At 35.2% G+C, this 72,089-nt stretch overlaps 4 protein-coding genes across 9 annotated transcripts; 2 read left to right on the forward strand and 2 right to left on the reverse strand.

Moving 5' to 3' along the window:
* The first annotated feature begins 17,057 nt into the window (after nt 1-17,057).
* On the forward strand, nt 17,058-20,572 carry LOC107824415 (AT-hook motif nuclear-localized protein 20). 4 transcript variants are annotated; one of them, XM_075228367.1, is made up of 4 exons: nt 17,058-17,908; nt 18,139-18,524; nt 18,625-18,656; nt 20,216-20,572. In XM_075228367.1, exons 1-2 carry the CDS (start codon nt 17,395-17,397, stop codon nt 18,516-18,518), a joined length of 894 nt encoding a protein of 297 aa, XP_075084468.1. In that variant the 5' UTR covers nt 17,058-17,394; the 3' UTR covers nt 18,519-18,524; nt 18,625-18,656; nt 20,216-20,572. The 4 variants fall into 4 exon arrangements, with proteins under 4 accessions (XP_075084468.1, XP_075084469.1, XP_075084470.1 ...); XM_075228368.1 differs by lacking the exon at nt 18,625-18,656 and having other exon boundaries at nt 20,271-20,572; XM_075228369.1 differs by lacking the exon at nt 18,625-18,656 and having other exon boundaries at nt 20,274-20,572.
* Nucleotides 20,573-48,106: 27,534 nt separating this feature from the next.
* On the reverse strand, nt 48,107-56,459 carry LOC107760721 (uncharacterized). Of its 3 annotated transcripts, none has more exons than XR_012698156.1 (8): nt 56,142-56,459; nt 53,281-53,390; nt 52,475-52,686; nt 52,276-52,367; nt 52,027-52,129; nt 51,740-51,882; nt 50,953-51,645; nt 48,107-50,077 (listed from the first exon to the last, which is right to left on the reverse strand). XR_012698156.1 is itself a non-coding variant. In XM_075228370.1 (7 exons), the coding sequence occupies exons 1-7, from the start codon at nt 56,364-56,366 to the stop codon at nt 51,532-51,534; spliced, it is 999 nt and encodes a 332-aa protein (XP_075084471.1). In that variant the 5' UTR covers nt 56,367-56,459; the 3' UTR covers nt 48,107-51,531. The 3 variants fall into 3 exon arrangements, 1 of the variants encoding a protein (XP_075084471.1); XR_012698155.1 differs by having other exon boundaries at nt 48,459-50,103; XM_075228370.1 differs by having other exon boundaries at nt 48,107-51,645.
* LOC107760720 (UDP-glycosyltransferase 86A1) lies at nt 48,657-50,889 on the forward strand. Its single transcript, XM_016578818.2, has 2 exons — nt 48,657-49,473; nt 49,803-50,889. Exons 1-2 carry the CDS (start codon nt 48,942-48,944, stop codon nt 50,702-50,704), a joined length of 1,434 nt encoding a protein of 477 aa, XP_016434304.1. The 5' UTR covers nt 48,657-48,941; the 3' UTR covers nt 50,705-50,889.
* Nucleotides 56,460-59,726: 3,267 nt separating the features above from the next.
* Nucleotides 59,727-66,044, reverse strand: LOC107760719 (protein EIN4). Its single transcript, XM_016578817.2, has 2 exons — nt 63,358-66,044; nt 59,727-60,648 (listed from the first exon to the last, which is right to left on the reverse strand). The coding sequence occupies exons 1-2, from the start codon at nt 65,110-65,112 to the stop codon at nt 60,103-60,105; spliced, it is 2,301 nt and encodes a 766-aa protein (XP_016434303.1). The 5' UTR covers nt 65,113-66,044; the 3' UTR covers nt 59,727-60,102.
* Between the last annotated feature and the right edge of the window lie 6,045 nt (nt 66,045-72,089).

The following is a 72,089-nucleotide window of genomic DNA, read 5'->3' on the forward strand; positions in this document are numbered from 1 at the left end:
CACTTGGAGCTACATATCTAGGGCGGCCTCTAACTGGCTGGCCTCCAACTCTAACGACCTAACCTCCACCTCTAGCGACCTGACCTCCACCTCTAGCTGTCTGATCCCTGCCCCTAGTTGGGTAGGTGGGTGGTGGAGAAACCGGTGTCGGTATGATGGCACGAAAGTCCTGTTGAGATCTGTTGCTCGACAACCTAGGGCAATAAATCCTGATGTGACCAATGTTCCCACACTCATAACCCCCATCCTGTTGTTGTGGCTGCTGAAGCTGAAGCTGACCCGAACGGGTCGGATAATCGCTGTAGTGACTCTTGAGCGGTGGTGCACGGATAGGAATTGAATGTGCACTAAATGTTGGCCCCAGAGTAAGGCATAAGAAGACCATGACTCCTTGAAGCACCGTGAGATGCTTGAAGTGCTGAGTAAAATGGCCTGGGAGGATGACCCATACCATACGTACCCCTGCCTCCAGATGAGGTGCCTCTGAAATTACCGGAATAACGGGGCCTCTTATTTGACACTAGTCCTCTCTCCTGAGCACGAACTAACTCGATCCGCCTAACAATATTCACAGCTGTCTGGAAGGAAATATCACTCCCTGTCTCTTTGGCCATCTGAAGCATGATAGTATAAGTGATTCCATCAATTAATCTCCTCACTCTCTCCTTTTCAGTAGGAAGCAAGACGATGGCATGACGTGCTAAATCTACAAATCGGGTCTCATTCTGGGTAACAGTCATACTACCATGCTGGAGATGCTCAAACTGCATGCGGTATTCCTCTCTCGGCGTAATAGGAACAAACTTCTCCAGAAATAGTTGTGAGAAATGTTCCCGGGTAAGTACAGGCGAATCAGCTGGTCTAGTAAATACATAATTTCTCCACCACCTCTTGGCGGAACCAGTCATCTGAAATACAACAAAATCGACTCCATTGCTTTCAATTATTCCCATGTTCCATAATATCTCGTGGCAGCGGTCAAGATAATCCTATGGGTCCTCAGAAGGGGTACCACTGAAGTGAACTGGAAAGTGCTTAGTAAACTTGTCCAATCTCAATAAAGCCTCAAAAGACATGGCGGCCTTATCACCGGCCTGTGCCGCAACAACTGGCTAAACTATCCCAACTGGCGGAACTGCTGGAGCCTGATACTGGGGATCTATCTATTCCGAAGCGGGAGTAGTGAGAGTTTGTGCTCCTCCCCCCAGCCTGTGAGATGGCTGGTGCCACTAGAAATGTACCATTCTTGGCCACACCCTCCATTAGGCTCACCAAATGGACTAGAGCGTCCTGAAGGACCGAAATAGCTATGAATCCTTCCGGGACCTGAACTGGTCCAACAGGTATTGTCTGAGCTGGAACCTCCACTTCCAAATCCACTTGAGGTTCTACAATAGGTGATGCTGCTAGAGTTCGAGGCTGGGCTCTGCCTCTGCCTCGGCCTCTAGCGCAACCTCGGCCTCGGTCTCTACCCCTGGTCATAGTTACCACTGGGGGCTCTGGATCCTGTCCGGAGGTAGATGTAGTACGTGTTCACACCATATGCGAGAGAACAAGAATATAATGGTTCAATCATCGATGATAGAATAAAATCGCATGACAGAATAAGAAAGAAGTGATATTGTTCCTAAACTTCATAGCCTATGGAAGATAAGTACAGACGTCTCCGTACCGATTCTTCAAACTCTACTAAGCTTGCTCGTGACTTGTGAGACAAAAGTAGCCTAGTGCTCTGATACCAACTGTCACGACCCGAAATTCTCACCTTCGGGATCGTGATGGCACCTAATATTTTACTTGCTAGGCAAGCCAACGTTAGAATAATTTAACCATTTTTAACAATTCATCTTAATTAAATAGTAATGAACCCAACAACTGGAATAATATATGAGTTTAAATGAACAACCCAAAATAATAACGATGTCAAAATACCATCTCAGAACTGGAGTCACAAGTGCACGAGCTTCTAGAATAATACAAACAAGGGTCTGAATAAAAATAAAGTTGTCTCAGAGAAAGCACACAACTAAGATAAAGTAGAAGGGGACTTCAGAGCTACGAACGTCGTGCACCTATACCTCAAGTCTCCTCTGATAGCTGAATCCGAGCAAATCTACCGTGCGCCGCTGGGACCAACTCCAATATCTGCACAAGAAGTGCAGAGTGTAGTATGAGTACAATCGACCCCATGTACTCTGTAAGTGCCGAGCCTAACCTCGACGAAGTAGTGACGAGGCTAAGGCGGGGGTCACTTACATTAACTTGTACGCAATAATAATAATAATAATAATAATAATAATAATAATAATAATAATAATAATAATAATAATAATAATAATAATAATAATAATAATAATAATAATAATAATAATAATAATAATAATAATAATAATAATAATAATAATAATAATAATAATAATAATAATAATAATAATAATAATAATAATAATAATAATAATAATAATAATAATAATAATAATAATAATAATAATAATAATAATAATAATAATAATAATAATAATAATAATAATAATAATAATAATAATAATAATAATAATAATAATAATAATAATAATAATAATAATAATAATAATAATAATAATAATAATAATAATAATAATAATAATAATAATAATAATAATAATAATAATAATAATAATAATAATAATAATAATAATAATAATAATAATAATAATAATAATAATAATAATAATAATAATAATAATAATAATAATAATAATAATAATAATAATAATAATAATAATAATAATAATAATAATAATAATAATAATAATAATAATAATAATAATAATAATAATAATAATAATAATAATAATAATAATAATAATAATAATAATAATAATAATAATAATAATAATAATAATAATAATAATAATAATAATAATAATAATAATAATAATAATAATAATAATAATAATAATAATAATAATAATAATAATAATAATAATAATAATAATAATAATAATAATAATAATAATAATAATAATAATAATAATAATAATAATAATAATAATAATAATAATAATAATAATAATAATAATAATAATAATAATAATAATAATAATAATAATAATAATAATAATAATAATAATAATAATAATAATAATAATAATAATAATAATAATAATAATAATAATAATAATAATAATAATAATAATAATAATAATAATAATAATAATAATAATAATAATAATAATAATAATAATAATAATAATAATTAATTTCCGTTGCGGCGTGCAACCCGCTCCAACAATATAAACTTAGAATAAAATCCGTTGTGACGTGCAACCCGATCCAACAATATAATCTTCCAATTAAATTCCGTTGCGCGTTGCAACCCAGTCCAACAATATAAACTTAAAATATAATCCCTTGCGGCGTGCAACCCGATCCAACAATATAACTTAATAACACTTAAATGTAAAACCACTCCAATAAATACCACATTTAATAAGAAGTTATTAGGAAACAAGGCATACAATAATTATGATTTATTTAGGAAACAATTAATGACAAGTAGCAATTAATTATGGAAATCAGGAAAAAAATAGATAATTTAATATTTAATATGCTAAATGTCAAGTAGCAATTAAGACACATAAGTCAAATAAGCATGTAGCAATTATAGCATGAATTCAAGACATAATATTGAGTGAGAAACCTCATGTAACGACCCGACTTGTCATTTTTTTGAGTAATTACTCTCCTTTCAACTATTTGAAGTCTTGAATAACTTCCTACGAGGTATTATGACTTGTACGCAAAATTTGAGTTCATTCCGGATTGATTTGCTATGTTTCGGCATCGAACCTAGAATGTTCGATGTCGATTCTTCAAGAATATGTGGTATCACATTAAGAAAATGAGCTCCAAATTCAGTTTTGATTGAAGTATTAGATCCGTATTGAAATTATGGAGCCATAGCAAAAAGAATCATTGAATTCGGACATCGTATGAGAAAGTTATGCCTATTTTCGTGTCTGGAACGATTTTTCCGTCGCCGCGAGCGCCCAGGGTAGAGTGGGGCACTAGCCCTGGCGCTGGGAATTTTGGGATGCTGGAAACTGTGCCACAGGCAGCGCCCCACGCTACCTGTGACGCCTGAAACAGCTGAGGGTCTATAAAACGGGGTTCTTGCCATTTTTACTCATTTTTGAGTTTATGGAGCTCGGTTTAGGTGATTCTTGGGCGATTTTTACAGGAAAACATTGGGGTAAGTGTTCCTTATCCTATATTGATTATATTTCATGATTCCATATTTATTTACATCATGAATCTGTGAATTTATGCAAGAAAAATCAGATTTTTATAAAATATTCCAAAAATATAAAATCAAGATTTGAAGGTCAATCCGATGTCGAAATTTGATAATTTTTGTATGGTTGGACTCGTATCGAAACGGGTGTTCGGATTTTGTAACTTTTATCGGGTTCCGATACATGGGCCCACATGCGATTTTTTAGCTAAATTTCGGATTTTATGGAAAATTAGCATTTTCATATGGAATTGATTCCTATACCTCGTGTTGATTGTATCGAATTATTTTGACTAAGATTCAAGGTGTTCGAAGGCCGAATCACGAGGAAAAGGTTTATTGAAATAAAGAATTTGCTTGGATTGAGTTAAGTAACTCTTCTACTCTTGGAGTTGAGGGTATGAATCCTGAATATATGTATTTTGTGAATTGTTGGGAGGTGACGCACATGCTAGGTGACGGGCGTGTGGGTGTGCACTATAGAAATTGTGACATAATTTTTTATGTGGAATTTTATAGTTAAATAATCTTTGCATTTTCCGAGCGGTGTTGTGTTAAAGAAATTGAGCTCAAAAGCATATTAAAAATCATGTTGAGACTATGTGCCAGTACTATTGGGACCCACAGAGGTCATATTGCTGTGAATTATTTGTTTCAAATTGAAAATTCATACTCAGTCATATTCATTTCATTGCATATCATAACTCAGTTTTATGACTCTATTTTGATGCATATAAATGTTTTGGGTCGAATGCCTTGTTTTACTTAAATGCCCGAGTGGCTTGAGAGGTTTATGACTGAGTGAGGCCAAGTGCCTGATTTATGAGGATATTTATGGGAACGGGCTGCACGCCGCAGCATGTTGCATATTTATGGGATTGGGCTGCTTGCCGCAGCATGTTGCATATTTATGGGATCGGGCTGCACGCCGTAGCATGTTTGATATCGGCTGAGGGCCTGATTGTGAGGATGAGTGTGGATCGGGGTTGCCCGCCTGCAACATACTTTATTATTATAGCACATGAGTTGTCCATGCAGATTATAGCGCTTGGGATGAAGGAGCCCCTCCGGAGTCAGTACACACCCCCAATGAGCGCAGGTACCTACTGAGTGAGAGTGACGAATGCCGAGTGTTGAGTGACTGGGAGGCATGAGTGATTGTGAGGTATGCCCGAGTGGCAAGAGTGATTGTGAGGTATGCCCGAGTGGCAAGAGTGATTGTGAGGTATGCCCGAGTGGCACGAGTGACTGTGAGGTTTGCCCGAGGGGCTGTATATGAGTGATGTTCTTCCCGAGGGGCTGTTTATGATCTTATCACTGAATTGCATCGCATTGGCATGCACACATGACATACAAGCATAGAGATGTATTTTTTCTCATGCTGTACAACATCACATTATTCATGATTTCTCACACATTTTTGACAGATGGGCATAATGGTGCATTTGTTTTACACAGGTTATCCAGAAAGAAAATAAAATATATTATTTATTATTGAGAAGATTTTTGGAGAAATTTATTGTTTTGAAACTATTCATATTATTGGCAACTTCGACAAATAATTTGGGTTTTTACTGATATATTTGAAAGAAAGAACTACTATTTTTGAAATCATTAATTGGCTGAGTATTTTATCCCTGAGTTACTTATGGTATTATTTGCTTTATATTGTTATGGATTGTTGTGGACTATTTGTTTTGGACCCGACCTTGGTAAAAGCTCGTCACTACTTTCAACCTATGGCTAGGTTTGTTACTTACTCAGTACATGGGGTCGGTTGTACTGACACTATACTTCTGCACATTGCGTGCAGATGTTGGCTGTTGTTATTGCTGTGCTCGATGGTTGCAGGATTTGAAGATGCACATGTGTTCCTGTTGTAGCTGCCTCTAGTTCATGGTAGCCTTAGATTTATAAAAGCTCTGTTTATGTATTATTCAAACAGACTATGTATTTATTTTATTTCCGCTTTGTATACTCTATTCTTAGAAGCTCATGATTTGTACTACCAGTTTTTGGGGGATGTATAAGATTAAGATGTTTATTCACTTAAATTACTTTAAAAATTATTATTGGAATTGGATAATTGAAAGTTGGCTTACCTAGCGGGTTGGGTTAGGTGCCACCATGACTAGTTGAATTTTGGGTCGTGACAATGAGAGAAATAATTAATACAATAATTAATTCATGATTAAAATAATTTATGATTTTTAGATAAATATGCAAACAACCAATTTGACGATGTATAGGCACTTGTCACCTCCCCTATACGTCGTTACACATGAAATTCACGTAACAAATAATTCAAAGGTTCTATTCCCTCAAGTCAAGGTTAACCACGACACTTACCTCGCTTCGCAATTTCTAGTAATCACTCGACCACAGCTTTTTCTTTCGAATTAGTCTCCAAACCAATCAAACCTATCAAATTATTGGCCAACAATTCAATTGGAGCTTTAGAAATTATTCATAATTCGAAAGAGACTTAATTTAAGTCTTTTTTTTTGGAAAGTCAACCACAAGTCAATGTGGGGACCACTTTTCGGAACCCGATAAGAAATCACAGAATCCGAACACCCGTTCCGATATGAGTTCAACCATACTAAAATTATTGAATTCCGATATCGGATTGTCTTTCAGATCCTAAATTTTTGTTTTATGAAATTTCTATAATTTTCTCCAAATTTTCATCTCAAAATACTAATTAAATGATGAAAATAATGCTATATTCATGTATATTAACCAAATCCGAGTTAGAATCACTTACCCCGATGAATTTCTTGAAAAATCCCCGAAAAATCGCCACAAACGCCCAGAGTCCAAAAATGATAAATGGGATGAAGCCCTCGTTTGTATGGTACCAATCTAATCTCCCAATGTGGTGACCGCACATTTTTTGTGCGGTCCGCACATTTAAGGTCTCTGCGGGCGCAACCCAAATTGTGCGATCGCAGTCCAGCAGTGACTGCACTACCAAAATTCGGTAAATTGACCATAACTTTCTGCAAAATGTCCAAATGATGAATGGTTTAACTTTCTCAAAACTAGACTCAAAAGGATACAACTTTCATTTTTGGATCATCTCCAAATACCTTATAGATCAAAATATATAAGCCGAAGTCAGACCATCGAACCTGCAGATACTCCTTTTTGCGGCCATAAGAGGATTTCTGCGGTCCCCAAATTTCCTCTGCGGTCCGTAATTTTCCTTTAAGGTCCGCACATGAGGCTTTTCCTCAGCACTCCAAAATGTGCCACCCACACTCCAACTATTTCCAGAACATCATCACGGTACCAAAATGCCCAAACTCGTTCAAAACTCATCCCAAAACATACCCGAGGCCCCTGGGACCTCAACCAAATACACCAACAAGTCCTAAAATATCATACGAACTAAGTCGAAGTCTCAAATCATATTAAACAATGTTAAAAACACGAATCATACCCCAATTCAAGCCTAATGAAACTAAAAATTTCCAACTTCTACATTCAATGCCGAAACCTATCAAATCAAGTTCGATTGACCTCAAATTTTGCACACAAGTCATAAATGACGAAACAGACCTATTCAAATTTCCAGAATCGGATTCTGACACTGATATCAATAAAAGTCAATTTGTGGTCAAATTTTGAAATCTTTAAACTTTCAAACCTCTAATTTTAAATAAATAGCGCTAACTGAAGTTGGGGACCTCCAAATTAAATTTCGGGCATACGCCCAAATTCCAAATTATATTACGTACCTACTGGAACTATCAAAATACTGATCCGGGTCCGTTTGCTTAAAATATTGACCGAAATCAACTTAAGTGAGTTTTAAAGCACTATTTCATACTTTAATCCATTTTTCACATAAAAATATTTCGAAAAATTTACGGACTGCCCACGCAAGTTGAGGAATGCTAAATGGTGCTATTCCAGGTCTCAGAGCACATAATTGAATGTGAAATTTAAAGATGACCTATCAGGTCATCACAGCCAACTTCCCGATGATACAAAGATGTGCCACCAACACTACTAAAAATGCACATTTTTGACCGAAATATTCCGACTGAAAAAAGTAGTCGGAAATTTTCGACGAAATCGGTCGAAAACGGCATAAAAATATATTTTTTAATTTTTATTAATGTTTACGGCGGATATTCCGTCTACATCCGTCGCAAAATTTGGCGTAAAATACCGCAAAGGCATTTGCGATCGATTCGGTTGGAAAAATAAAAAATAAAAAAAGATTACGACCGATTCGGTCGGAAAAATAAAAAAATAAAAAAATTGCGACCGATTCGGTCGCAAAAAATTATTAAAATGAGGTCTCACTTCGTTGACCTCATTTGCGACCAAATCAGTCGAATCTTTTTTATTTTTTTAAATTTCTGACTGATTCATTCAGAAATAGTTTTTAAAACCCCCGACCCCTTCCTTTTTTCTTCCTTCTCTCTTTTCTTTCTATCTTCGCCGGAAACCCCCTCCCCCGAGCATCGCGGTGCTCCGACGACATACCTCTTTCTCCAGCGGCACCTCTCTCTCTCTCTCTCTTCCCTCTCGCGGTCCGTTTTCCCATCTCCTTTCATTTTTTCTTCTTTGTTTCCATTTTTTGCTAAGTCTTATAGAGAAAAATACATTGTTTGTTGAAATTGGTGTTTGTAATTTTTATTTTTTCACAGTATCTTTGTTATCAAAACTCGAAAAGTCACAAAGAAATAATAGTGGAACAAGTTTGGGATGATTTTCTAAGAACGAAGAGAGTAAATTAGTATACAATTTTTTATTTTTTGTGCAACTAATTGTTATTCTGTATAAGGTAAAATCGGTTCGTGTTAAATACTCGTATAGTATAGCGACACGTGAAAACAGAGACAGACGGAAAGCGAGACATGTAGAAACCAAGACCGGGGGCAACAACTTTTATTGGCACCCGGAAGCCCCCCGAAGGGAATATTGCTAATGAAGACAAATGAATGCCTGCCACCCGATAACATTCAATAAAGAATATTCTGCAGTATTAAATACATAGTCCGTTATAGAGAATTTTGGCATTCATAGCTTGCCGTTACACATTCTTCAATGGCCCTCATAGTTGTCATTAAGAGAGACTTGATCCTAGAACCTTGTTCCCTATGTGCAACTATAAATAGTGATTTCAACATCCATTGTAAGGTACGAATTTTCTGACAGACTTATGCTACACATTATTCTAAGCTCAATAGCACTTTATTTCTTGTGTATTGATATTCTTATTATTTTCCTTGGAAGCTCTGCTCCCAAAACCAAGTTATTTGCCGTCTTATCTCGATTTCAATGCTAAATCTTGTATTTTATTTAATTTATCTATTATTTTGGGATCAAATCGATTCGCTTGTCTATAAACCGCGTACACATTCAACTATACCATTTTACGGATAAACAATATGAATTTCAACATTAATTTGACTATGCGAATATATATACTCCTCCAATATATGCTCTAAAGAAAAATAAACTATCATGATTATGTATTGCCTTATTTTGAAAGAAAAAAGGGATATCAATTATCCATTTAATCATCACAAGAATTGTATTTATTGGAGAATCAAATATCAATGAAATTGATCTTTCATCTCTTGAACATGTCCCTAAATTATTTTTTATTGATATACCCTTACATCAAAATCCTAGTAATACAAATGTGATAAAAGACAGTGTGTTTTATGTATTCCTTGTAATTGAGTTGCTCATCACAATAGGCTATGGTGGAGTGGTAAATACTGAATATTTATTATTTATGAAGCTATTTACCTGTTAAAGTCGGATATTTTTACGTAAATTTGAATTAATCAAACTTCAAAACAAGTATCGATTAATGAATAGGAAACTTCTCATCTCGTCTACCTTGAGCGGCTTCCACTTCCAAAGTTAACACCTAGAACTAGTTGTTCAAAGAATTTGGAATGAACCCCACTTGCAAGAATTGATCAATTGCTCGTAACTAGCAAATTTTTTTGATAATTTGTTTCTAATTCGTTATTAAATCGGATTAGTGATGAATTTTTTTGTTTAGCAACATAATTTGTCTGTCACTAATTCCTATTTTCTTAGTGTGAACCACAAACTAGAGGAGTATAAGCGCATGTATCTCCATACATACGTGTTCTCATTTCTATTCAAAATTGCTATGAATAAAATGAATAACTAAGGATGTGTTTGGTATGACGGGAAATATTTTTCGGAAAATATTTTCTCATCTTTTCACTATTTGGTTGCACAAAATAGTCTGAAAAATATTTTCCTATATATCATATTTTCTTGAAATTGGAGGAAAATGACTTCCCTAGAAAAAGTTAGGAAAATATTTTTCAAATACTCCACCTACCCTCACATATAATCCCAAACCCCTATAACTTCAATTTTTTATTTTTTGTTTTCGTTTTTCTGCGCCACCCACCCATCCCCCCCTGTAATTTTTTTTCTTTTTTGTATTTTCAATTTTCTGTTATCTAGTTTTTCATTTTTCTCCACCCCCCGCGCGTAATTTTTTATATATTATATTTTTAGTTATGTTTTTTTTTTATTTTTTAGAGTTTACAAGTTCGAAAGTTTATGAGTTCCAAAGTTATGAGTTCAGAGGTTTATGTATTTGAAAGTTTATGGGTTTAGAAATTATAGATTTTACGGGTTCGAAAGTTTGCGGGTTCAAAAGTTTAGCGGTTCAGAAGTTTATGAAATTTGTGGGTTCAGAAGGTTGTTGGTTCGAAAGTTTATGGCTTCATGTTTATTGTATCTAGATTATTTATGAATACTCTTGAGAAGTTATTTTCCTTAATTTGCGTACCAAACACCGAAAAATGAGTAAGATTACTAATTGTTTTCCAAGAAAATATTTTCTTGGAAAATATTTTCCACGAAAAAAAATTTCCGTTATACCAAACGCACCCTAAATCTTTTAAAGTGATATTACCTATTAGTGCTTGTGCATAAGACAAACCGACAAAGTTACACTATTTTCATGAAATTTAGTGGGCGCTGGGGTATTCCGAAAAAAAAAAATATTAGAGTTAAAATATTATTTGAAAATTAGAGTTGTTTTTGAAGTTTTGTGAGTGATTTAAAGTAAAAATTTTTCGAACCTCGTGAACGCATAATACTTTGTGCGCTGAACTTCCCTTTTAACTAGTTTATATTACAAGCAGAATTTCAGAAATGTCTCTGCATCAACATATCTGTAAGTGGAATAAAAAAAACTTTAGAGACTTTCAGCGGATTCGAGGTCTAAAAGATTATTCCACAGGGAAAATATTCGACTGTAGCAGAATTTAATTGATGCCTATTCAAGTTTGAGGAGCTCATAAATCCACGATTCTCTAGTTATTGAAATGGATCATGTTGTAGTTCTATATATGCACACTAGTTATTTATTTAACTCCTATCACCCAAAATAATGAAACTTTTTTTTTAAAAGAGAAAAATCATGCCTTTCTCTTTCACTTTCAAGAATGTCTTATCCATCAACAGAAAAACTTTTCCTGAGGATATATGTAAATACATTTTCCTCTAGGAGATTTATGCCTTTTGCAAAATTAGCAACAGATAATTAAACGGTAATAATTCCTTAATGTGGAATCCATGCATGATAGAGCTTCATAACATAGGACTTGCCTCAACTATATAAAGTGTTTCTTTCCTTTTAGGCAAGATCGAGTAACATATTATATATAATTAATATGTACCATAACAAGATTTAGTGCTCCCCTAACTACTTTGCCTATTCAAATATTTAGCGTTAACACTTTAATTAAAGTTGTTTTGGAATAACGATAATGTTGTCTACGTGTGATTTATAAGTCACAGTTTCGAATCACAGAATCAGTCAATAATACTTGTATTAGGGTAGACTGTCTATATCATACCCCATTAAGATATTATCCTTTTCGGAACCCTATGCCCGTCGAGGATGCATTACCTCTTTAATTGCCTCGACTAAAGTTTTTCATGAATACCAAATTAAAGTAAATATTTAACTATTATTTATTAGACGACCCTACTACTAGTGACTAAGTGATGTGGGACACGCATAATATAGTGCATCCTCCACTTTGGTAGGAATATAAGCTAGACAAGATTCATCTTTACAAATTTCAAGGCTCATAATTGATCCCAATAATAACAAAAATAACCCGCTAATTAACATATTACTCAATATTGCGAGAAATAATTAATATATTGTTTTCTCAATTCGCCTAGTATTTATTTCGCTACTTAGATATTCCACCCTTTTCAGACCATAAATTTTTTTACCCCGGTGATATTCTTACAAAAATCCTTCTACAAATTTAAGCGTTCCCACATGGATGGGATTGTTGAGTATTTTTATTTTGAGGTGAGGATTTTGTTATTTCCTGCTCGACTAGTACCAATAAAATTTAAATTATATATACTATTAGTGTAAAAGATTATTTATATAGTAGTCAATTACTATTTTTATAAGTTATTAATTAATGATTATCATAAATATTTATCTGTAAATCACCTGATATATCTGCAATTTATCCAGATATATACATGGACAATTGCCGATTTACTATTTGTTCCTTTTGTATTTCTTTTAAAGTTCCAATAACATCACTATCGCCCTTGATTGTTTTATTTTGCTTATAGAAGGGATGGATTTCAATTCTCGCAGATAAATTTATGAGAATTATAATGTTTCGTTATTCAAAAGTAAATATTAGATATTTGTATATGAAAAATACTAAAATTAGAAAACTTTCCCATGTTAAAATGGAAAAACTATTTATTTTTCTTCTGAAAGATTATCAATGAGTAAATTTTATGGGTGGTCATTCAATTTTTTGTTCATTTCCCAAAAATTATTTTTCTTTCTTTTGTACGTAAAAGTTATTCAAATGAGATAAATTCAAAAATAGCCAATTTTACAAGTGGTAATTAAAAAATAGTCATATTTTCAAAAGTAATCGAAATTTAGCAACTTTTCATGTAAAGATAAATCTGAACGAAAATACTGTTCAAAATCCGAAAAATATTCCAGTATGATATATTGGAGTTCCAGTGTATTATACTGGAACTCTAGCATATTATACTGGATTATACTAAGGCTGTCCAACGGGACGGGACGTCCCGTCCCGTTTCGGTCCCGTCCCGCGTCCCATCCCGTCCCGTCCCGTCCCGCTTAATTCTAAACGGGATGGACCCATGTTAAACAGGACACGGGATGGGACGGGATGGCCATTTCGTCCCGTTTGTCCGGTCCCATTTCGTCCCGTCTCGTCCTGTCCCGTCCCATCTCGTCCCATCCTGTCCCATCCCGCCTGTCCCGCGTCCTATTTTTTTGTGCATTATATACAAAAAAACTTATAATCCTGCTTTTGAAGGTTTTCCTAAGACCACTGTTAGAAATGATGTTTTTAAATTTCAAACCGAATATCTTTAGTATATTCGTTGTGTATTGTTTTACTTAGATTGTAAAGTACCTATCACATCTGATATAGGTCATAGTCCTAATGGTTGTGATTATTTAACTGTTACATGTCATTGGGTTGATCATCACTAGAACATGCAAAAACGTATTATTGGTTATAAATTTGTTGATTCAAGATACAATGGAGCATATATTGCAACTACTGTTCTATAAATTGTTGATTTTTATGGACTCATTGATAAAGTTTTAACTATCACCTTAGATAATACTTCTGCTAAGTGCTAACACAACTACAACAACTAGCTTAATGAAATGATTGCAAAATTAATCCAACTTATGCACCGACCATTAATGAAATAATTGCAAAATTTAAAAAGTATTTTTTCCCTATTCCCCAAGTTTATTTAATTTTTACTATACTTAATCCATCTTTAAAATTAAAAGGTGCAAATGGACTTGTTCGTAAAATTTATGAGAATTTAACATTTCAAAAAAAAATGAACAACTATCTCTCGAAGACTGTCAAGCTAACATATATTCTTATGTTAGATCAATGTTTGATAAATATAAATCTATGGAAACACCAAGTGGTAAAACTAGGGAAGAAGAAGAATACAATGAGATACTTAGCACCAGGAGCTATGACGGCATGGAACTCATGGAACATCAATCAACATTGCCAATTCAAGAATAATGTCCGAGAGAAATTATAGATAAGTTACAACTTACAACAAAGTTATATAGGAGCTTACAAATATTAGTATGATAATTTATAATTGGCTACTAAGAGGCCTAGTTCAAATAGAACCCTTCCTAGAAGGTGGCTGCGTAGAGCCGTAGATTAGGTGCTCTTCAAAAGAATTATATTTGTATGTGAGATTTGAAAGTTCTATTAATAAAATAAAAGGCTCTAAGCGTTGAATTATTTTTATGAATTGTCTTACACTCTTACTTAGTTACTTAGTGGCTTGAAATTATATTAAATAAATTATAACTCTATTATAAATTTATAATTACTAGAATATTTCATTACAAGTCTTTTGTTTTAATATTTTATAATTCTCTACTAAGTTTCCTAATTTTCGTTTAATTTTTAAGTTTATTAAATAACTCAAAAAACTAGTTGTTGCAAACTTTAAAAACTTAGTAATTGTCAAAAGAATAACGGTTCCCAAACTCAATGCTTAAATAATTTTTTTTTAAAACGACACTTAAGGCCCGCGAACCCGTCCCGTCCCATCCCGTCCCGTCTCGTCCCGTTTGTTAGCGGGACGGGATGGGCCTACCGTCCGTCCCGTCTCATCCCGTCCCATCCCGTCCCGTTCGTTAGCGGGACGGGATGGGACTACCGTTTCGTCCCGTTTGTCCCGTCCCGTTTCGTCCCGTTCTGCCACCGTCCCGGCTAAATATCGTCTCGTCCCGTTGGACAGCCATGGATTATACTAGAACTCCAGCATATTATACTGGAGTTCCAGTATAATAAACCGATCCAATATGATATGCTGAAAATTCAAACACAGGTATTCCAATCTCCAGTAAATTATGCTGGAACTTTCTGCGTGTTAGAGTTCCAGCATAATATGCTGGAAGTTTATATACAGGTACACCAATCTCCAGTATATTATGCTGGACCAGTCCGTGTTGCAGCAAAATAGTGGTTATTTTTTAATGACTTTGCAAACACTGGCTATTTTTTAATTACCAGTCAAAAAACTGACTAGCCCGTGCTATTTTTACCATTCAACTGTGTGTTCATTACCCAAAAGTTTTTTTTTTACTTTTGTTACACAAATTATTTTACTATGTTCTAGTTATCACAATAATCACTTTGACCTGATTTTACAAATCTTTCACCTCAAAAGTCTATTATGCCCTTGACATTATAAATCCTTCCATTTATGTAATATATTCGTACATTTAATTTTTTCTTAATATTAATTTTTAAGATATATAAGTAGTATTATTAAATTTGTCATTAACATTACCATGAACAAATCTCAAGTCCACGTTCTTAATCATAATCAACGAAATATATTTAATAAAAATTAAAAAAGCAAAGCTCATTGATTTACCAGTCAAGCCATACCCATTAATTTAATAAATAAAATATTCATATTTAACAAAATGACATATCAAATTAATACTTTTAAATAAATAATATTAACAGATAAAATATTAAAAAAACTTAATATTAAACACAAATATATTTGAAACTTTTTAAAAAAAATTTATTGACTATAAAAAATAACATTTGTTAAACAAGTCTGTTTTTATTACATACTTTTAGCTAATGATAGAAGGACATATCACGATCGACCATCTCATCATACTTCTATATGATTATATATAATATGATGTTTAAGGTATATATATACCGATAATAGAAATTCTTTTACTAGAAAAGCAATTCACCTGCAAAAATTACCTAATATATCAACTTTAATATGAAAATGTAGCTATAATACATTATTTGTTCCAATTTATGTGGTAATATTTTTTTAGTTTGTTTAAAAAAGAATGACATCTTTTTAGTTAAATTTAAGTTTTTTATATTATTTTTAATGAGAAATTTTTTTAGTACACAAATATTATGAAATGTTTTAAGATTACAAATTTTAAAAGTCTTATAAAAATAAAAATGTAATGACAAGATTAATTATGACTACAAGTTTCAATAAAATTCCTTTTATCTCAAAACTCCGTATTTACTTAAGCTTTGTCACATAATTGAACCGATGGATTATACATTATAAGTTTACTTAACATAATGTTAAAGAAAATTATACGGTCAACATGCACAAAACATAAACTTATGTACAAACAAATACGTTTATACTGTCTTGGGGGCAAGAAAGAACGTGCAACCCACTACCTCACGCGCACAAGACCCCACGCACCAAACCCTAATTTCCAAGAGACCTCTTATCTCTTCAGCTCTCTTTCCCATTTCTCATTTCTCAAGATCACACTTTAACTTTGAGAATTATAGCTACTACCATTTCACCCTTTGACACAATTCTAATTTGTGTATCTTCGTGTGTTTGTGACTTGTGACAGCCCCCACCCACCCCATCTCCACTCAAGGGCGGATTTTGGGGAGGATCAAAAAATTAAGCCGTATATGTAGGTCAAAATCTGGTTTATACCTCTATATTTTATATTTTGAATCCTCTTAATAGAGTTGAAAAACATAGCTCAAGCTTGGGGTCAAAACATTTATAAGGTTTCTGGTTCATTTTCTATTGGCCACAATCTTTTTTAATTTTTTTAATATTTTGTTGTATTATTTTGAATTTCTTTAACGAAAATCATGTCTTCTCCACCGAATAAAACGAATATACTTATAAATCAAAGCTTAAAAAAAATATAAAGAGGAACCCACAAACCTTAACTCTTTCTTCTTGTTCCTTAATTATCATCATCACTCTCTCCTTTCTCTCTATTCCTCATCCCTCTCCCTTCTCTTTTTCTCATGATCATCTCTCTAGCTCTTTGCTTAGATCCTTAGTTGAATTTATCAATCTCCTTATTCATCCTTATCTCTTGCTCATTTAGTATACTATAAAATATAACAAAACCCCCCCTTTGTCTCAAAATCTTGAAATTTCACATAACATAGAAAATTCCAAGTTTTTCTTTAGAACTTTAGTATTTTTTTTTTCACTTGAAAACCCCATCTTTGAGCTTGTAACAAACTTATAACAATATGGCAAACCCATGGTGGACAGGCCAAGTAGGTTTATCAGGAGTTGATACATCATCTTCAGCTGGCTCGCCGGCACTCAATAAAAAACCAGATCTGGGGGTTTCTATGAACGACAACAGCGGCGGAAGTGGCAGTCACGACGAAGAAAGAGATCATAGCGACGACCCTAAAGAGGGTGCAGTCGAAGGAGCCACTCGTCGACCCAGAGGTCGACCAGCTGGCTCCAAAAACAAGCCGAAACCGCCCATTTTCGTGACTAGGGATAGCCCTAACGCGCTAAGAAGTCACGTTATGGAAGTTGCAAATGGTGCAGATGTAGCTGAAAGCATAGCGCAGTTTGCTAGAAAAAGACAAAGAGGTGTTTGTGTTTTGAGTGCTACTGGAACTGTAACGAATGTAACCCTAAGACAACCTTCTGCTCCTGGTAGTGCTGTCATGGCGTTACACGGCCGTTTCGAGATCTTATCATTGACCGGCGCTTTCCTCCCTGGACCAGCTCCTCCTGGATCAACAGGTTGTTATCTTGTGTGACCATCTCATCTAAAAATTTAATCCGATAAAAATTATGTCTTCAAGTCTCTTGTCTACCCTAATATCATATTCAATTGTATAATCTCATTTAAAATTTTAAGTTGTTAGAGAGCACATATTTAATTACAATACTAATTACGTTTTATCTCCGTACACCTCTTGTCTGTTTGATACTATATTGAATTGTGTGAAAATTTGAACTGTTTAACACAGGTTTGACTATATACTTAGCCGGAGGACAAGGACAAGTTGTGGGAGGAAGTGTAGTAGGGCCATTAGTAGCATCAGGACCTGTTATGGTGATTGCATCAACGTTTTCTAATGCTACATACGAGAGGCTGCCGTTGGAGGAGGAGGAAGAAGGCAGCGGACAGGCGGCACAAGGGCAGCTTGGAGGTGGTGGTGGAGGTGGATCACCGCCGGGAATGGGAGGTAGTGGTAGTGGAGGGGCACAGCAACAAGGTGGTGGTGGTGGTATGGGAGATCCATCTTCAAATATGTCAGTGTATAATTTGCCACCAAATTTGCTACCAAATGGTGGACAATTGAACCATGAAGCATTTGCTTGGGCTCATGGCCGTCCTCCTTTTTAATTAGAGGTAATGATAACAACAATAATTCAAGATAAGAAAAAAAGTGTGAGAACTTAGAACTTCTGTTAATTCCTTTTCATTATGTTGTATGGTAAAAATGGTGAAGGGCGCATACAAGATAAGCAAACGTAATTTGAGGTATTTATTATTTGTCTATATTTTCTCCTTGAATTTTGGTTCGACTTTACATGAGGTATAGCTTCTCTTACTTCGATTTTCTTCTCATAAAAGTCTCAAAAGTTGTGAGAAAATTCACACAGCAACTCAATATATAAGTTTTCCTTCTCAAATAATTCCAGAAAAAATGGAGAATTTGGAGAAAGAAATAGTTAAGGACAAAGTAATTTGAGTTTTTATTAGTTGTGTAAATTTTTCTTCTTGAATTTGATTCAACATTCGAAAAAGAAGAAATTTTCTTCTTCAACATGATTTAGCTTTTCCCTATGCTTCTCTTGTTCTAGTTCTCCTCATCATATTCTTGGTGTTTTCTGTTGATAGAGAAAACGATTAGAGTAAACTTCACACAGCAAATCATAAGTTTAATTCCTTACCTACCTATGGGTAAAACTCTCTCTCCTTTATAATGCCTTCCATTTTATGTTAACCTATTTCCTTTTCAGTTTATGTGAACCTATTTCTTTTTTGTTCGTTTCAAAAAGAATAACCCCTTTCTAAATTTAAAAATAATTTAGCTTAAACTTACAATTTTACCCTTAATAAGAAGCTTTTATAACCACACAAATACTCTAGCCTTTTGGACTACCCCTTTTTGAGTTGTTTAACACCACAAATTTTAAAAGTTTTTATTTACTCCGTGCTTAGTCAAACATTTTTCACATAAATTGAAACAATGAGTATTATTTTTTGCTCTTGTGGTTTATTAATATCCATAATAAATAGTAGTTCTCACCATTGCTTTTTTCTCTCGATATATAACATTTTAGGGTTTCTCTCTTTTTCTTTCCTTTTCCCTATGTTTTGTTCTTTGGTTGTACTTATTTCCTCCCAATACTTCACCAATTATAGGTGTTCGACTTAGTTGTTCAATCGTTCTGTGTTTCTCTTCTGTTTTATTGTTTATTTGAAAGCTAAGAATTAAATTTAGGTTTAAATCTAGGTATATCAGATAATATTATTCACATCTACTATCTACTATATAAAAAATAAGATACTTTTAAAGGATAAAGATTCTTAAAAACAATCATTTCAAAGTCTCACTCATGCCAACCGAGTTAACTGCAATAAAAAAAATCATATATAAAAAATGTACAATAAGGGTACTACTTAAATCTAATTGATGTGGTTTATTTATATTATAAATATAAATAAATTCAAACAAGATTCCTGCCTTCTCATTTTAGTACTGAAACATTGTGTAACAAGTCTATTTTCCTGCAAGTACGTAGCAACTAACTATTCACGTTGAATTTTCTGTATTGAATTTCTTATTGTATTAAATTAAAAAATGTCTAGTGTTTGATATAGTGTAGTTTTTACAAGCAGTGTGAATAATTTAAAGAAGTAATTCACGAATAAGTCAAGGAGATTCAATACCTAATATATATGAAAAAATAATTTTTTGATACCCCCTCAAGCTATGTGGCTCTGCCATTGCATGCAAGTAGCAACTCCATTATTCATTTAATTTCTTATTATATAAGAAACCAAGTGTTTGATATGGTAATTTTTACTAGCAGAATCTTAGGAAATAGAGTTTGCTGAATTCATGGAGAGATGGTGCTTTTGATGCAGCAGTAGGAGGAGGAGCAGGACCAGGACCAAGACCAAGTAGAAGAATGTGGAGTATAGTGTGGCTCTCTCTCTCCCCCTATTCTAGATCTGAATTTCTGGATCTTATGACAAAAACCTGTCTTCTTTTGTCAGTTTGACAATAAATGGCTCCATATAGCTATACCTATCTATATAAGAGATCATCCTATTATTCTGTTCCTTTTCTTTATTAATATATTTTCATAGTATTGACATTATCATGTTTAAGGATTGGAACACAAAAGATTGAAGTGAAAGATAAAGGTCACAGCTTTTTGTATGCATATCCTTGATACATGCATGTACACACTCACTCTTGTACATTCATGTCTCTTCAATTTAACCTAGCCTTTAATAGTAATTAGTAGACTATTTTTTTAACCATCTGGTATTCTTGGAACTCACTAATCCTAGTGCGGGTTGGGTTGGGTCCAGGACGGGTAATGCAAGAATGGATAAATTATCCGATCCGGCCCATATTTAATATTGATAAAAAATAGGTTAACCGGCTGATAATATGAATATCCATATTATCCATGGCTTCTTGAACATGATCACTTTTGGGAGAATATAATTCATAGTCTCCCAACCTTGAGGAACCCCCAATCTGAGGATTTACAAATGTAAAAGTTAAACCCATTAGTTATTTATTTTGTAAGTGGATAATATGTTTCTTATTTATATTTGAGCCGTTTTTTAAAAGTTCATTATCCAATTCATTTTTTAATGGATAATATGAATGAATAATTATTTTCTTTTATCCATTTTGCCACCATTAAATCTGACTAATATGAATTTCTCCTTATCCGAGTTTCTTTAGTCACATGGTGTAAATCCAAAATCTTGTTGATGGTAATCAGTGGAGTATTCAAAGGAAAAAGAAGTCACATAATATATCTTTTGAGCTAAGAGCATTTGACAGAGCTTGCAATTTTAATTACTTAATTTCATCAGCTTCATGTTGGGCAAACGGTTTTACTTTAATTTGCATGTGATTCAGAATTCATGTTTAATTTTTACAGGCTGATATTGTAAAACTACTTTTTATTTTTTATTTGTCAAGTTATTTTAAAGATAATATTGTAAAGTAAGATTAGTAACATGGCAGATAGATGACCAGCTAGTTAGGCTATTACAGCAAGTTAAATACATTAATAGTATACAATTATTACACAAGTTTACTGCATAGAATAAGTTAAATTCTTAGGATTAAGTGTATAATGGTCAACTCCATGATATTTGAAGAAAATAGTTGGGTAACTGTGTAAAGTTGGGTTTTAAAACATAGTCAGATATTCAATTAATGAACAGCCTGTAGAATATTATGTGAAAGAAATTTGAAACTTTAATTTTGTCAAAATGAAATTCCAACAGATTCAAGGAAGATATTTTCTTCCAAAAGAAAATATGAAAATGCATGGTGCCATCATCAATCAAGACTTTTAAACTACTAGGTCAGAAAAATATAAACTATATTAAAATAACAATAATAAAGCCTTTAATTGCTCGAGCAAATCCGTCGATTTCGTTAAAGATAAATCATTCAATTCCTTTTTAAAAGGAAAAAAAACTGCAAGAGACATGTAAAATATTCAGCTCCATTCTTGTCGATTTTAAAAAAAAAATGATACATACACTACTAAAATACAGAAATTAGCGATAGACAAATTCGGTAGTTAAATTGAGGATTCGTTATTCGAAGATTTTCATCTATCGAAGAAGAGTTTCTTCTTATTTGGTGTGGCACTTTTCTCATATCCCATTGGCACTTTTTTCATACCCCATAATAAAATCATGATGTTTCATCCGCGATGTATAGGTGGACCTAGAGTGTAGGTTACACGTTCATCGAACTCAATCGTTTAGACTGTATTTGTTTTAAGAAAATTATTAAATATATATAAATTATTAATTTATAATTCAATAACTTAAAATACTAGATTCGTAACTTCTACTTCGAATCCAACTATACAGAAAAAGGTTCCATATGCCGTAGAACATGAAAATGATTAAATAAATGAAGAGATTGAAAAAAGGAAAAATCAGTGTTTGTTTGAGTGCTGCTACAGTTGGCACAATAATGGAATATTTATTAGACAATAAACTGAGGGGTTTCTATCACTTTATTACTGGTGCTTTGAGGATTAATTAATAATTAATTAGGTCAGTGTTTGTTGTGGTCAGTGATTCCTGATTATTAATGAAACAATTATACTCCATTAATTAGCTGGTGAACAGATGACCTTTAGTAGCTCACTAAAGCTAATGTAATATAATTAATCATTAATTTAAATAACCAAAGTACTGCTAGTGCATGTTGTAATGAAAATGGAGTACGTACGTAAGAGAGATTAGTTTGCAGGTCAATTTTCGAAAATTATGTTACTTGTTTAGAATTAGCTAAAGAAGCAGGTAACCTGTCCCATTAATTAATTAAAATAAAACTTAGTCAAGGTGGTCAGTCTTTGAATTTGCAAACATATACATTTCCGAGGTCTTCCCTTATATGAATGTGCCAAAACTTTAAACTTTGTGTTCAAACACTAGATGGCATATTCATGTATATAAGGAACTTATCAATTGATGCAGTAATTTTGCAAGGATTTAACTATTATTATATATTGATCGACATGCAAAGATTTTTACATGATCTGTGTAATATAACCTATAATTTGGTTAATTATTTTCCATTTTTGTCGAGTAATTACAAATTACATTTATTATAGAAATTTACTTATAGTTACTTTATATTCCATACATAATTGATAATCTTATTGTGTGTACAGTGTATACATATTTTATATCATTAGTACATAGAATTTAAATTCATTTTGCAAAACTATTGGAGCATATTATACTTGTCGTGATATCGTGAGCCGACAGAAAGACTTTTCTGTATGCTATATGGGTTAACTTTAAATGATACTAAAAATATTATATATCTGTCGTTTATTAATGAAGAATAACTCTTCCCTGAAATAATTTAAGAGAATTTATATATACAAAATGTTAATTATAAGTAGAGTTTACGTACAACTTATAGGCTAAGATCAATATCGGTCATCTCTGTAACACAAATCATCAAGATCTCTTATGTTTGATTGTTAGGCCTTGAAAATTGTTTGATTTTCAAAGCTTTAGTGAATTGGCCATTGGCTGATTAATCAAAGTAGGAAGGATTCAACTATTTTTCCGATGATCGAACTGAAAAAATCGTAATATATAGTTCAACAAGAAAATCGTTTCATTAAAGTCCTTACACAACACGAATCGGAATTAATGGAGATTATTTTTACCATACACCAATCGGAAAAGCAAAAAGGGAAATGGGTTCAATTATGGGCGAATTCAATTCTTCAAATGTGTTATTAAATTTTGAGTTGTGCTATCCGAAGATTCTTTCTTGATCTAACTACAAAGACGGGACAACATGAAGATAAAATGTAAAATCTAATAGAAAAATCAAGTTCAAGAGTATAATTAGACAAAACAAAGAATATAGTGAAACTACAAGTTTCGGAAAGGACAAACTTACCATCAAAACTCGAGGGCCAATGCTATTCGATTTGTTTGGTTTGCGTTCATTTCTTTTACAGTCAATTTCAATATTAATATACATATACATTTTCTCAATTTGTGCCAAGTTATATCACATATCCTTAAAACTGCGTATAAATTCAATTGTTATCCGTTTTTCGGGTAAACAGTTTGGCGCCCACCATGGGGCTAAGGATAATAGTGATTGGCTAGTACTACCTTTCATAACACACACTATTTTACACTTGTTCTTGTGAGTATCTTTGGTTCCAGGCTAAAAAAACAAAAATGTCAAATCCTCAATCAGCGCCTCTACGTGTTAACAATGAGTCTGGTCACCAAGGTGAAAATAACAACATAGTGCCCGGTAACGAGAAACCTCCTGCTGATCCAGTAGGAATTCCGATCGCAGATCCGATCAACGCTAAATCGCATGTGGCTATCGATACAAATTTGCCTACCAACCCCGAAAATGGCGTTTGTGGTGGAGCCCGATCGGTGATTCGGAACGCTCAAAACGCTGAAGGAGATAGGATCAACCTACGAATGATCTTCGAAATGCTACAGGCCCAACAAGCGGCAATAACTCAGTTACAGTACCAAAGCCGTGCACCAAACTGGGCAGAGCCCGATCCTCTCTGGGAAGCCGCCCGCAGGGATGTATCGGTCGTAGAAAGATCAAACGAGGGCTAGCTCCGAAGTTATAAAGATGCTTGAGGAACTGAGGAAAAGGATAGAATCGGGGGAGAAGGAGATCGATGCTAACGACAAAAAGGTGAAACCTTACAATTCTAGGGTAGACCAAATCCCAAGAGCACCTCCGATATTGAAGGTCCTGGATTCCAGGAAGTTCGTACAAAAACCTTTTCCTCCGAGTGCGGCTCCAAAGCCGATCCCCAAAAAATTTTACATGCCCGAAATTCCTAAGTACAACGAAACTAGTGACCCAAACGAGCATGTCACCTCTTACACATGTGAAATTAAAGGGAATGATCTAGAGGACGACGAAATCAAATCCATATTACTAAAGAAATTCGGGGAAACCCTATCAAAGGGAGCTATGATATGGTATCACAATTTACTACCTAACTCTATTGATTCTTTTGCTATGCTTGCAGATTCTTTCGTAAAGGAACATGCCGGAGCCATCAAGGACGAAACCAGGAAATCAGACCTTTTCAAGGTAAGACAAAAGGACAACGAAATGCTCAGAGAATTCGTGTCCCGATTCCAAATGGAACGAATGGACCTACCACCGGTCGCTGACGATTGGGCAGTTCAAGCTTTCACCTAAGGACTCAATCTTCGAAGCTCGGTGGCTTCGCAGCAGTTAAAATAAAATTTGATAGAATACCCGTCTGTCACTTGGGCCGATGTCCATAATCGGTATCAATCGAAGATCAGGGTCGAAGATGACCAACTCGGGGCTCCACCCGGGTCAGTTTATCCTATCAGACCCGTCTATAGAATTAAGAGGGATATCAATCGAGAACTAAGGTCGAATAGGGATCGATATCGGCCGTATAATGGAGATCGTAGGGGCAACGGACCTGGGCGCAACCCTATGCGAAGTGAAAGGAGAAATGATCGACGCCAGAGCTCTCGAGGGTTTATGAGCAAGAATGGTTTCGACAGGAATACCGGACCTAAAGAAGCACCACGATTGTCAGAATATAACTTCAATGTCGATGCATCCGCCATCGTATCGGCTATCGGACGCATCAAAGATACTAAATGGCCTCGACCTCTACAAACCGATCATGCACAAAGGGATCCCAACCAAATATGCAAATATCATGGCACACATGGCCACAGAACGGAGGATTGTCGGCAATTGAGAGAAGAAGTAGCCTGATTATTCAATCACGGGCATCTTCGAGAATTTCTGAACAACAGAGCTAAGAATCATTTCTGAAACAGGGATTCCAATAAATAGAGTGAACAAGATGATCCCCAACACGTCATTCATATGATCATCGGAGAGGTCGATGTTCCTCAAGGTCCGATGATAAAACGCACCAAAGTATCAATCACAAGGGAAAAACGGGCTCGAGATTACATACCAGAAGGAACTTTATCCTTCAACGACAAAGACGCAGAAGGAATCATGTATCCCCATAATGATGCACTGGTAATTTCTGCACTCATGAATAAAACTCGAGTTAAACGTGTGTTGATTGATCTAGGTAGTTCGGCCAATATCATTCAATCGAGGGTCGTAGAACAACTCGGCCTACATAACCAAATCGTGCATGCGCCCCGAGTGCTAAATGAATTCAACATGGCTTGTGAAACTACTAATGGAGAGATAACGTTGCCGGTAAACATGGCCAGTACCATCCGGGAGAGCAAGTTTTATGTGATCGAAGGGGACATGAGATACAATGCCTTGTTCAGGAGATCATGGATCCACAACATGAGGGTCGTGCCCTCGACCCTTCACCAGATATTAAAATTTCCAATGCTAGAAGGAATAAAGATGGTTTATGGGGAGCAGCTCGCCGCAACAGAGATGTTTGCCGTCAATGAGGTGATTCCGATATCAACACTCTCATCGACAAGGGACTTAGGTTCGAAAGCGAAACAGGAAGCCAAATGGCAATCATCGATTCCAGCCTCAACCCAATCAGACAAATAAAGGATTGACGAAGACGACGATTACGGGGTTCCTCAATCATTCACAATCCCCGATTATTCCGATGCTACCAAATCGACGGTTGAAGAGCTGGAGCAAATCATGCTAATCGAACGTCTGCCCGAACGAAAGGTATACCAGGGCACGAGGTGAAATCCTGAGCTCAGGAAAAAGCTTATTCAATTTCTTATAGCTAACATGGATTGTTTCGCTTGGTCCCATCTCGACATGAAAGGGATCCTACCGGAAATCACCATCCATAATCTAAGCTTGAACACGATGTTCCATCCGGTGAAGCAGAAAAGAAGTCCCCAGTCCGAGATCAAGCACACCTTCGTCAAAAACGAGATAACCAAGTTCTTTAAAATAGGGTCCATCCGGGAAGTAAAATACCTCGAATGGTTAACAAATGTAGTGGTAGTTCCTAAAAAAAGGAAACAAACTTAGAATGTGTGTAGATTACAAAGACCTGAATAAATCATGCCCTAAAGATTCTTTTCTTTTGCCTATTATCGATCGCATGATCGATTCCATGGCCGGCCATGAGATCCTCAGTTTTCTCGATGCCTATTCTGGGCACAACCAGACACAAATGAACCCGGATGATCACGAAAAGACCTCGTTCATCACCAAAAACGGAACCTATTGCTATAATGTAATGCCATTTTGGTTAAAAAATGCTGGTGCCACGTACCAACGCCTAGTAAACTGGATGTTCGAAGAACAAATAGGGAAATCTATGGAAGTTTACATTGATGATATGTTAGTTAAGTCCCTGCGAGTAGAAGACCATTTGAAACATTTGCAGGAGACCTTCGGTATCTTAAGGAAATATAACATGAAGCTGATTCATGGTGTACAACCAAGGAATCGAGATCAACCCCGATAAGATTAAAGCTATCGAGGATATCACGGCAGTTGACAACGTGAAGGCCGTGCAGAGGTTAACCGTGCGCATAACCGCCCTGAGGCGATTTATCTTGAGGTCCTCCGATAAAAGCCATCGATTTTTCTCGTTACTAAAGAAGAAAAATGACTTCACATGGACACCGGAGTGCCAACATGCCTTGGAGGAACTTAAAGGTTACTTATCGAGTCCGCCACTACTTCACACGCCCAGGGCAGACGAACATATGTACTTATATTTTGTAGTATCAGAGGTAGCGGTAAGTGGAGTCCTAGTCCGGGAAGAACAAGGTACGCAATTTCCAATTTATTACATTAGCCGAACCTTAAATGAAGCCGAAACTAGGTATCCCCACTTAGAAAAGTTGGCCCTCGCTTTGATAAGCGCCTCTAGGAAACTAAAACCGTACTTCCAGTGTCACCCTATATGTGTTGTAACAACTTATCCACTTCGAAATATTTTGCATAAACCCGAGCATTCGGGACGGTTGGCCAAATGGGCCATAGAAATCAGCGGGAATGATATTGAATATCGACCCCGAACAACCATTAAGTCTCAAATTTTGGCAAACTTCGTGGCTGACTTCACGCCGACCCTAGTACCTGGGGTCGAAAGAGAACTGTTTGTAAAATCGGGTACGTTTTCGAGAATCTGGACCCTCTTCATGGACAGTGCTTCGAACGCAAAAGGGCCCAGACTCGGCATCGTACTTAAACTACCCAGGGGTAACATGGTTAGACAATCTATTAGAACTGTAAAATTGACTAACAATGAGGCTGAATATGAGGCCATGATTGTAGGTCTCGAACTAGCCAAAAGCTTGGAAGCAGAGGTGATCGAAGCCAAATGTCACTCCCTCCTCGTGGTGAATCAGGTTAACGGAACCTTCGAAGTTAAAGAATAACGAATGCAAAGATACCTAGATAAGTTGCAAGTAACTTTGCACCTATTTAATGAGTGGACTTTGCAACATGTGCCTCGAGATCAGAATAGAGAGGCCGATGCCCTCGCAAACTTCGGGTCATTGATCGAGGACAATAAACTCAATTCAGGGGCCGTCATACAACTAATGAGGACAGTCGTCGAAGAAGGCCACGCAGAGATAAACACCACAAGCTTGACCTGGGATTGGAGAAACAAATACATAGAGTATTTGGAAACCGGCAAGCTTCCTTCAGATCCAAAAGAGTCCAGGGCCCTGCGCACGAAGGCAACATGATTCACCTTGTCCGAAGACAAAACCTTGTTCAGAAGAATGTTCGATGGCCCACTAGCGATATGTCTAGGGCCGGGAGACACCGAGTATGTTATGAGGGAAGTTCACGAGGGCACTTGCGAAAATCATTCCGGTGCCGAATCATTGGTTCAAAAGGTAATCAGAGCCAGCTATCACTGGATCGACATGGAGAAAGATGCGAAAGAGTTTGTTTGAAAATGTGACAAATGCCAAAGAGATGCACCAATGATTCACCAACCCGAGGAGCTACTCCATTCGGTCTTGTCACCATGGCCATTCATGAAGTGGGAAATGTGCATCGTTGGCCCTCTTCTATGGGCACAGGTAAAGCTCAATTTATTTTATTTATGACTGATTATTTTTTCAAGTGGGTTGAAGCACAGGCCTTCGAGAAAGTTAGGTAGAAGGAAGTCATCGACTTCATTTGGGATCACATCATATGTCGATTCGGGATTCCATCCGAAATTGTATGTGATAACAGAAAATATTTCATTGACGGCAAAGTACCAAATTTCTCGAGGATCACAAGATCAAAAGAATCATATCAACACCTTATCATCCCAGCGAGAACAGTCAAGTCGAATCAACCAACAAAACCATCATCCAAAATGTTTAGAAGAGGTTAACAAATGCCAAAGGAAAGTGGAAGGAAATTCTACCCGAAGTTCTTTGGGCATACCGCACAACCCCGAAGTCCAGCACTGACGCTACTCCATTCTCATTAGTTTACGGCGCCGAAGCTCTAATACCAGTCGAAGTCAGAGAGCCGAGTATCTGGTTCTGATATGCAACAAAGGAACCAAATAACGAGGCCATGAATATGAGCCTAGAACTATTGGATGAAAGGCATGAAACCGCCCTCATCCGATTAGCCACCAAAAAGCAACGAATCGAGATATACTACAATCAAAGAAGTAATCTTCGATATTTTAATGTCGGGGACTTAGTGCTAAGAAATGTCACCCTCAACACCCGAAATCCTAATGAAGGAAAATTGAGTCCAAATTAGGAAGGACCGTACCAAATTCTCGAGGTCACCGGAAAATGGGTCTTACAAGATCGGAACGATGAATGGGGAAAAATTACCAAGAAATTGGAATATATCTCACCTAAAACGGTACTACTGCTAAGGTACGCCCTTTTTCATTCCTTTTCTATTTCAGATTAACACATGCTGGTGGTCGACAAGAAATGACGATGGATTTTTTAGCGAACGAAACGAAGTCTTTAGGTCTGAAAGCACGTGTTGCACTTTTTTCCCTCGGACCGATTTTCGTCCCAAATGGGTTTTTTCGGCGAGAATTTTAATGAGGTGATGATGAATCATTCTAACTTAGAACCAAGCCCGATTATGAATCGGCACCAAATATCAAACCAACAATATCCAAGGTTCCTTTGCAATCAACCTCGAATACTGGGGGGCTAACCTCTGATATGTGTTAGCTTCGAATATCAACTATAACGAGAAGACTACTTCATAAAGGGAGGATCTCGATAGATATGATTTATTGTAAGGGTCAAACGATCAAAACGAACCGTACCCACAAAGATTGCTCGAGCATCATTTTGATCAAGAATAAAGAAAAGTACTTTCCTTATAAACATCTTATGTTTTTAATAATGAGCCCAAAGGGCATTACTTAACTGGAATATGAACGATTGCTCCCTCACTCGGGGACTGTCATCCGACTTAAACAGCTCAAGTGTTCGGGCCTTGGCAGAAAAAGACATAATAGGCAACTCCCCGACTTCTAAAAATCATGGCCACCCCGCTCGAGGACTATTATATCGGGCAAGCCCCGGATTAAACGAGAAAATATGCCCAATAGATAGCTCCCGAACTAAAAGGCTACGACCAATCTAACACGGCTCGGAGACGTCCGAAATTCGTAACAAATATAGGCCTTCGAAAAAAAAGTTCTTTCACAAACCGGTTCTAAAGGCTACCCTCAACAAAGTCTCAAACTTAAGATATTTTCGGAAAAAACTTTGGTAACATCGAACCCCAATAATGCTTTAACCGAAAAAGGCAATAAAGTCAAGGTTTGTTCGAACCCTAAAACACAACCTTATTGTTTCATGCTAAGGCATTTTCAACCTTTGCAAATACAAATAATAAAGCAAAGGAAAGATATCAGAGCCGAAAGGGAAAGAAAATCCTTATATTTATATAGTTTTTTACAAAGGCCGAATCGGTCTAAACAAAAATTTACAATGGCCAAAAACAGCCTCAGAAAAAATGCAAAAAAAAAAAACAAAAAACTTAAAGTCCTAAGTGGCTTGGTCTTTATCGGAGGTTGCATCTCCATTCTCGGGATCTTCTCCGTCTTCGGATTCACTTGAGCTCTCGGAGTCTTCCTCAGGGAAGGCAGCCTTCGGGCCCTGGCTTCCTCTGCTTTGGCATTTTCAATTTCGGCCATAATATCGAAGCCCTAGGTATTAACTTCCTCGAGAGCTTCCCTTCGAGCTTGCCATTTGCATGATCCACCATGCCATTGGCCTTGGCCTGAATGGCCTCAACGTCAACCCTAAAATGGGCCACTTTAGCATCAACGTTTGTTTTGGCCACGTCCACCTCAAATCTGGCCACGGTCACATCGGATCTAGCCACTTCGAGTTCGTTGGCCAAGCTTTACTTATAAGAATCGGCCAAATCCAACTGAGACTTAAGCTCATTGATCTTCTCGACCTACACCAAGGCCTTCTCTTTTGCAGCTTGGAGCTGGGTCTCTGCTGACTCCAATTGCACTTGTACAGTTTCCTTTTTGCTAAGCTAAGATGTCCATATTCTTTTTGAATTTTTCCGTCTCGGCCTGTATCGCATCCATCTGCAAATTGAGCCGTCCGATTTGTTCGAGCCTCTGTCGGACCGGCAGAATCGGATCGTTAGTAGTTATCTCCAATTCGTCTTTACTATCGTGAAACACTCGAAATACTTGCTCGGCCATCTCGGCATGCTCATCCCGAGCCGTCACTAAGTCGACATGAAGCTTCTCACTGAGAAGCTTGTAGGTATCACTTTTCTCAGTGAGGTTCCGAACCTCAATCTCGTGCTCCTCCCGGATTCGGAGAAAAGCTTTGTGATGCAACATCAGAGCCTGCAAAACAAGGAACAAGATGTTAGAATTATCTACAACTATGAGTTTAAAAGAAATAATAGAGAAACCTTTGAAGTTACCCGATTCAGAGCTTGTTAGGCCTCATTAAAAATACAAGCGGCTCCCACCGCGTTCATCACGGCTTGGTCTTCCTCGGTCACCAAGGATTGAAGGTAACTAGTAATCCCCACAGGAGGATAGAAAATCCGGGCATCCGCCGGGATAGAAAGCACTATATTCCGCCTACGGTCGGGATTAACACTTTGGGTTGGGAATCAGTCCACTAGTTTTGGGCTCGATGAAGAACCGATAGCGCCCGATGATGGTACTTTCTTCAGTACTGGTAAACCACCAAACCCGGTGACATCCTTCAAGGAAGGAGACTCAAACCCATCCAATAAGCCATGGATATCGGTTGCCCCCTGAATACCTTAGTAAGAGCGACCTTCCAACATATTGGCCTTGTGGATCATATCGTCCGAAATGTGAGGGGATCCGAAAATATCAATCACTCCAAGCTCGTCCCTCGAGATATCTCCGGTCTCCCTTTTGACCTTCTCGGCTTGGGACGGGGTGGCCTCAATTCTTACTGGTTTAGGAACATCGGCCAAAGCTCCCTCTTCAACCTCCGCCAGTTCGGGTTGTATCGAAGTACCTGCTCGCACGCGTGCCACTAGTTGGGAATTATCTTCCTCTTATACTTCTTTGGGCTCTTTCCTTAATCGGCTGATTAGTTCCAAAGGCATAACACCAATGTCCCCCTTGGGCTTGCGAGACTTCCTCGTCGGTTTTTTCTTTTCCGAGCCCGGGGAACTCGGAGCCCCTTTTCTCTTCTTCTCTTTGGCATGCTTCGGAGCAGGTGGAAGGATTTCTTCGTCACCAGATAGGGGGCCTCATTGCAGCATCCTTTCCGAGGCCTGTAAAAGAAAAAAATGAGTAAGCTCGAAGAAAAGCCTGAACGATCACCATTCTAAGAAGGAAACTTACCATGATTACGGGCCTCCCATTGACCCTTCGATAATTCCATCCAAGCACGTTCTGAGTACAACCTATGTAACACGAGGCCTTCGACCCATTTTCTAAGATCCGAAATTGGGTCCGACATCTGGGCCACAACTGCAACGCCGAAAAATATCAATAAAGAAATAAATAAGAAGAAAAACAACGAGATTAGACCTTCTAAGCGAAGTACTACTTACGTTTCATATTCCATTTCTCGGGAAATGGCATGTATTCAGCAAGGATCAAGTCTGAAGTCCTTATTCAAACAAATCGGCCCATCCAACCTCGGTCCTGACCTTCATCTATGCTCGAGAACGGAGTCTCATTGGCTCGACGAGCAAGCTTGATCAACCCCTCTCGATAAAGTCAGGGACTGCATAGGCACATAAGGTGGTCGAGGGTAAAGGGACATCCCTCGATTTTGCTCACAAAAAATCGAAAGAGAATCACTATTCTCTAGAAAGAGAGGTGGATTTGGCCGAGGGTCACATCATACCTCTTGCAAAAGGTAATAATGATGGGCTCTAAGGGACCCAACGTAAAGGGGTAAGTGTAAACACTTAGAAACCCCTCCATGTAGGTAGTGATCGAGTCCTCGGGTGAAGGAACCACCACATGTTTATCGACCCAGTTGCAGTCCTGTTTAACCCTAGGGCGGAGTTTTTCGGTGATTGTGGATATGTATCTCGAGACCGGTTCACATCGGCCCGCTACCAAGAAGACTTTTTTGACCCTAATATCAGTAATAGTCGGGCACCCTACCGGAACAAATTTCTCAGGGTGGGGTTCCGTCATAGCCTCACCGCCGGCGGGCCGTGATAAAGAAGCAGCCTCCTTTTGTGGTACTGTCTTAGAAGTTTTCACCATTAAAGAACAAGAGAAAGAGAATGAAGATATTATGCGGATTGATGAGAATTCAAGAAATTTGGGTGTAGAAGTTATAAAACAAAGTTGAAATGTTTTGAATGAGGAAAAAACTAGGGTACTTATAGCTTGCTGGTGACAGTTCAGAACCGATAGTGGCCGACCAGCGACTGACAGGAATTTAATGCCTTGATAACTGGACCGACGGGACATTTCAAGTTGTTGCTTACGTCATGATCGGGTATACAAGTGACGTTCGTCGCTTATATCATTGCCCGTCAAGACGGAGCTCGAAAATTCATATCGTTTCTCGTCATCTTCTCTTCGAAAAATGAGAGAACTATCTGTATACGGTCGAAACCGGGCTTGCCTTTCGCATGACTTATCGAGAGTAGAACATGATAGTGCAAAGTTCAAACTCGTGTTATATCAAACCATGGTGCGAAGGCAGATTGCCGAGATCGTGACTCATAGAACGATTAAGATCGAGGTCGGCTAAGATCGAGACCGAGCAAGATAGAGGTCGGCCAAGATCGATGCTGGCCAAGATCGGGACCGAGCAAGATCGAGTGAAACTTACTGAGCCAAATAACGAAAAGCCAAAATATCCGCAATTAGGCGAGAATCACGGCGCAAATCAAGGAGCGGCCGACTAATTAGCCTATCATGAGATTTCTAATTGTATTAGCATTGTATCAATAGTAGGACTCCCCTGCTATATAAAGGGGGTCTAATCATTTGTAAAGACAGATCTTTTCAGGCAATATAAAGAAAAATACTACCTTCTTTTAGCTTGCAATATCTTGTAATTCTGTTCTTATATTACTTGAATCTCCACTTGGTTTGAGGGTGATCGAACTCGAGGGCCAAGGCTATTCGATTCGTTTGGTTTGCGTTCATTTCTTTTACAGTCAATTTCAACATTAATATACATATACATTTTCTCAATTTGTGCCAAGTTATATCACGTATCCTTAAAACTGCGTATAAATTCAATTGTTATCCATTTTTCGGGTAAACACACAAATCATCAAGATCTCTTATGTTTGATTGTTAGGCCTTGAAAATTGTTTGATTTTCAAAACTTTAGTGAATTAGCCATTGGCTGATTAATCAAAGTAGGAAGGATTCAACTTTTTTTTCCGATGATCGAAGTGAAAAAATCGTAATATATAGTTCAACAAGAAAATAGTTTCATTAAAGTCCTTACACAACACGAATGAGAATTAATGGAGATTATTTTTACCAAACACCAATCGAAAAAGCAAAATGGGAAATGGGTTCAATTATGGGCGAATTCAATTCTTCAAATGCGTTATTAAATTTTCAAGGTGTGCTATCCGAAAATTCTTTCTTGATCTAGCTACAGAGATGGGACAACATGAAGATAAAATGTAAAATCTAATAGAAATATCAAGTTCAAGAGTATAATTAGACAAAACAAAAGAATATAGTGAAACTACAAGTTTCGGAAAGGACAAACTTACCACCGATATGGTGTAGCAAATGGGGCTGCTCTTTCTTTAATCAGAGATCTCGGGTTCGAGTTCTGAATATGAAAAAATCCTTGATAGGGAGTGCTTCCACTCGAATGGGGCCTTACGCAGCGCGGATCCGGATATAGTCGAATTTCAATGCGGGTACCGGACACTGGACGAAAAAAAAAAAAATTAAAGGACAAAATTCGCGACAATCTTTCATGTCACCTTATAAAGGTGGGCCTTGTTTCTTAAGGAAATAATATAATAGACAATGAGCTATTATATGATTTTAATTACTATATGTATAAAAAAAAATTACTATATGTATATGTATTTGTGTACATGCATTTTAGGGAAGCACTTATAACACTTGTTTTGAGAAGGCTAGCTTGCTTAACTTAGATTAATATGCTGGCACGTTTCATTCAAAGTCAATGATATGCTTTAATTTGATTTAGTTGAATTTTTACCTTCAAAACTCGTTCTTACATTTAACAAAAATGTAGCTGCTGAAATCAACTTGTCAATTTAAGAGGATTTTTGGATAAGTTCGTTTATTATTATTTTGGTTTATAAAATAATTTTTGGATTTACGTCGGTTAACACAAAAAGTATTTATTAGCCAAAATTTGTCAAAAGTAAAAAGCTAATCACCCCAAACTTATGGCTTTTCATTAATTTTTGTTTTGACGAAAATTGTTGATATTTTATTCCTAATATTCTTTGTAATCTCTGAACTATCCTTCTCAAAACAAAACACCTAAAAACATAGGGAAAAAAAGATACTAACTCCCTCATCATTCCATTCCTGTATCCTCTTTTCTATGTTCAGAACTTTTTTGTTTTTTTTTTGTTTTTTGGGTAAATAGGTTTATGGGCATTTCAATTATTTAAAGAAAGAAAGTGATTAACAACACTTTTTTATAACAAAAACCCCACTCGAACTGCTACTTGTTAGTTCTACATATACTTTTATTCTTATTTGCAAATTCTAGTTTCGATATTAAAAAGTACTTTTCATCAATTGATGCTCGTCAATCACTTCTGAATCAGATAATTCTATACGTACATGCTCTAAATATTGAATTATATCAATTAATTAGTAGTATAAATTGTGTCTTAGTTTGGGGACATGGACATGTCTATCCCAAATAGACATGATTTTAGGATTACAAATAGCCTATTAAGAAAGCAGAAATTCATACACCCTATGAATAATGATATATAGAATTCAAAGAACCATTGTAACAATTTATCTACATCTATCATTCTCAAATATTTTGATCACCCTTGTAATATGGCCAAATTTTTATGACATTTGCCATGACATAATATTCATTAGAACAAATTTGTAGTTCATGACATTTGCCATGACATAATATCCATTACTAGGCCAAGGATTTCTTGCTATAAATAGAGGAGTTTCTCCTCATTTGTAAACACACCAATTCAAGAGCTTTTCACTCTTGTCTTTCTTTCTCCTCATTTATTTCATTATAGAGTATTTTGTAAAAGAGTGAGTGTTGGAAAACACTTGTGTGAACCCTTTCTTTGGAGTAATCTTGTGAGGTTATTCTCTTGGGGCATTTGGAATTAATTAGAGTATTTACTCCAATTTTGTACTCTCTTTTGTACTCTTGTTGGTATAGTGAAATTGCTCATCTCCGCTTGTAAATATAGGTCACCTTGACCGACCCACGTTAAATTTGTGTCTTCTTCATATTATTTAATTGTCGTTATTATCAACCTTCATTGTCTTTGTTATTGTCATTATACCGTTGTTTGGCTAAATTTCGCACTATCCGGGTTCCCGATCCTAACAAATTGGTATCAGAGCCAGATCTAACCGGGTTAGTTTAAATAGCCAAAATGACTCTAACAAAGTCTTATGTTGAGAAATTTGACCGAAGTGCAAACTTCGCAATGTGAAAATTAAAGATGGAAGCAATCCTAATTCAGGATGGCTTAGATTTGGCACTGCAAGGAAAGGAGAAGATGCCGGATAAAATGACAGATGAAAAATTTATTATCATAGATAAAAAGGCAAAAACATGTATTATTTTAAATCTTTCAAATGAGGTTTTCCGTGAAGTTGCAACAGAAAGCTCAGCCAAAGGCATATGGAAAAAACTTAAAACCCTATATATGAAAAGAACAGTAGAAAACAGGCTTTACGTAAAGCAAAAACTCTACACTTTTCGTATGGCTGAAGGTACCTCTATACTTACTCATCTTGATACTTTTGATTCTCTTCTTATGGATTTAAGTAACATAGATGCTGAAATCAAAGATGAGGATCAAGCTGTGTTATTGCTTGTTTCCTTACCCAGTCGTTTAAACATATAAGAGATACTATGCTTTATGGAAAGGATAATATCTCTTATAAAGATATCAAATCTATTTTAAAATCAAAAGAACAAATAGATAGAGATATTACTGGGGATACTAGTGGGAACCAAGGGGAAGGCTTATTCATAAGAGGTAGATCCAATAAGAAAGATTCAAGTAGTGAGAAACCTAAATCAATATCAAAATCCAGATACATAAATGTCATGTGTAAATATTGTCATAAGAAATGTCACATTATTTCTGAATGCTTTAAATTGAAAAATAAAGAAAAGTATATAGAAAAGAAAATTGAGCACAAAAATACTGACACTGCTGAAGCAAGTGTAGCTGCTGATGAGACTGGGGGAACTATTTTTTTAGCAACTAATAATAGTTTCAAATCTAACAATGAGTGAATTTTAGATTAGGGTTGTTCTTATCATATGTGTCCCAGTCGGGATTTATTTACCACATATGAATCTATTGGAAGTGGAGTTGTCTTGATGGGCAACAATGCTGCCTGCAAAGTTATTGGAAAAGGTACAGTCCGAATCAAAATGCACGATGGTGTGGTGAGAACTCTCACCGATGTTAGACATGTTCCTGACTTGAAGAAAAAATTCATCTCTTTGGGCACTTTAGAATTTCTTGGGTGCAAGTACACAGGTGAAAGTGGAGTTCTGAAAATTTCTCTTGGTGCTCTTGTGATCATGAAAGCACGCAGATCTGGTACGTTGTATACTCTTTTGGGATCTACTGTTACAGGTGTTACTGCAGTTTCAATATCAGAAAAATCCGATTCTGACATCACCAAATTGTGGCATATGTGATTGGGGCATATAAGTGAAAAAGGTCTTTCCATCCTCAGCAAAAGAGGTCTCTTATGTGGCCAAAGTACCAGAAATATGGAGTTCTATGAACATTGTGTGTTCGGGAAGTAGAAAAGAGTCAGCTTCGAATCTCCAGCGATTCATAGAACAAAAGGTACTTTGGATTACATTCATTCAGATCTTTGGGGTCCTTCACATACCCCATCAAAAGGTGGTGCCAGGTATATGTTAACTTTCATTGATGATTATTCAAGGAAAGTTTGGGTTTATTTCCTGAAAAATAAAAGTGATGTTTTCTTAAATTTCAAACAATGGAAAGTTTTGATTGAGAAGCAAACAGGAAAACAGGTTAAGCGGCTTAGAACAGATAATGGCTTGAAATTTTATAATGATGAATTCAACGAATTTTGCAAGAATGAAGGAATTGCTCGACATCGCACTGTGAGAATGACACCTCAGCAAAATGGTGTGGCAGAAAGGATGAATAGAACTATTTTGGAAAGGTTTCATTGCATGATTTCAAATGATGGGTTGACAAACGCCTTTTAGGCAGAAGCTATCTCTATAGCTTGTTATATTGTCAGCCGATCTCCTTATGCACCTTTGAACTTTAAGACTCTAGAGGAAATGTGGTCAGGTACTCCTGCTAATTATTCTGATTTAAAGATATTTGGTTGCCCTGCATACATGCATGTAAATGATAGAAAATTAGAGCCAAAGGCTAAAAAGTGCATTTTCCTTGGGTATGCATCTGGGGTGAAAGGATACCGACTATGGTATCCTGATCCCATGACACCAAAATTTATAATTAGCAGAGATGTAACCTTTGATGAATCCTCTATGTTACATTCTAGAAAAGAGTCTTCTAGTTCTTGTAATACAGATAAAGGAAAGAGTACACAGAACCAGGTGGAGATTGAGATTGACATTCCTTCTAAGCCAAGCTCATCAACTTTGGAGCAAAATACAGTTGAAACACCTGAAGTTGAGAGAGAAGTTGAAATTCCTGAAGTTGAGACTCCTGAAGTTGAACTAGAAGAAGAGGAGTATTCTGTAACCAAACATAGACCAAGAAGAGAAGGTGAACAACCATTAAGATTTGGAGATTATGTTGCATTTGCTTTTTCAGTTGCACATGAAACTGAAGAAATTGGAGAACCATCAAAATATTGAGAAGCAGTTTTCTGGTGCTGACTCATCCAAGTGGCTGATTGCAATGAATGAAGAAATTGAGTCTCTCCACAAGAATGGTACTTGGTCTCTTGTGAAGCCGCCATTAGGAAAAAGAATTGTTGGTTGCAAATGGGTCTTCAAGAAAAAGAATGGCATTCCAGAGGTTGAAGATGTGAGGTATAAGGCACGATTAGTTGCAAAGGGATATAGACAGGTACAAGGAGTTAGTTTTAATGATATTTTCTCACATGTTGTTAAACATAGCTCTATTCGTGTCTTGCTTGCATTCGTTGCCATTTATGATTTGGAATAAGAACAACTTGATGTTAAGGCGGCTTTCTTACATGGCGAACTTGAGGAACAAATATACATGCATCAACCCGAAGGATTTGAAATTGAAGGAAAAGAAGATCATGTTTGCTTGTTGAAGAAATCCTAATACGGGTTAAAGCAGTCTCTAAGACAATGGTATAAAAGGTTTGGTTCCTTTATGTTGGGTCATGGTTATTCGAGGAGCATGTATGATAGTTGTGTTTACTTCCGGAAGTTAAATGATGGTTCATTTGTGTACCTATTATTATATGTTGATGACATGCTCATTGCTGCTAAGGATTTAACAGAAATTCACAACTTGAAAAGTCAGCTGAAATGTGAATTTGAGATGAAAGATTTGGGAGCAGCTAAGAAAATCCTTGGCATGGAGATCAAAAGAGATCGAAAAGCCAACAGGCTATTTCTGACCCAGAAGACGTACTTGGAGAAAGTCTTTGAGAGGTTTGGCATGAAAGATGCTAAACCAGTTAGTACCCATCTTGCTGCTCATTTTAAGTTATCAGCTGCTCAGTCCCCGCAGTCAGAGGAAGAAGAGAGGTACATGGCACAAGTTCCTTATTCCAGTGCAGTCGGCAATATTATGTATGCAATGGTTTGTACACGTCCAGACATTTCACAAGCAGTGAGCTTGGTAAGCCGGTATATGGCTTGGCCTGGTAAAACATATTGGCATGCTGTGAAATGGATTCTCAGATACTTGCGAGGTACTTCAAACACATGTTTGGAGTTTGGGAGGAATACTAACACTTTGGTTGGTTTTGTAGACTCAGATTATGCAGGTGATCTTGACAAAAGAAGATCACTGACATGCTATGTATTTTGCATCGGTGGTTGCGCTATTAGTTGGAAAGCTACATTACAACATGTAGTAGCTTTATCTACTACCGAAGCAGAATATATGGCAGTGACCGAGGCGACCAAAGAAGCTTTATGGTTGAAGGGTCTATTTGCGGAACTCAGTTTACACCAAAGTGGTATTACCATTTTCTGTGATAGTCAAAGTGCCATTCACTTGACTAAAGATCAAATGTATCATGAGAGGATGAAGCACATTGATATAAAGTATCATTTCATCCGAGAAACCATTGCTGAAAGAAAAGTCTCTGTTCAGAAGATCAACACTAGAGACAAACCTGCTTACATGTTCACAAAACCTCTTCCAGTGTCCAAGTTCAAGCTTTGCCTGAACTTGATTGGCATTTATGAAGAATGATTTTGCCCATTGGGGTTTTTGCGGAGAAGGTGGTCAAATTTACTATATATAAGCCGAAATTAGGCCAAGGTGGAGATTTGTAATATGGCCAAATTTTTATGACATTTGCAATGACATAATATCCATTATAACAAATTTGTGGTTCATAACATTTGCCATGACATAATATCCATTATAACAAATTTGTGGTTCATGACATTTGCCATGACATAATATTCATTATAACAAATTTGTGGATCATGACATTTACCATGACATAATATCCATTATTAGGCCAAGGATTTCTTGCTATAAATAGAGGAGTTTCATTTGTAAACACACCAATTCAAGAGCTTTTCACTCTTGTCTTTCTTTTTCCTCCTTTATTTCATTATAGAGTATTTTGTAAGAGAGTGAGTGTTGGAAAATACTTGTGTGAACCCTTTCTTTGGAGTGATCTTGTGAGGTTATTCTCTTGGGGTATTTGGGATTAATTAGAGTATTTACTCTAATTTTGTACTCTCTTTTGTACTCTTGTTGGTATAGTGAAATTGTTCCTCTCCGCTTGTGAACGTAGGTCACCTTGACCGAACAACGTTAAATTTGTGTCTTCTTTATATTCTTTAATTGCCGTTATTATCAACCTTCATTGTCTTTGTTATTGTCATTATACCGTTGTTTGGCTAAATTCCGCACTACCCGGGTTCCCGATCCTAACAACCCTCCACAAGAACTGTTACAAAAAAAATCTTGTAGAAAGTAGATAATGTAACTGTTAGTATAGGTTAATTTTACTTAATGGTATTTGAAACTTAGGTGGTACTATTAAATGAGATTAGAATTGATTTTAGGTTTTTGGATATAGAACTGATAGTATGAATTATAGAGGCAATGGTACGTTGAGTTAGTTGACAAAATATCGTTACGTTGAACAATATTTTCGAGCTAATAATTTCTTCATCCTTATTTTGAGTGAAGACAACGTACCCCCTTTAACATTGCGACAAGTCGACAACGCTTCCCCTATTAGTGGACAATAGAATATATTTGTAACGTAGAACTAAAAAACAACAAAGCTTGAGATGAAAGGTAACAAACACGACAAAACTTGCTCGGATTCAATCCATATATCAAATCATATTAGAATTTATTAAAATTAGGTGATGATATTAAAGGAAGAATACATAATAATTAATCATTAGTAAGAAACAATCAATTCCGTGTAAAATATACATGTCATATCGAGTACTTATGAACTTGATTAGCATACATGCACGAGGAAGTGCACAATTAGTCACTAATTAAAAATGTCTTTACTTTTTAGCCATTATTTAAAATATATTTACTCTCTAGCCAGTGCTTATTAAATTTTTACCCGCCCGGACGAAAATACCCCTGTGCTAGACATGGGTGTTGTGTAAATATTAAGGACATGGTGTCCTTAACTTCATGAATGTTGTGTAAATATTAAGGACATGGTGTCCTTAACTTCATGAATGTTGTATAAATATTAAGGACAAAGTGTCATGTATTTGCACATTCCGTTGTTAAACTTTAGGACATCATGACCTTAACTTCATATGTGCAGTGTAAATGTTAAGGACATAATGTACTTAACTTGTATTTGCACCTTCTGTTGTTAAACTTTAGGACCTCATGTCCTTAACTTCATATGTGCAGTTTAAATGTTAAGGACATGATGTCCTTTACTTCATGTGTGCAGTGTAAATGTCAAGGACATAATGTCCTTAACTTTATGAGTGTTGTGTAAATATTAAGGACATGGTGTCCTTAACTTCATGAACGTTGTGTAAATATTAAGGACAAAAATGTCTTGTATTTACACTTTTCGTTATTAAACTTTAGGACATCATATCCTTAACTTCATATGTGCAGTGTAAATGTTAAGAACACGACGTCCTTAACTTCATGTGTGTCATGTAAATATTAAGGACACCATGTCCTTAATATTTACACAGCACTCATGAAGAAAGGGTAACAACGTCTTTTCGTATTAATTTTAATAAAATAGTGTCTATTTTTGCTCAGCATTAAAAATACTGGATAAAAATCAAATACCATGTTAAAAAGTGATTATCCCGCGTCATTTCTACTAAAGGCACGGCTTTCAATTTTGAAAAGAAAGCCACTTTGACTGAGCATAAACAAAAATATGAAAAAATATAAAATTAATCGATCGGCCGAAATTAATTTTATTCGCTAGCCAAAAAATATATAATATATATTATTATTTTTTGGAGCGATTAAAAATATACATTTCTCAAGAAAATATGTCTCTTTCAACTAGGTTTTGGTAAATTTCACATATGGGAATGTTCTTTCAAGTATGTCCTTTAATACTTCAAGTAGTCAGACCCGCTAAACTTGACTATGGGCCTGCTTTATCAGATCGATGTACAGGGCTTACAATTTCTCATAAATAAAAGTATTTTTTGTTTATTTCAAAAACAACAACATTTTTTTTACCTTTTTAGCAGCATTGAAAAATCAAGTAGTTGTTTAAAATTTTAACAGACCCACAAATTAAGGGATAGTTTTGATCAGTATTATCTTCCAACTAATTTAAAGCTTTAACTAAATAAGGGAATTTTTCCGATGTGTTGCGTCCTTATTTTCCATGTATCTTGTGATTATCTTTCTAAATATGTTAGTCTTATTCCTTCACATCTCATTTTTCTATGACCTGGACTTCTTCCAGAGAGTCACTAGAACATCAAAAAGCATTTTTCATATTTTTATTCAGCCAAATTATGAATGGTATCTCAGTTTTATTCTTCTTGTTCTTCGAAAAAGAACATCATTTCACTTTTTCCTTACAATTTTCCTGATCATCATTTTGCTATTAAAGGTATTACGTACGGATATACAATTATAACATTCGAATTATATATATATATATACTTGGTATAATATAGTTGGTACCGTTTTCCATTTTTAATGGTTTATTTATCCTTGTATATTATTAATATAAATTTTGTATTAATATAGAAACAAAATATGTCACATAAACTGTTTATGTACGACTATTATACTAAATATATCTACATGTATATACATGGTTTGTCTTTTAAAATACATTAACTATAATGTATATATATCACATATATACATTATTTATCACCAAATATATGTATTTTACTTTTTGGATATACATGATTTATATGGTAAATAAATAAATTTATAAATAGTATAATATATCCTACACAAAAATAGAGAAAATAGCAGATTTTATACATAATAAGTATAATTTTGCTAGGATTACATTGTATAAAAGAGTCTATGTATGGAAAGAAAAAAATCATTATGGAATGGATTGGTTTCCAACAAAAAAAATAGGAAGATATTACTATTTAAATAAGTTATGGAAGAATGATTCACAACGGAAAAATAGGAAATATATTAAATATGCTACGATCGTGTCTATTTACAAGATCTTGATTCACGTTGGATATATATTATTCCATATTTGAATTGAAAGGAAATTGCTAGACGTATAAATATTTTACTGCTACTACTAGTTAATCATTAGTTCATGCTAAGCATCCGTGATATATCTTTAAAAGCATCTAATAATGAAAGTCTCCCTCTTTAGTACAAATAGTCGCTCGGATTTATTATTTATTTTTTCTAACTGGTATATATAGATCATATACTGATTAGATATACTTTTACACATATGACATATGAATCATAGATATATCGTACATCCGTCAGTTATTTTTTATTTAAGCGGTTGGGTGGACGATTATTTAGATTAATTCTTCTTTCGTGGGGATCTTTACAAAAATAGCCTATTGTTATCAATCTCCTCCTATAATATGGAACCCTGGCCCATTAGTTTATAATATAAATATAAGAGAAATTTATATAGTGTTGTCTTTCCAAAATTAATAGCCGAAGAAATGTATATTGTTTATATGTTAATGTATAATATACATATTTTATAACATGGCCTCGTCTCCGGTCATCAAAACTTTGGGTGTCTAACGACACTTGGAAGTCTAGCAACATAACAGCAGGCGTTTGTTTCCTAAAAGTGTTTGGAAAAAAAAAATCAGAAAAACTTTTCAATTTTTTTTGTCAAATTATTTTGTCAACATCATTTTTTGGCACATAGATTCAATGTTAAGTCCATACTTACATATTTACGTAGCTATGATTCAGCTGACTCTATGCTATATTGGATGAGATTCTATGGTGCATTTTATTTTGAAATTTTTTCGTTCCCATATAATATTTGAAATTTATTTACCAAAATTATTCTAATTTTGTATATTATCCGCCTTAAACAAAGATTACTTACAAATTATATACATTACACCTTAAAAGTCTCTCAATCCATTATTAGTGCTTTAAATTAAGAAATTTAGTTACACTATTTTCCTTTTTTTTTCCTCCTCCCCTCAATTTCCCTATTCTCTGCTGCCTCTCTCCACCCAAAATTTCCGTAATTGAGAGCCAAAATTCGTGGGCAATGAAGCAACGCTTTATATGAAGATAATTCAGAACTTTAAATGCAATATCCTTTCTTGCCAAGTACACATCTGAATGTTGCGTTGTTTCCATAGTTGGCATATCAACTATTCCTTTTAATTGTAGAATTATTTTGCATTCCTTAGTTGTCAGCATGGTTTTCCTTAAGGAATATAAATTGTTTCTTTTATTGCAGAATTCTTGCTTTTCTTAACTGACTTATCTTTTTTTCTTTTCACCTAGTTCATCCCAGAAATTCGGAACAGATTCGTGTTATCCTCCATGTCCTTTTTCAAAGCTTATGTAACATTGGTGAATATCGCAGACAAGACAAATCTATCAATGATCTCGAGATTAGTTGGAGTTGAAGCGTAAGCAGAATAGAGATATGATAAATTTGTATGGCACAATAACATACAAATTAAAAAATAAATTTCGTAAAAATTTAATACAAATTTGATACATCTACAATATCATATAAACTAAAAATAAATTTTATACGACTAATGATACAATATTCAACTTATTTACAACTTATCTACAACTTTCATACATACTAAAAATAAATTTCATACAACTAACTATACAGTATACACTTATTTACAACTAATCACAACTTATCTACAACTTTCATACATTATTTCTACCCAGTTAAATACAACTATAATATCATACAACTTAAATACAATTTTTATATAAATTTTATACAATATGTCTTTTGTATATTTTGTATCTGATTTGTATATATTCTGTATATGGTGTGTTTTTTCCTCTCTAAAATTCCAATCAAAATTTTCTCTCTTGATACAATTTTGATACATATCAATAATTTTATGTAAAAAGATAGTATTGATAACCTAAATACAAATTTTATACAACGATTCATACATTATACAACTATTTTTCAACTTTCATACAACATTCAAATAAAAGATATATATATATATATATATATATATATATATATATATATATATATATATATATAACTATAACAGAATACAATTTACATACAATTATACTACAACTTACTACAATTTCGTAAGTATATTGTATGTCATGTGTTCTTCAATCTGAAATTCAGCCAAAATCAAGTCTAATCTTCACTAAACACCCTCAAGATTGAGATATAAACTCCAAAATAATATTCTCAATTATTTGCGACAACATCCAATCCAAACAAATAATAATTTTTGAAAACCCAAATTCGATTTCAAAGCTTCAAAGCTTTTTAATGGTTGTCAATGGTAGAGAGTCAAACACCTTCAAAATTTATTGATTGACAATTTCAATTTAAACACCAATTGTGCAACATGAAAGGAAATTGCTAAGTTAAAACGATTGAAATCCATTGATGAATTTCATTAAAACTATATACAACAAGAAAGCATAAAAAAACAGAAAACACCAAATGAAGAAAAATTGGGAAAAAATAGAGAAGGAGGGGAAAAAACAGAGAAGGAGAGTATAGAGATGAAGAGAGAGAAACAGAGAGAGACGGAGAGAGAGAGTGGGCAAGTATAAAGAGATAAGGAAATAACTGATATTCCTTATTCAATTCCTAATATAAAGGGATACTCATTTAAAACTTATTTGTATATAATTGGTAAATTGTATATGACCATGTAATTAAATTGAAACTTGAGTAGGGCGGGTAATAAGGTTTCAAATAGTGTATAGGAATGTGAAAATCCCCTTTATTTTCAAATGAAACTATGAAAACGTACTCTAGAAAATAACGGTTAGATCCAACATATCCACGAAAATGAATGCGATGGAAATTTGAATGTTGAGATGGATATATGATTATATAGAGTAAGATAGAGAAATAACCGCGTCAAACTCAAACATAGGGCGCTAGAAGCACACAGATAAGATAAAATAAGAAAATGTTATCCGAAATGGTTTGATCATCTCCAAATGAAATAGTCCACAAGTACAACAATATAATGATTGAAAGTGTTAAAAGGGAATGAAGTAAACCCAAAATTACATTAAGAAAATTTATCTCAAAATTCCACTTTAGAGTTTCATCATTTTTTTTAGAAACTAAAAGAAAATAATAAAAAGCTTAGGAAAACCAAAAAAAATTACCGGATTGACATATTGATTCGGAGTTCAAACGAAAAGTTTTATGGTGTGCCTCACACAACTGATATTTTTTTATCTCACAAATTTGTAGACCAATATCTTACACTTTTGGGTCCACTGTCTAAGGTAAAATTAGTTCGTATTAAATACTCATATAATAGAGCAACACGTGGAACCGGAGACAGATGAAAAGCGACACAGGTGGAAATCAAGATCGGGGGCAGCAGTTTCGGTTGGCACCGAGAAGCCCCCAAAGGGAATGTTGCTCATGAGTACAAATGAATGTCTGCCACCTGATAGCACTCAATGAAGAATATTCTGTAGTATTAATTACATAGTTCGTTACAAAGAATATGGCATTCGTAGCATGCCATTACACATTATTCAATGGTAGCAACATTTTATTTCTTGCTTATTAAGATTCATATTGCTGCCTTCAGAAACCCTGCTCCTGGAACCATGCTATCTACTGTTTTATCTCGATTTCAACGCTAAGTCTTGCATTTTATTTAATTTATTATCATTTTGGGATCAAATCGACTCGCTTGTTTATAAACCACGAAATAAATTCAACTGCATCACGAGTAAACATTCACATAATTTTGGGTTCAAAAAATTGTGAGACAAAAAAGAGGCCTCGCACAACTAATATCATTTAGTTGTGTGGCACAAAATAAAAAAAATCGAGTTCAAACACATCCTAAAAATTAAAAGAAAAAGTAGCAAGACCATTCTGTTTATTAACCGATTATTCACAACAATACACAATCAAAAGCGAAAAGAGCAAAAGTTTGATTATGAAAGAAAGGGACATCACATATGCAATACACAGACAATGCAGTGCAATTATTGAAAATGAATGCAGCTTTAAGGATGACCTAGCCGCCACTAACGTGTCCAATTTCTCTACATTCTTGCACAATGAATGCTGGCCATACATCAAGTAGCTTCTAGAAAGCCCGACAGATCTATGGAAAAAATTTATTAGCATCCAGTGTTTATACCAAACAAACGAATGCTAAGACATGTTTTTTTTGCTTATAAACATATGTAAGTACCTCTTGGTTGTGGCACAATGGCCCATCTCATATCTTTAAATTTCTAAGAGATAACCCAGGAGAGGCTCCAAATTCACATAAATGCAGCTATAGGTATAGCCAAAGACCAACTTAGACAATTAATATTCAACCCTTTGCCTTTTGCAACAAAGAACATAAGCCACAATCTTCTTTTTAAATAACCATAGTGTGCAGACCAGTTTAAGCGCGCCTAAACTAATTCTATGGGTACCTGTTACTTCCCACTAACACAAAATATAAAGCGACCATCTCCGTCCAAGCTCTTATATAAACATACAAGGAAACCAACTCCTATATGCCTGCACCTCCTTTGGTGCTATATTAATAAAACACTTACCTTTCTCAAACAAGGCAACCATCTCCTATACCAAAATGAGGGTAGAAGAACACCCAAAGCTGCATGCAGTAATGATACCACTTCCTCTTCAAGGCCATATAAACCCATTCACCCATCTTGCAATGAAGCTTGCTTCAAAAGGTTTTACCATCACCTTTGTCAACACAGAATCAACTCACCAGCACATAACTAGAGCTCAGTCACTTAAAGATGACGACGACAACCCTTTCTCCCATGCACAGAAATCCGGTCTTGACATTCGTTATGCCAAAATTAGTGATGGTTTCCCACTAAGTTTTGAAAGGAGGGCCAAAGCAGACCAGTTTGTGGAAGGTCTTATTCATGTTTTCGAAGCTCATGTGGATGACTTCATTGAAAAACTAATCCTTTCGAAACCAGACCCGCCCGTTTCGTGTATAATAGCTGACAGTTTCCACGTATGGGCATCAACGATTGCCAAAAAATATAATCTTTTCAACGTTTCATTCTGGACTGAACCAGCAACAGTGCTTACTATCTACTATCACATGGACCTGCTCAAGAGTAAAGGCCATTTCGGATGTCATGGTAAGAACTCCATATCTTGAAGCTATTAGTACTGTCTAATCAGTGACTACATTACATAATCAATTTATTTTTTATAACCGTGGTGTCCGGGCAGCTTACGCTCACCTCAACTAATTCCATTGGATACCTGTTACCTTCTACCAACATCATGTATCAGGCAACTCTGTTCACCAAGGCTTGGACAGATAGGAAGAAATCATCTAGTGTTTTTGTTTCTACAGGATTTGAACCTGAGACCTCATGGTTCTCAACCCACTTCATTGACCACTACGCCACACCCTTGGCTATATTACATTATCAATTAGCTAATAAGTAATCATTTTGTCCAGATAAGTGTGAAGACACAATTAGATACATACCAGGAGTTCAAGCCATTGAACCAGCAGATTTACCTTCATATTGTCAAGATCCTGATTCAAGCACCGTGATGCCCCGTTTTGTGTTCAAGTGTCTTGAAGATGCGCAGAAAGCAGATTTTGTCATCTGCAACACAGTGCAAGAGCTAGAGTCCTCGGCTATCTCAGTCATACAAGAGAAGCAGCCATTCTATGCAATTGGGCCGGTCTTCCCAGCAAGCTTTACCAAGAGAACAATTTCAGCAGGCCTGCTGCCAGAGTCAGATTACACCGACTGGCTCAATAGCAAACAAGATGGTACAGTGTTATACATCTCATTTGGTAGTCTTGCTAATATGAGTAAACAGGATATTCTGGAAATAGCACAGGGCATTTTAATAAGTAAGGTGAGTTTCATTTGGGTGCTACGTCACAATATCCTAGGTTCTGGTGAAAGAAACATTTTGCCTCGTAGATTTGAGGAAGAAACAGTAGGTAGAGGACTGGTTGTGCCGTGGTGCTCTCAACTAGCAGTACTATCACATCCAGCAGTTGGAGGGTTTTTGACTCATTGTGGTTGGAATTCAATCTTGGAAAGCATATGGTGTAAAGTTCCAATGGTGTGTGTTCCTATTTTAACAGATCAATTTACTAATAGGAAATTAGTGGTCAATGATTGGAGGATTGGTGTGAATCTTTGCACTGGAAGATTAATCAGGAGGGAGGAAGTAGCGGAGAATATTGGAAGGATAATGAGTAAATCAGATGATTTGAGGAAGAATATAGAGAGAACAAAGATGGTCCTTCACAATGCACTGTCTGATGAGGGATCTTCAAAGAAGAATCTCAACCAATTCATAGAAGAAATGAAGAACAAGATTCTTCAGAAAAAATGAGATGGCTCACAAGAGCTTGCTACACATTCTCACTTACCAATTATGGTTCTGCAAAGCCAGAACTTAGCAAGTTATGTATTAGTTCTAAAAAAGTTGTTATGCAGTGAATAATGACACGGCATACAAATTACTACGCCTTAAACTAGTTGGATCAGCTATATGAATCCTCAAAACTTTTACCGCGACCAGTTGAATTGATGGCATGACATAATGCCAAAAAAAAAAGAGCTCGGCAGATATATTCATACCATAAAAATAGCATGTCAATATCCTCTATATCCCAGGCCTGAATGTCTGATAATGATAAGGTGATGTATTTGACAAAACACATCTTTTACTTCCAGCCTTCATGTTGACTTACTTTTCACAATCAAATTCTCCAGGACATGAACAACAATAGTTCGCCCTTGGGAAGCTTCTCAAACCAAACTGCACCATAGTGTAACCTGGCCTTAAAACAGCCCCAATCTTAAGATAACAAACAGCCGAAGTCAACAAAAACAATATCACCATCTTGTTAAACTTTTGCTCATCCTTTTCTATATCTCATCTTACAACCGCAGCACCACTTCATATGTTTCACGAGAGAAAGTGCCTCTCTGCATGCATAGCTAGAAAGGACTGAAACTTTCATTCATCAAAGGAATCTCAGGCACTGACATTGTACACTTAAGTATTCTACTTCTACTCATCATTGATTTAGCTCGTTGGAGGACGCGATTTAAGAGTCAAAAACAACCCATGTTTATCTCTTTTTCAGTTTCTTAAGCTCATGGAACATTAATGTGGCTGCTTGCAAGTTCATTTTTCCCATTAAAACCACAGGGTTATGAACCTACATAGACATGTGGCTTCTGGAACTTCCCATGAATCCACACTCTTCGCATGATCTTCCCATTCCGTCGATTCACTGACTGGACACAGCAATACTCAAGCTCAAGCTGCAAAAAGGTTCATAAATATGTTAAAGTTTATTGGTAATGGAACCAAAATTCCTGTCTGTAGTTCCACAAAGTAGCCAACGGGAAGTAATACCTCAGTGAATCCTGTGCCACAGAAGAGATCTCTTACACTATCCAAGCAAAAGAAATAAGACCTTGTTCCATCAGAACGCATGTACTCTCTGTATCCTACTCTTTGTTCCGGCTCGAACCGAAGCATGGTCATATCATAAAGACCTGAGTTTCACACTTCCCGAATTCAGATACTAGGAGAAAACTAAACAGACCTCATCATTCAAAACATACAAATTTTACAAATTAGCAAGAGATACATTGCCAATGTTCCGCAAGTAATGTCTAATATTCAGGTCAGGTTATTACCGTAATCCCTGAATAACAACAGGCCTCCGGGCTTTAGAACAGAACAGCATTCTGCGATTGCTCTTGACATCCTGTGAAGTGGCACTGCTGATAGCGTAAATATCTGGAAATTACAAATGAAATAACCATCTACTTAGACATTTGACTTTTGTTGAAATCAATACAGTTGTGAATAAAAAAGAGCCTTTTTTTAATAATGAAATTGAAAAAAAAAGCCCAAATCATAGACATAATTAAGAATGTACATACGAGGGTAACAAAATCTACTCCCCCAATGCAGCTATCGTTCTTGGCAGATATCGGTGGATCAGGGAAATCTTGCTTACTGCATCTTCTTGCATCTGCATGAGCAAAACACGTTCATTTGAAAACCCACCTCTTTGCTGTACCAGCAGAGAATGATAGATCATATCTAATAAAATGCAGAAGAATAGGTACATTTGCTAACCTAAGGAGCACATATTCTGCTTCTGAGAGAAACTTTCACGGCAAGAAGTGCAGACTAACCAGTTTGGAAATCCACTCACAGAGAAATCACATTGGAATGGATAAAACCGTTCTTTAGCCAAGATTATATTAGCAGCTTCAATATTCTCTTTAGCCCTCTCAAGAGCCTCTTTGCTGCAGTCACAGGCATACAGAGAGATGCTCTTGTTTCCACTGCAAGAGATAAGCAAAGTTTCAGCAATGAGATCAGGATAATGTGATTCTCAATCTTCGCATAGAACATTGAAATTCAATACTAACAAATGAACAAGTAGGTAAGCCTTACTATCGCGAAGAGATGAAGCAAGATGAAATTGAATAAACCTAATCTTAATTTAGAGAAAGAAAAAAGATTCTTCAACATTGCTCTTAAATAAGGTAAAGTAAATAAATCATCACCAAACGAACACAACTCTGATTTCATGTTACTTATTTCTAGTCAGCACTGTTGTTTCTAGGTGAGATTGAATAGGAAGTGAAGACTCTACTCTATACTCATCCATTTGAGAATGGATGCCTCATACATCGTGTTTGGACCTAAATTTTGTGGCTACTTCCAAGTTTAAAAAAGGAATAAGATGGCCAACTTAGGAATAGCTCCACTCTAGATAATCAATTATGGGATATCAAAATATCAATGAACAAGAAACTATCATAGAACTAGTGGCTTATAATTATGCACCTTAAACAAAGAGAGTTTTGCCACTTCCTCAGCCAAAAAATGCTTAAACAAATAAGTCACTCAAAGCAAGTAAAATTCTTCCTCACCGTAATATTGGCAGAGCTGTACTACCATTTCCACATCCAACCTCCAAAACTGTCGAGCATTCCCCGCAACAGGCTAGCTCAGGGAATTCCTTAAGCAAGTACCGCCGCTCCTACATGGAAGAAATTATGTTTAAGAAAAGACATAAAGCGGAATATAGGTTTTTCAAACAGTTAACAGAAACGCTTGTTCTTGCTGCAACTGCCGATCAGGTCAACACAAGAATACCTACATATGCAACCAAAACAAGCAGATGATGACTACTTGTCTTGAAAGATAATAACATGAAAATGTCATTTGAAGCAAAATGAATGAGTTTAGAAATTAGAAGCAGAGAAGAATAGCCAAAGCAGTAGCAGTTAGAGAATGCCCCAGCTCTCATTCTAGTTGAGATGAGAAAAATAGTCCTTTTATTTTCTTTTTCTTTTTGAACAAGAAATTATCAGTTTAAACTCGCTATATGTTCTTTTTGATAAGGAACTCGCTATAAGTTCTTATGGTACAAAAGCATAGAATACATTTTTGTACCAAGTTCTAGTAGTTGAACTGCGGTAGTGGTGACAGAAGAAGCCAATTTTTTTAAACCACACTCATGTGTTCTATTTAGATTGACTTCGGAAAGAGCAGCATTCTTTTTCCCCTTAGCCACCATTTAGTTTCTCACCACTATTGAAGAAAGGACTCCGAAAGATATCTACTAAGTTCAATTCTTTGTCAATTATCTAATACATCAAAACTCCTAGTCCCATAAAATAGCACTAAACTCGAACCTCAAAATTAGATGTCTTGGACTTCGCACCTAAGGACTTGAGATTGAAACCCTGCTAACTTAGCTACAAAAGCTTGCTTCCAATCCTATAGACCTTGGACCTAATGTGTGTAACTCGCAAGACACCGCAGGAGGCCTCATGGATTAATTTTCATTGCTCAAGTCCAAAGAGGCTCTAGTAAGAGAAGGGTGAAATAGAGAGCTTTCTGAGAAGACTTTAGCATATTGCTAACCATGTGAGCGGAGAGCATGCTTTCATTTGAAGTCTGTTGTAGAGAGATTTGGCTGTGAAAGAAATGTTCTACAAGAGATACAAAGTCAACCATTCAAGTGTAGCTTGTTGGCCAAGATAGGCAACATCAAACCCTTGATTTGTACGCATACTTTGTTTTGTGGACTAGGTCTTTTATATGGTCTAAAACTTTAGATTTACATCACTGAGTTAAGTTGGCGCCCACAATCCTAAACCCTTTTAAGAGTGAGAAAAAAGGCACTAGTTCGGTCATTCACACAACCCCTAGAGGTCATGGGAATGAGCTCTTAATTATTCCTTTGAAGTATGACACTTCCCCTTCTAGTGTTTCACTTCCTCAGTCTAGTATGCAGGTCCCATACCTTAGCTTCCTTGTTGTTGTGTCCATATTTTAGCTTTTAGTATTAGCTTCCTACTATACCTCTTTGTCATTGGTGTTATGTAATACCTCTATTTTATAGCTCCTCAAATCATACCTTTCATGTCATTCCTCCTCATACCATTCCTCTCATATCGCAGCCCCTTGTATCATATTTCTCAAGTCATAGTTCCTCATACCAGTACCAATTCATCGTAGTTTATGCAACGTTAAAGTTAGACATGGTAGAAGGAAATTAGAATTTGCAAGGTTCTCAACATTATAGGTAAAGGTGCTTTCAGTGAGCTAAGAGGTTCAGATATTGGGATGAGATTTGTATGGGGTGAATCTGTTTAAGATAGAAGAAAAATGGAGCTCAAAGCTCTGGAGATGAGCTCCGCTATGGATGCACACCAAAGAGAGAAAGGAGCAAAGAAAGATGGTTGTAAAAGGTTGGTATAGTCGGTGGGGTGCATAGTCGGGAGAAAATGAAAATCATGGAGCTTGGAGCTCCGTGGTCGACTTTAGCCACTGTGTTTCAACAATCAACTTCAAAACTACTTCCAAATTTAGAAACTTCTTTTTGGATATGAAAGTGGTTGCATCAGCTAGTAGCGGAGTTTATAGTTAAGTATGGTTGGTCCACTTGTGGACTCAAATTTAGAAACTTCTTTTTGGATATGAAAGTGGTTGCATCAGTTAGTAGCGGAGTTTATAGTTAAGTATGGTTGGTCCACTTGTGGGCTCAAAATCATAAGCCAACTCACCTTAACTTTTGGGTTGATTAGACTTTAGCTCACAGAGCTTACTATGAGCATCATCCTAGGGACAGGTGTTTATCTATCTCTAGAAGAACATTCCTACAATCCTACTATAGCTCAAATTATGAGGTTCAAATTCCAAACTTTCTTTACCACTGACAAACACTGTTGGCAAATGCACCAACTCGGTTCCCACGTCTATGGCTATTATTGCACATTTAACTAATGATCTGTGACAAGCAATCACTTTTCTCTTAGAATTACTAAACTTCAAATATTTCAGGAAAATCTCGGCTTTCTGCCACTTCTCTTACGCAAGAGAAGCAACCCCATTAATTAAGTGTACAAATTTAACTATTTTGATCTTTAACAAGCAATCATTTTCCAATTAAAACTACTAAAGTTCAAATCATTAAATAAAATCTCGGCTTTCTGTCACTTCCCTAACTCAAGACAAACAACCACATTAACAAAGTTTACAAATTTAACCAAGTTAAGAAACAAAATATGCAAATGCAAGATCAGTACACTATCAACAGCAACCAATTTCCATAAAAATTATAAAGTTAAAAACTTTCAGGAAAATCATGGCTTTCTGCCACTTCTCCAACGCAAGAAAAACAACCACATTAATAATGTTTACAAATTTAACCAAGTTAAGAAACAAAATATACAAATGCAAGCTCAGGATACTATAAACAGAAACAGTGAATATTAGTTACCTTGAAGAATTTGCCAGTGGAATTCTGGAGATTGTGGAAGTTGTTCCATGCTTCAGAATCTTCTGAAGTAGAAAGGGTATGTTGATTTTGGGGAAAAGGAAGCAAGTGGTGGACAAGAGAAGGATCGTTTTCGATCTCGTGCCGAAGTTGGTCCCATTCAAAGTCTTTGCTATAGTAGTTTTCTGCTGCTGCCTTAGTAATTTCTCCTTCCTCTCTTGGTTCCATTAATCTCCCCTTGTTTCTCCTCTCTCTCTCTCTCTCTCTCTCTCTCGACTCTTGTTTCAGAAATATGGCTGCGCTACTCAACTTCCACCCCACTCTTTGGTTAAAACTTACAACGACCCAAAAGTTTTGTTAAGGGTGTTACTTTGGTCCAAGGTGCTTGTGTACACCCACTGATTTTACGGTGTGCCTCACACAACTGACATTAGTTATGTCATGTATGAGGCTTCTTTTTATCTCACATATTCGTGGACTCGTATCTTACATATTTTGGTCCATAAAATTATGAGACAAAAAAGAGGCATCACACAACTAATGTCAGTTGTGTGAGATAAAAAATAAATTTTTTCGTATACACCAAATCACATTCATTTGTGATTATTAAGTAATAAGTTAAAATACGTGTTAATCAACTATAATTAAGTGATGAATATACATGACATATATTCTGTATTTATTAATTTTTTGTAAACATGAATGTGCTTCAATTTTTTTGTAAGATGATAATTGACTAGGTGTGACATCAATGTGATTTAAATCTTTATCAATGGCTTGTGGATTAGGTGTGAATTGTAATTAAGAATCTGTTTGGATTAGCTGATTTGAAGTAGCTGATAAGCATTAGGTGCTGAAAAATATTTTTAAGTGCTGAAATTGATTTAATAAATAAGCACTTACGTGTTTGGATACAAGTGCTGAAATTGATAATAATTTGCTGCAGTATTTGATAAAAAAGTGTTGATAAAATCTTTTTCTGTTAAAATGACTTGAATAACCTTAGAACTGTTTACACTTATAAGCAGAGGCGGATCCAGGATTTGATGGTTACGGGTGCCACTCAGGAGCGAATGCACATTTATCGAAGCAGTGTCAGGCGACACCACTTCGTGAATTCTTTTGCTAAATATATGTATTAATACTGCGAGGAAGCGGATAAGTAGGAAAAAATGACATCACTTGACATAATTTGTCTCTTGGTATATCAGTTATGTGCTTGATTTTGCTCTAAGAGGTTAGAGGTTCAAACCTCAACTAGCACCTCTTTTTTTCTTTTTGTAAATATTTGAGAGAATCTATGCGGTTAAAAATTGTGATGAAATATAATTTAATTCAGTACTTTTCTGACTTAAGACTCAACAAAACCAATAGACTAAAGTCATTTCTTGTCTAGAAGTATGATAATTAAAGTTATTATTCCCGTTCTTTTATAAATTTTGACACCGCTTATAAAAAATCGATGAATGTCCATGGTGCCACTGCTTTTAATGCAAACCGGCTATAATGAAGAGATTGAACTCGGGTATACATTTTGGTCGGTTCGATCTATTTTTGATTAATTCGGTTCGGTTCAGTTTTGTCCATTTTGAATTAATTCAATTCAATTTAAAAGATTGTTTTATGCATAAATGAATATGTGATCACAAAATCGAATAAGTTCTATCCAATTCGGTCTAATTCTCTAGGTTTAAATTCAACTAATATGATTAAAAAATATTTTTTAAAAATAAAATTTTAAATTAGAAAATACATCACTTCAATCTACGTATAGCTCGATTAATATTATGTCTTTGATGTATCACTCTAGTTTCTAAAACTAATAAAATAACATTAGATGGATAAAAAGAGGAAATGATTAAAATCACATTCAAATAAAATGAAGATCTAGAAAAAGAAAAAGGAAGCAAATATACAATTTAAATAAATAATAAAAGGGAGATTGTACAAAATAGAGTAAATAACTGAGGTGAAGAAATTAAAAGAATTTAAAAGAAAGAACATAACAGCAAAGCAGCTAGGACTTCAATGTGGAGTTTCAGTGCTTTAACTATGGCACCTACAGTCATTCCGTTACTTGGGGTGCCACTCTTTATATATGTTCAATAATTTGAGGAAAATACTAGTACGTATATACGATTTTACTCGAGCGACCGGGTGGCGTACCATCCCCAAGCCCCTACATAGATCTGCCCCTGCTTATAAGGGCGTAATTTCTTCAAAATTTTAGATTGCAAATCGATTCAACTACAAAATATTCTATTTATCATTTTATTTTAAATACAACCGCAATTAAATAAGATAATTTTTATGATAAATATAATTTATTTTATGATAAGCATATAATCATAAGTTATAATAATTAATAAATTGACAAAAGTTTCTCAGTAAAAAAAAACCTAAATAGGATAATATATTTGAAGAGAAACAATGTCTTCATCACCACAACACTTTGAAACCAATACACTAAAAATTTGATATGTCCTCGTTTATTACATACAGTTCAAAGATTAATACAAAATCACATAGATACAAATATGCAAAGGAATAGAGAATTTGCTTACCTCAAATAGTCAATGAGAATTGCAAACTTGAAGAGACATGGGGTTTAGGTTGAAAAAATATGTGAGACAATGAGTATCGATGTAGGAGTTTTATTTTGAAAAGGAATATTTTAAGGATAAAATAGTAAAAATCTTGGCCAAACTTAAAGTGCTTATAAGCTAAAAATCCATAAGCTGGGGGTGACCAACTTATGGCTTTTGGTTTATAAGCACTTTTAACTTTACCAAACGCGTAAATAAATCGAAAAATGCTTATAAGCTAGTTTGACCAGCTTATAAGCTTAGCCAAACATCCTCTAAGTCTTTTTGTTTTTCTTCTTTCCTCTTTCAATACCTATATACTTATAAAAGTCCAAATAAAGAGTAACACACTAAGGTAGTTGTGGCAAAATGGATAGAAAAAATAATTATCCATCCATATTATTTTGAAAATGGGTCGGATAATAAATTTTTTAAAAATGGGTTAAAATATAGATATGATCCATATTATCCACTTAAAAATAGATACTTAATGGATAACCAATAGGTTTAACTTTTACCTTTGCAAAGACTCAAATTTGGGAGACTAGAAATTCTCTCGAAAGTGATCACATTCAAGAAGCGACCATCGGTTAACCCTTTTTTTTAATCCTTATTAAATATGGGCATGTCAAATATTTTATTCGTTTTTGCATTATCCGTTTTCGATCCGCCTATATCTAACCAGACCCGTCCGTTTGCCACTCCTTTACTGAGGGGATGGTGATAGGGTGTGTGATAAGGGACCTTAAAAGAAGTGGATTAAAAGAAACTTGTAGTCTTAAATATGCCATTAACATTTGTGACAATAAAAATTTCTCAATAAGAGTAAAAGAGACAGTTTAAAGTTTAATTATATAAATGTGGCATTCCTTTTAGAAGGAATGAACAAGGAAATGCATTTGGTTGAAAAAGAATCATCTTTTTTATCGAATAAAACTTCTAAAAACTTTAGTAAAAGGTAATAAAATTGGAAACCAAAACTAAACAAAGTGCCAGGAGACAATTTTCAAGCATAAGCCTGTCATATGGATTAATTGAGATCAGAAGAGATCATGTGTGAGGAATAAGTATAAAAGCTTACAAGTCCTCTTCAAATCAGTAACATTCTCCTTGTTTCTTTGGAAAAAAATGATGGAATCCATACATCTTACATATCCCCACTTCAACATAAGCCAAGAACTGAAAATTTGCAGGCTGACCTATATAGTTACATAGTGGAAACTACATGGTTAGGAAGAAGCTGGTTTCATCTTAACAAAGAAGTAATGTAATGCTCTATCTCTCTATATTGGTATGATTAACGCTGCCCGATCTCCGGCTCCTGCTGTTTTCCAGGACCATTTTTTAGGTTTGTTTTCACCATTAGTAGTACTATTACCTCACAAGCCATCGACACCACCCCGTTGAAGGACTCTTTGAAGTTCATCAGCCAAGCCTTGTAAGAGAACAGGTTTCCTTATTAGACCATTCATTCCAACCTGTAGGCATCTTTCCCATACATGTTCCTCTGAACTTGCGGTTAAGGCTATGATCAACGGCCAACTACGGCTGCGAAATTTGCGCACTCTCAATGCCACTTCAAATCCATCCATTTCTGGCATTTGAAGATCCAAAACGACAACTTGAAAGGTTGTTAATGGAGGACCTAGTGCATTTAGGCATTGAAAACCAGTTGAAACAGCAGTTACTTGGCAACCTAGTTTTTCTAGCAGCTTTCTTGTTACCAGTCTATTTACATCATCGTCGTCCGCGAGGAGTACATTTAGGCCTCTGAACATTGTGCTGGAAATTGGTTGCTCCAAAGGATTTCTATATTCAAACATGCGTTTCCTAAAAGACGACTGTTTTTGAAATCTGAGGATAAGAGTCATCCCTTGTGCGTGGCCCTGCGCGTTCGAAGACATCCATATATTTCCCTGCATCATCTGGAAATTTTATGCAAAAAAACATGCAGGTCAGAGTAAGCAATGTGGTGATCCAGATATTACTTAATCACATTCATGAGCAACTTACTGCTTCAGATAGCAGAGGTAAGATCCAGAAAGAAAAGAACAAAAAATTTCTTGCCTGGATTATTTATTAGTATCATATGCAGCATCTAGAAACTTATATGCAATGAAGAAAAAAAAAAACAAGAGAATATAATCAATTCGAAGGATGAAACCTCATACCAAAGGAGAAAAGGCCGTGTTCAGACTAGTTTCAGCCATGGTGGGTGATTGTTAAAAGTAACAAAAGCACACTACAATGACATTTCACAACTTTAAAATTGAAAAACATAGATGTCATAATCTCAAAATCACATGATCTGTAGTCACACCGGCAAAAATCAACTTGAACAATCAGTTGATTCAGATATTTCTACAAGGTCACTGAAAGCACTCCTCGATCTTATGACATCCGAAACACTAAATTTCCAAACTTCCAATACTAAAATTAAAGGTAAACGGCAATATGTACCGATGTTGTCTGCAGAAGCCCGAGGTTGAAAGGAGTACCAATTGCGCTGGAAGTTAAGATACAAAGACAATGAAGGTATATCTTAAACCCCAGTCAGGATGAGTAATTTATCGTGTGAGTATTAAACGGTAGTATACACCATTTCAAAGTCATAGGCTACTTCTCACATTACACCTAAACATCGAAAAATTCAGCCCGGAAGCTCAACTAGTGAATATTCTTCTTCAATATTCCTATTTGGCTGATTAAACATAAACAAATACAAGTAAGGAGTCCCAATCTATCTCACCCATTAAGGCTCTAAAGCAACTTGATAGAGCCAGGATTTAAAGTTTATGGGTTCAGGATTCCAGTCAAATTTAAATTACTGGGTTCATTAATAATTTCTACACACCAATGAATGTCGACAAATACAGGGCTTGGACCAAAGTTACTGGGTTTGGCCGAACCCATAACCAAAACACTAGCTCCGCCCCTGGGCAGGTAGCATTTACTCAATGCATTTGCTGGAACTTCTGATAAGTTCTGCCAATATTTTCATCAATAGAAGAAATCCAGAACTTTCCCTGCTCAATTTTGGAATTAGTTAGGAGACATGACGTCAAGACCACAAACCAGCAAAAACCAACCCATTGGACTCAACTAAATTGAAGCCAACTTCTTTATCTGGATGCTTAAGCACACATCTTTCTTCTCATATCCCTCCCCCCCCCCCCCCCCAAAAAAAAAAAAAAAAAAAACCTCCCTCCCACCCTCTCACACACAAAAATCTGTTGCATGAAGATGTGCAGTTTTACATATCTATTTAGGTTATTATCTGAATAAAGATGCTTGTGTGTAGTTTCGCATTAGGAACTAAAGAGAAGCTAACTTAAATGTTACCTATTTAAGAGAACTCACTACTATTCTCTATTCTTATCAGGATAAGAATGGCTTACATGGTATTTTTGGTAGTCGGTTCTAGATCTCTCCTATTTGGCTATTTCAATTTTATTTAGAGGTAAAACAAATTTCAGAAGAAACTTCAAAAAAATCTAGTATTCTCGAGTGATGAGGCTTCGACAACTGCATAAACTTTCTCCCTACAAAATACTTCCATTAGAAGATAAGCACAAAGAGGTTGAATGCCAGCATAATATGAACATATGGAACATTTGGCAGTTAATATGTACACTTGACATCTCTCCAGCATATTGCGGCCTAGAAACCTCTTAAGCTAATCCTTTTACAAATGAAGAGTACTTAAAGAACCATCTTCCACACAAGAAGAAGTCCTCAAGCTGCATCTTGTTCTCTGAGATTTCAGCAACCCGGTGGTCAATAAGAAAAAAAGGGGACCTACATTTTCATTAAATCATTCTATCAAATAGTTTAGCAAAAAAGTCTGAGTTGGAAGCCTTGTTAGCCATCCATTTATAATCATTAACTCGAGTTCCTCCTTAAAAGAATTTTCTTTCTGGGTTACTAAGTGGGTGATCTTAACAAAAACTTGAACCTCAAGGGAGCAGACCGATCCTTCACATTCTACGCATCAATACCAAACAAGTTGGGGTCGGCAATATGAATCCTCATTCCTTTCATTTAGCTCAACTCATATCAGATCCTTCACATTCAACCTTTTTTTAAGAAGACAGTTTGGCATTTGTTGGCAACCTTCGGAAGACATCAGTCCTCCCCAGACCCCATTTATGGGATCAAACTGGGTTTGTTGTTGTTGTTGCTTCAGAAGACATCAGTCCTCCTCTGACCATTTTATGGAAATTTTTTGAAATGGTCAACTCCTCCGACCATCTTATTTTATGCATTTCCCACTTTAGGATGTTTTAAATGTTTAGCACACTTCTATCAATCGCCACATTTTATGCACCATTCACAAGTCTCAAATTTTATTAAACAATCTAAAGTTAAGAGTGTGATTTGTATTTTTTAACATTAGATTACTTCCACACGTACTGACTATACTATGTTCCTCTACCACGATAAATATAGTATGCAACTCAGAGTTGCCCCTAAATCTCCAAGCAAATTCAAATTCAATACCTAAACACAGACACACATTCCAGCATGTACGAATTCACTACAGGCCATGAACATTACTTCTTATAGATGTTCAAGAACTATAATTATCTACAGATAACTACTAACTAAATCAGGAAAACAACATGTATTCTAACCTGGACAAGCTTTTTGCACATGCTGAAACTCAAACCCTCTGTTACCTCCTTGCTATTATGCCTACTTCCACCAAAGTGAATGGTGGAGATTGAGCTATCTGATTGAGTGCCTTCAAGACTAACCTCAATTTCAAATTTTATAGTCACATATTCATCTGTCGCGTTTGCTCTTCTTGTTCCCCAAACTTTGTCATTCCCACCATCTGCTCCAGTCTCTATAACCACTCTGAACACAACAGAGCCTTTTCCGACACTGACGTTTAATAAATGTCCAACCATATGCAGCAAAACTTGAAACGTTCTCTTTTCATCGCCCATCACCTGATTAGGCAAAGAAGTCGGAACATCCGTAGAAAACCCAAACCCCTTGTAAACGCACAAGCACTTAACAAGACAAGAGGCCTCCCTGACCAGTAAATGCAACTGAAACGGCCTCATTTCTACTGGGAACCGTCCGTCATCTTTGGCCGATATCTCCATCGCATCATTTATTAACGTCGAGAGAACAGTGCTTGTTTTCACCATTGTCTCAACAATAATCTTCTGGTCAGCGCTTGATTTCTCATCTTGAAATATGGAGAGCAAACCCAAAATTGAGTGCATCGGCCGCCTCATCCCATTGTTCATCACCTTCTGAAACGAAGCTCTTGCCTGGCTTGCCTTCATAGCGTTCTCTTTAGCCTTCTGCAGCACACGATTCCTCATTTCTAGCTTCTCCCTCATTGTCTGAGACTCTTCAAGCACAGTGGCATGTGATAATGCCACGGCCACCTGATCAGCAACTACTTCTACTATCTCCATCTCATTATAGCTCCAGACTCTACCGTCAGCACTCGAAAGTACCAACACTAAAATGGCGTAACGAGTGTCAACCAACTCTGGAGTCCCACCTTTGAAGTCCGATGCACGAAGCAATGGCATCCGAATTACTGCAACAGCACATGGTTCACCAGATCCTCCACTGCTCGAAACTGCAAGAACCGAATCTTGCCTCAGTATCCTTACCCCCTTGTTCTTTGTTATCTCTAACACATCCGGATCATTAATTGGGAGCGAACGATGAGATTCTGCTGCAGAACTAGGGCTTAACTCATGTGTCAAGTTCATTTGTGACCTACTTTCATTTGGCATCCAAACTGCACAATTCTGCAGCTTCAATGTTTTCGAAAGTTCAACCAGAGTAGTGTACAATATTGTGTGCTTATCAAGTGACTTCCTAATTTCTTGCGTCAACATACGGACGTGCATGCTTGCCTCAGTTTGTTTCTTCATAATAACAACCTCTTGATCTAGCTCTAAAACATTCTGTGCCAAGAACAATTCTCTGACTTTTATCTTAAGGAGAAGAGGGAACAGAGTCAAAAGGGTAATTGCAGTTGCACAAGAGACAAGGGCAGTAAGGATTTTGGCAACTGTTAGGGACAATATCAATTGAAATGAAGGGTGAGGACCATAAGTCCATCCATTGAGCAAATGTGTCAATCCACAAAGAACTATAAACAACACGAATTCGACTAGAACCCATTTAAAAGGAAGATTGGAGCGGCTAATGAAGTAAAGCAACTCAAGAGGGATTGAAAAGTAAGCAACAGCAATAAAGAAGTCACTCACTTTTTGGCACTCTAAAATGGTACTTATGCTCCAAAAACCATCTTCATCACAGCAACCAAAGAGTTCGTTATCATTAGCTGAAACAGATATAATGACCAAAGAAATCAACAGTCCCAAAAACAACCACCTTAACATTGCCAACATCTTAATCCCTCTTTCAGTCCATCCACTAGGCAATCTTGAAATATCAACTGAATTAAGATGAGAGCAGAACAACCATTGGACTAATGACCAAGTTCCTAGAATGAGATCTCATTGGCTCAAAGCCTTATTCTCAGATAATATAAGCCCCCAATATAAAAATAATAAAAATGATCTGTCACATGTCTAGATCTAACCTACATACATGCTTAAAGATCTAGCACACCCTTTTGACCCAAGTCCCAAAATTTTCAATTAAATTAAAATTCATCAAACTATTCTTCTCTCAGTAAGTTCTTTCCTAGATTTTCTTCTGTACACTAAGCAAAATGAAACCCCAAATATTTTTTTGAAAAACTAGTAAAAGAGCATCAAAGTTCTAATCTTGAGCTAAAATCTGGAGAGAAAAAAATGATGTTGAAGAAAAAAAAAAAAGCACCTTCCTCTGGAGATTTAAGCTCCACAGGAAATTCTTTGTATAACAGAAAAGTTGGTACTGTTTTCAAGAATCTTTAACCAATTTCCTCAATACAAGAAAACCCAAAAAAATATCTTAAAAGGAACTTAATTGCATAGAAATGAAAGTAGGAAGGTGAAAAGTAGGTAACTTTGATCTCAAAATGATACCAACAAAACAAAAGGACGCAATCCCTCTTACCAAAATGCCACCTTTTGAAATGGCAAACACCTAAAAACACTTGTCAAAGCCACCAAGGTTAGTTAAACCTACAACACACAAAATCAAGAAAACCCAAAAAATTGACCCCCTTATTACTATTTCAGCTAAGACTAAAACCCCAGTACTAATTAGATTCTTTGACTCATTGTTGAAGAAAAAAGACACCACCTTTACCCCTTTTTCAATGAGAAAAATTGGTCTACTCGTTTTGAAGAAAAAAGAATGAGTAAAGCAAGATCAAGAAAAGAGGAAAATTCCAATAAATTTCTTTATTTATTTATTTGCATACTTATATTAATTTAAGTTTTTTAGGGTCCACAAAGCTTACATGAAGAGAACCTAGACGTTCTCAATCCATGTCACTGTCTGTCAATCACAACAAGGCTCTAAAATAGAGTAAACTAAAAAGTGCTTTTTGCAAAATCACATTTTTTTATGTGCAGTTCTTTTCTGAAGTTATCTCCTATTTTTTGGGTGTATATGTACAGTTATGTGGACACCATACTGGGGTTAATCTGACGGCATTAATTTAATGTACTAATTTGCCTAGCAATTTGTGTTTAAAAATTAAAAATCGTATGCAATGAATTCGCAATCTTGACCATTAGGCAGTATGCTGTGGCTTGTGACGGTTGATCACTTTTGCCTCATTATTTTTGAGCTATCAACTTCCACAATTTATTGGTGTGATTAATTTAATTTTGAGAATAAAAAGATCCGTTAAATGAGTAAGTAGCGTTTGGACATAAAATTTATAGTAATTTTTTAAAAAAAAATAGTATTTGAAGTAACTCTCTCCCTATCAAAAGTTCTATAATTTCGTTGTTCGGTTAATGATGAAAAAACTTTATCATTTCATTAAGCCCCCAATAATTTGATTAGTGAACTAGTTAGTTGAGCTGACTCAAATTTTCGTAGCTCAAGTAGAAGTAAATAAATTTTATCATCTCGTTACACCCTTTTAGCTTAATCAATGAACTAACTCAGTTGAATTAATTATGTTTTTGCCTCATTAAAATCATCTTAAAATCATGCAATGATGATTGAGATAGAGTGTATACTTTCCACGTGATTTACACAAATAGGACTATTCCGCACTATTGTTAAACTTTTGTCCAATTTAAAAAGTTTGTATAAAAATGGCTTCGGGTTATAATTTTGGTGTACAAGTTTTTGCCGGATTTATAAAACTTGTCTTGTTCACAAGTTATGTTAGACGAAGCACTAGTTTGGTACAAATTATTTTCAAGATTTAACGTTTAGGTAAAACTTGACTTATTTCACAAGTTAACACGATCGGGCATAACTTTGTTCTATTTACAGAATTTGTCTATATTGTTCAATTATTCACATTTTTTATTAAACTATTTATATCATTCAATACTTATTATCAGTCTAGCAACGTTAATTTCATCATCTACACTAAATAACTACTTCTATCTAGTTCAAGCACGATGTATTAGAAATCAACACCGGATTTGGAGCAAAAAATGAGGGAAAAAATCAGAATCTAAAATACCCGACAATAATAAGAAGAAGAAAAATCAACACGACAAATATGCAACAAAAAATAGAGAGAAAAATCAAGAGAAGATGGAGTGAGGAGTAAGAAACGAGAATATATGATAGGGTTAATTACATTACTCAGTTTCGAATACATCCTATATATTATAAAATCAAACACTTGCACCACTAATAATAAACAAATCTACACTTACACTCCCTATGAGTAATGCATGTTAAAATATACTTAAAAGATAAATTGTAAATAAAAAGCTTTATGTATTTATTTTTATGAAATTTGAAAAAAGGATAAACATTTTTGTTGAAAATCTTGTTCATGCCTTTGATTAAAAAGAAAATAAATATTCTTTGAAATATATTCTTTAAAAAATATTAGATAGAAGAATAACCAAAATTACATAACTAAGATAACTAGAATTTGTACTTATTTGGCAAAATATTTTTATCTTTCGAAACTCTTAAATATGATGATATCATCGTTATTTTTCTAAAAATATTTAAACCTATTATATAATGAAAATTCTACACAAATAAAACTTCACATAAATAAGTAAATTTAAGATAATTTTGAAACAGAAGTAAATTTTATAATCATATTTTAATGTATTCAGTTCCGGTTCTCACTACATGGGTGTGCGTAGGATTTTCATAGTATAATGATCTAAGTGTTTGATTTCAAAATATAAAGAGTGTCGAAACTAAATTATATTATAGGATCGTGTTTAGTGTAATTAACTCTATATGGTGTACATAAAAAATGCTCACGTAAAATAAAATAAAGTTTGAGCTAAATCACATAGAAAAATCGGAGGAGGAGGAGGAGGCGTTGAATCAATATTTTCAAGATTTTTAAAAATGATGACAAAAATTAACCGACACCCTGTGAAATTAATAACGTTAATTTATGTCTACTGCACTATCTAAAAGTGGGGGTAATTAGTCAAGGTCAAAAAAATATATCATTCGCTTATTTGACAAGATCAATTCACCTTTCTAAATTCTTGGTATTAATCAATGCTTTACCACATATTATTTGCCTAATCTACTTTGTTGAGTGAGAAAATGAGGTGAATAATTCGAGCATTCTTGTACAATTAGCAACCAATGCCTATTTTTAATTTTAAGTACAAAAAAACTTATTTGAATTTTCTTTATTAATAAGTTTCTTACATTAGTTTAAAAAAATCAATTCGATAGTAGTGGTTTCACAGCTAATTCAACTAGTTCTACGCGATTCAAATTATGATTTCTTAGTTATAGATGTCGTTTTGAAAACGAACTACCGATATTTTTTCAAATCATATTCCAATTTAAATTCCATTTTAATGCACAACAATATCATTTTCCACCTTCTTTTTAAATAGTAGCAACAAATCAAATGTCGCCTAAAAGTGATTTTACGAAAATCGTGCCTTTTCTCAAAATTAAATAGTTGAGTAGCTGAACAAATATATTATTTTACTTTAAATAAGTAGAAATCTTTCTTCAAAATTACTAATATCAAACTTTTCCTACACTAAGAAGTAAGTACTAATTCATCTTTAAAAGTCGTTGAGTATTAGCGTATATTGATCTTTTTACTCGATAACGTTATTCTGTATTTACAGTTAGCATAAGAATCTTTTTCGCTTATCTAAAGTTATATAAAACTTTTTTTTGTATTCAGCAAACAATGGAGAAGTCTCATAGAGCTTTAAGTAGGGGCAAACCCGAAATCCGAATTTTTTAGATTTTTGGTTTAAATTTTCGGATTACGGATTGGATTTTGAATTTTGAATTTAATTTTTAAAAATTTTAGATTTCGGATTGGATATTGGATTTGGTACTTCGAATTTTTGGATATCCGAAATTCTTATACTTTATATTTAGTCCATTATCCATACGTCAATAGTAATAAGTTCAATACACTACCTGAAACAAACAGAGATTCGAATAGCACAAACCACAACCAATAAACTTGATAGTTGTATTCCTCAACAGAAATTACAAGGAACTGAATGCTTGAAAGGGAAATTACTGGAAATTAACATAGAAGAAGGAGATGAGAGACTAGAAGAAGGGGATGGGAATTACAGACTTCACATAACAAATTGCTTGCCTAATACACTATTCTTCCTGTTATTTATACTAAACCTTGCACCAGTCCTCTTCACGTCTTTCTCCCCTTGCCTTGCACCACAAAATCCGCTACCTTCTTTGAAGACTGCCTCACGCGTTTGCTTCTCCTCAAAACAGACTGATGTGGAATCACGTGGGCCTCTGCTGAATCAGCATCCACATCAGCATCCACGTTCGTTGTATCATTCACAACACTACCCAAGATATTATCTCATATATTCAATATTAATTACTAAATTACTGTCAGAATACTTTCTATTTGGACATGATTTTAACTATTTTTACTTCTTATCGCCGTATTAGTGTCTCTATTCTTTTTTTTATTTTATAATAATCTCATTATTTGCTTCATTTGGATGATTGCGATAAAAATAAAAAACTTTTCAAGCAATTTAACATGAGTGCTTCATTTGGATATTCATTTTTTATAAAAAGAACAAACATCTCAACTTATAAGTTCAAAATCGAAAATTCAAAATATCCAAACCGATTAATCCGAACTTAAAAAATCCAAGATTGTCATTTCTTCAATCCAAAAACTGAAAATCCAAACCGAAATATTCATATGCAATCCGAATTGCCCGAACGCCCACTCCTAACTTTAAATAATATCCGTCGATTAACTTATTTTTTTATCTATATTAAATATGATCGTATCGAATATTTTATTTATTTTTATCTAATTCATTTTTAACCTGCCCTTGTTCCTTAATTTGGAAAAAAGCTTATATTCTACATAGTTCTATACTTCTATTCTAGTTGACAAACAAAAATATCATGTGAGCGGACACGTAGTCGTAGACCAAGGTGGAAAAGACATACTACAAATTAGGAAAAGTACTGTTGGAACTACAATATCAATATTGTCCTTTTCTTCCCAATTAAAGATATCTTCAAATCAAAGGCTTTATATAGCTTTGAGTTTGTAAAATCACAAGCGGTGGCCAATGAGGGTTTTGGCTGAGCACGTGAATTTTAGAAGAGAAAGAGTAAGCCAAGAATAGAAACTTCGACAGTGACAAATACCATTTATTTATTATTTCATAATAACTCTACATGTTGCGTCAATTTTTGGTCCATGTATATCTCCCCACTATTAATTTCCGCATAATTAATCTTGAGGAATTTTCATAATGCATTACAGTTTAGAGATTAATTATTATGTATTACTATAATTTAGCTAATTAGCATTCATAATTATTGTTACGAACTTGTATTACTTATATAAGTTCGCGCAATGAATAATATAAGAATACAGAAGAATAGAATATTTTTATTGAAAGTCGAACTCAAAACCTCCGCTTACTAAGTTGGTGCTCTAACCAAATGAGCTACGAGAACTTGCTGCTCTTTTGTTTCAATTCAAAATAATTGATCTTTTATTTTAGTACTACAAGTGAATTTGCTATAAAATTCAAATATGCTATAAGTAGTAATTTTCTAAAAGAATAGCTACGAATAGTAAATATATCGAATATGTTTGCTACCTCGCATAATTTTTCTAATAACTTTTGGCGCAAGAGCCTAAGCCCAAGACAGTGGAGTTAAGCTAGAGTGTTCAAATTCCATTAGCAGCGTAATATTTCATTTCCCCTCTCCCTTTCTTGATTTTAGGGCCTTAGGGGTGTCAATGGTTCCGTTCGGTTGGTTATTTTATAAAATTTATATCATACCAATTTTTTGGTTATTTTATTATGTATAATCAAAATTAGACTTTTAGAAACCGTACTAATCATGTCGGTTTCTCTTCGGTATCAGTGCAGTTCGGTTAATTTTCGGTATTTTTTTAAAATATCATTTAAAAGTCACTAGTAGAAGTAAAATGCAATAACATACGTACTTTTATAGAACTTAGCAAAACTTTCTAAATATTTTTACTATTTAAAGGGTGATGAATTAAGAAAACATGAAAGAAGGCCAAAGTATAGATCCATCAAATATAAAAGAAATTAAGCAAAGGTAAAAAAAAATATATAAAATCACATGAGCGAAAAGATATTAAGCAAGCTGAGACTCAAGAATAAAGTGTATAGAAGATTAAATATTCGAAAATATAAATTTAAATCATACCAAATGAAACATATTCAATACATTATAGTTTGCTACTTATAATGGCTAGAATACCTTCTATCTTGCTAGTGAATATGTTGGAAATAGTTTAGTTTCAATATGAGTAGTACAGTAGGTTTGGGAACTAGGATTTTGAGTTTAATTATGTGATGACCCAAAATGTCATCTTTTAAATTTAATAATTAATTCTGTATTCCATGACCTCAAAATCACTATTTATCATTCCTCGACTTGCGTGCACAGTTCGTAAAATTTTCCAAAAAATTTTTATGTGAAAAATGGATTAAAATGTGAATTAGAGCTTTAAAACTCAAATAAGTTGACTTAGGTCAACATTTTGAGCAAACGGACTCGGATCAGTATTTTGACAGTTTCGACAGGTCCGTATCGTGATTTGGGACTTGGGCGTATGCTCGGAATCAAATTCCGAGGTCCCTAGCGCGAGATATGAAATTTTGATAAAAAATTAAAAGTTTAAGTTTAAATAGTGACCAGATGTCGAATTATGTGCAAACGACCCTGGAATAGAATTTTGATGATTCAAACAGCTCCGTATAGTGATTTTGGACTTAGGAGCGTGATCGAAATT

The sequence above is a fragment of the Nicotiana tabacum genome, chromosome 13 (genome assembly GCF_000715075.1).
Source record: "Nicotiana tabacum cultivar K326 chromosome 13, ASM71507v2, whole genome shotgun sequence".
Taxonomy (NCBI): domain Eukaryota; kingdom Viridiplantae; phylum Streptophyta; class Magnoliopsida; order Solanales; family Solanaceae; genus Nicotiana; species Nicotiana tabacum.

Coding starts and splice junctions, on each gene's coding strand:
- LOC107824415 (XM_075228367.1), top strand. CDS start 17,395: ATGGCAAACCCATGGTGGACAGGCCAAGTAGGTTTATCAGGAGTTGAT. Junction 17,909..18,138: donor AGCTCCTCCTGGATCAACAG/GTTGTTATCTTG, acceptor TGTTTAACACAG/GTTTGACTATATACTTAGCC.
- LOC107760720 (XM_016578818.2), top strand. CDS start 48,942: ATGAGGGTAGAAGAACACCCAAAGCTGCATGCAGTAATGATACCACTT. Junction 49,474..49,802: donor AGGCCATTTCGGATGTCATG/GTAAGAACTCCA, acceptor CATTTTGTCCAG/ATAAGTGTGAAGACACAATT.
- LOC107760719 (XM_016578817.2), bottom strand. CDS start 65,112: ATGTTGGCAATGTTAAGGTGGTTGTTTTTGGGACTGTTGATTTCTTTG. Junction 60,649..63,357: donor TGTGCAAAAAGCTTGTCCAG/GTTAGAATACAT, acceptor TAAAATTTCCAG/ATGATGCAGGGAAATATATG.
- LOC107760721 (XM_075228370.1), bottom strand. CDS start 56,366: ATGGAACCAAGAGAGGAAGGAGAAATTACTAAGGCAGCAGCAGAAAAC. Junction 53,391..56,141: donor CCACTGGCAAATTCTTCAAG/GTAACTAATATT, acceptor TCTTCCATGTAG/GAGCGGCGGTACTTGCTTAA. Junction 52,130..52,275: donor GAGTAGATTTTGTTACCCTC/GTATGTACATTC, acceptor TGTAATTTCCAG/ATATTTACGCTATCAGCAGT.